Here is a 72,089-nt window from a genome sequence, read left to right as displayed (position 1 = left end):
AGGTGCTCGTATTTATTAAGAAGTAGTCGTAGTTGCATAACTTCATCCTCATTCGTAAGGTCACAGTCCAAGTTATTGAAGAGACAAGAACTGGTACTCACATGATTGACGATTGTTTCACGGATTAGCTTCGTCCCGTTGGCTGTGATTATCACACTTAGATTAGTGTTATGAATTAGGTTCATACCCACTAAAATGTCTGTTGACATTTCGTAGTCGGGCAATAAGTAAAACTCAAGCTCAACACTGATAGTATCCACGACACATACGGTCGTGAGCTTAGTTAACGATAATGCGGGGAATTGCTCAATCCTTTTCAAATAATTGACTACTGGTCTCTTCTGACCAGGTAAGGCCATAGCAATTGATTCTCTGATAATTGAGCACTCTGCCCCGCTATCGAATATGGCTTGCAAAGTCTTTTCACCTATTTTGATGGAGATAGGAGCCAGCTTACCACTCGCTACGTAATAAACATTTGAAGTCAACAAACGTTCGCGTTTGAAGCAATTTTCATAAGTGTGACCTGGTCTCTTGCAATAGGTACAAGTGTTTGTTTCATTTCGTTTTTTCATTTGTCGTGTTTGTGGTTGTTATTTTTAAATCTTTATTGCTAGTTTCCGGTTTAGACTCCGAAGGTTTGAACCTGCAGTCATTAGTGGAGTGGTTCGTCTTTTTATATATATATTCGGCAGTTTGCAGTTGATGCTGTATTGTCCGAATAACGTGGACGTTTGTTATGTGGTGTGGAACTGGAGCTTGGATAACTCCGCTTCTTCCGTATCGATGTTGCAACTGAGATGAGCTCAGGGACAGTGGTTGCCCTGGCATTCATTAATTCGATACGCAAGCGCTCATCATTAATGCATCCAATCACAGCTTCCACAGCATGTTCGTCTCCCAGTTTGTCTTTGGTGACTCTTCGCCACAAGATCCAGGCACGTGATAAGAACTCCGCGATGTCTTTTGTTGTATCGTAAACATGTTCCCTGAACATGATTATATCCCGGGAGTATCTATTTTCGGGTTCAAAAGTGGTGATGAGATTTTTCCGCAACTCTTCCCACGTTGTGGTTGTCACCATCCAATCATCAATCCACATCTTAGCACGCCCCTTCAACAAGCTGCAGACCTTCATGCGTACATCGAAATCATCAAGCTTATACGCTTCAATAGCTTGATCTATATGTTGACACCATTCTCCTACACCGATGTGAGTGTCTGGATCGAATGATGGTAAGTAAACATCCTTGATCCTTATTTTTGCTTCAGTAGGTGGAGCACATAAGCGCTCCGACATTTTCTGCATAGTCTCCATCATTTGCATCAGGAATTGTGGTGGTATCCCTCCAAACTGCATTCCAGGGTAGGTATACGCTTGTGGTCCTGATCTCAGAGTGTAGCTTCCAATGGTGCATTGGTAGCCAAAACAGGTTCTTGTTGCTGGCTGTTGGTTCGTTCCAGTTGATCAGGTGGAAGAACTGATGATGAAGCAGCTGGGGTAAGAGCTTCTTGTAATCCCACTTCTGATGACGGAGGAGGGACCTCCGTAGTGTTTTTAAAAATTGTGACGTCAGCATTGCTGACGCATATATATATATATATATATATATTAGTAAGATATATATATATATATATATGGAAGGAGCAGAGTACCAATTACTGAATATATATATGGATATAAAACCTTCCTCGATAAATAGGCTATCTAACACTGAAAGAATTTTTCAAATCAGACCAGTAGTTTCTGAGATTAGCGCGTTCAAACAAACAAACAAACTCTTCAGGCATATAATATTAGTATAGATAATATTAGTATAGATTAATAACTTCAAATGAAACTATCTGGAGACTAACATTGAATGAGAAGATATTATTAATGCAATGTTAATATCAATTTGTATAAAAACAATTACTTTCCAGTAACTAGAGCACTCACCAGATAACTTTTGTTTACGTGACACAGGTATTACCGATACGTTAGCTCCGGTGTCCACTAAAAACGTTCTCTGTCGTAAACACTAAGGCGATGGTTCACCCACCGCTACTGACTGCACCCGTCCTTGTTTTCCGAAGTTTTCCATGCACACGGCTTTTCACAGGCCCTCGCTCTGTTTCGATACCAGAAGTGGCATTTGCAGAGCCAATCTGGATCGCCTGGTGTCCTAGATTTTGATCTATGTCTTGAATTCGCCCTTCCGTAGCCACGTCCACGACCTCGGTAAGGGCTGCGACGGTGCCGGTTGACCTCATCTCGTAACGATGCTTCTTCCACGTTGAGCGAGCGCATCGCTGGCAATATTTCCGAAACGGGTACCTGACTGCTACTGTTCACGTTGCCCGGTGTTGCGCACGTACACGTGCCAATGGTCGCTACTTCGCCTCCGCGTATGTCTTCCATCACCTTGTCCGCGATGTTCGCTAGGTTCTCCAACGTCTGATCCTGGCTGACCGTAAGCACTGTTCTTACGGGAGTGGGCAATCTTGCAATCCACAAACTGTGCAGCGTTTCTTCCGAAGCTTTCGCATTCCGTCCTAAGAGCCTGTCCAGATGAAGCGTTTTACGCGCGAGTGGACTCGCGCGTATCAATTTTACACTGCGTCCAGATACCGCGTTTTACGCGCGTTCTACTCTGGGAGGGACTTACGTTTTGTTGTTCTTTTGGAATATTCTGTTGATTCTATATCCCCTAAGGCTACTCTTTTTTCAATTTCATCAATAAACAGTTCGGTATCGAAGTTGTCACGTTCCATCATCGCAACTAAATACGTCCATACGCCACGCACTCGCGCGTAATACTGGACGTAGCAATGGCGCCCGAGTATCTCGACTCGCGCGCCGCTCGCGCGTACGACGCGCGAGTCGAGGGTCGCGGCTATTGCACGCGTTTTACGCGCGAGTGATGACACGCGCAAAGTCTTCTGGACGGGATATATGTAGCTCTAGTACCTCAAGAACGCGCGAGTGTCTACGCGCGAGTGGACTCGCGCGTAAAACGCTTCATCTGGACAGGCTCTAACTCTTGCATTCGCCTGAGCAGCTGAAACGGTTTCTGCGAGCCAAGTTCCATCTCACCTTTTGGAACTGCCGTTCTGCGCTATCTCCGTAGACCTTCAATAGTCGCTCCTTGATAGCCTCATATTTGTTTGACTTAGGTGGATTTATCAATAGGTCACTTACTTGCTGCAGAGCGTCTCGGCCCATCTTCGCAACTACAACTATGAATTTCGCTTCATCACCTTGTTTTTGCGGTGCCAGCATTCTTTCCACTTGCGCAAACCACAATCTTGCCATGTCGGTCCAAAATTCAGGGATTATGGTAGACATGGTAATAGCTGCCATCTCCGATGCATCAGTTCGCGTTGAAGACGATGGTTTCCTCTCGTAACATTCCTGCGACGCGCCCTCCATTTTGTAATAGTTTAATCACACTAACACTTTTGTGTCTCTCACACGTCACATATTAAAATTGTCTTTAGGGGTTGCGTTTTCGATGTCAGGGGTCACTACTTTAGAAGGGCTAATGCTTGAGGTCACCAATGCAAGGGTTACCTTTTCTTTAGGGATGATGGCGATAAATAACGTACTTCATAATAAACGATATACGATACATTTCTTGGTACCAGAGGAACATAAACAGAATACATATTAATTACTTATAACATACGATCTATCTAAGTGAGTGCGCGGGGACGACTGCCGCGCCGGACTATCGCAGGCGTGCGACTGACTACACATATTTGTAGCGTCAGCAGTGTCCCTACAACATATGTATTTATTGTAAAAGGGGTTCCATATGACTACACCATATTCCAATTGACTACGAACTAAGGATTTATACAAATAAATATATTATGTATGTATCCGCTTGCTTGAAATCGGTTAGTGACCTCATCACAAAACCGTACATGTGGAATGTTTTTTTAATTATGCTATCTATATGTTGATCTAAGTGCAGTTTACTATCCAGAAGTACCCCAAGATCTCGGACGGAAGACTCATTTGATAAAAGATTTCCGTTAATTGTATAATTTTCAGCTATTTCATTTTTGTTTTTTGTAAATGATACTGCGAAGCATTACGAAATATTTAATTGTAATTTATTTTTAATACAATAATTGGAGAGGCGATCTAAATCGGCCTGTATCAATTGGCAATCTGAGGTGTTCTTTATTGTTTTATACATTTTTAAGTGGTCGGTGTATAAGAGAAAATTTGTGTTCATAAAGCACTCTCCTATATCATTGATGTATAAAATAAAAAGCAACGAGCCTAATATTGAGCCCTGGGGGACCTCGGATGTAACGGTGACAGCAGTCGACTGGTAGCCTTTTATGACAACTCTTTGTTTTCTATTTGTTACATAGGAAATGAACCAGCGAAGTAAGTCACCTCTTATTCCGTTGTATGCAAGTTTTAATAGTAACAAATCATGATCCACTTTGTCGAACGCTTTTCGGAAGTCAGTATAAATGGTATCTACCTGCAATTTACGATCCATGTTTTGGAATATATAATTTGTAAATACAGATAAGTTTCTTGTAGTTGATTTGCTTTTCAAAAAATCACGTTGTTGCTCTATGATGATATCTATACTAATATTATAAAGCTGAAGAGTTTGTTTGTTTGTTTGAACGCGCTAATTTCGGGAACTACTGGTTCGATTTGAAAAATTATTTCAGTGTTAGATAGCCCATTTATCGAGGAAGGCTAAAGGCTATATATCATCACGCTACGACCAATAGGAGCAGAGTACCAGTGAAAAATGTTACAAAAACGGGGAAAATTATGATTCTCTTATGTGACGCAAGCGAAGTTGCGCGGGTCAGCTAGTGATTAATAATAATACAAATTGTTGTATATTACATGACTAGGGACCCTAACCTACCCATACGTTGAAGGAAATGAGCCATTGGAGCGGCACGTTGTATATTATGCAGAACAACAAAAACGATATCAGCAGTCATTTTAAAAAAATAAGATGGTATGCCATCTGGTCCAGGTCCTTTAGTTGTGTCAAGCAGAGATGAAACAACTCGAGTCTTTTAAACCTTTATAATCAAGACTAACCTCATTTTTTAAGACTCGACTCTAAAAATACGACTTGAGACTTGTTGCTAATGTTTAAGAGCTCGAGTCATAAGAAGAAACTCGAATCAATAAAACGACTCGAACTCTTTACTACGAGGTTCAAGGTAAAATCGTGAGTCTTTTAAGTAAAGAACTCAAGTCGTTTCATAAAAAGAGTCTTTAAATATGAGACCGTAATAAGGTAAACTTCAGTGAATAGTTTTTAAATATTTATTACAGACCATTATGTATTAAGTAATAATAGTAAAGATGTTAACCGTTCTTCTTCCGTTTCTTTTGCCCGGATAACTTAAATTATGTACCTATTTATAATATGTCGAGCCAAGATGGTAGGCGCATTGAGGCTCTTATAGTTTTATTGCTTAATCTGTTCCTTTTTTTTGGTGATTAGGTCACCAGCTTTTGAAAAAGCTTGCTCGCTAGGAACACTAGCGCCTGGAATTGGCAAAATATCAAATGCCATTTGGGACAAAAACGGCAAATCTTGCTTTCGGTTACACCACCAAGATAAAACATCTACGTCTTCTGTCTCAATTGGCAAGGATAAATACTTCTGTATTTCATCTTGAATTGTTGTTGTACTTTTCTGCTTATAAATAACAGTAAATACAGTTTTATTTCCTAGCGCATGTTGACGGTTATCGGTTTCTGGTACAGGAAGATCCAGTTGTTGTGGATTATTTACATAGTTCATTTTATAATAATTTATGGAGCGCACCAAGTATTCATCGTTTCCTTTTTGTGAAAAATATTCAAATATAGCAAGGTCTGTATATCAGTGGCGAAGGGTGAGTTTTGTTAAAAGGCAAGCCGGAGCTAAAACTGCTAAAGCTAAAGTTAAGCAACTCTTGGTGCGGTCATTCCATAGGTGGGTGACCGACGCGATGGCGGGCGGCGGCTTGAACAAATTTGACACTAGGTTGACCACTAACCATACGTTAACAGAACAGAATCGTTGTATTGCGATCCGATTTACCAAACTACTTTCATAGTAGGTAAGAACTAAGTAGGTACCTACCTATGAACGAAATTATTGATGAGGAATGATTCTATCCTATTAGGTACTTCAAATTTCATGTTAAAATAAGTGTTTTAATTTTTAAATACAACTATGATTGACTCCAAATGCTATCTTCTAGAAACAATCGGAGAAATAATAAAAACACTTTACAGCTAGGTACCAATAAGCCATTGATAAATATATAAAGTTATATCGTAGCGAATAACTTAAGAGAATGTTTAAAATACTAATTACATATATCCTTTGCATTCTGTATTATTTATTTTGGTAGATAGGTACATGTTGGCACTAGGAGCATTTTGAAAACAATGTCACAGAATAATAAGTACTAAAGTAACAATGTCATATATATTATATACTAATACAATACTAAATACAATACTAAAGTGACAACGTCTACACTCTACAACATTAATTTACTGATTAATAACTAATTTAACAATATTTATTGCTTCTACTTCTACCTACTTGTTGTCCCTGATCGCAATACTCAAACAATAACAATGAAAGTAATAAGTACTTACAAATACACGTAAGATACGACCAGTACATTCACACAATCACCACCATTTTACACTAAATAATAACATTAATAGATAATTTAACACAATTTAACTCATCCAAATATAATAAACAAAATGAAAACAAAACTAAATCTAAAATCATAAATGTCATCACAACAATTGCATTCATTGTCTCTCTCTCATTAAATATCATTACATCTCACTCACACATTCGCTAGTTGCCGCGCCGCCCGCGCCGCTTCGCCTGTTGTACCTGCTAGTCGCCCAATAAGCCGATGAATTCCGGGTTACCTCGCCGGTAAAACGCGCCATAGAAAAGTACGTCCGCGTGACGTCATCGACATCTTTTTCGCTTTACGAGATTCCTGCGCGCGCCGTCGAGTTGTTTGACGGCAATTTTCGGTATGCAACTTTTGCAATGACAAATAGAACAGGCGTTTATTCATTTATTTATTTTAAATTAGTCGTATTGAAAATATTGATGAATGTCGTAATAAATATAGAATTTAATTTAAATAAACGATCTTTTCTTGAGAATAATACACATTTATGTGACGCATTTTAAGGAGTGTTCCGAAGGTAAAGCCGTTAGGAATCGGTTTATAGGGAGCCTTCGCCACTGCTGTATATAAATGTCGCAAATACTCGTCCAATTTCTCCTTCATAGCTATCGCACAATTTTTGAGGTTGATGAGCGCCTCATCCGCATTATTTATTTGTAATGTTATTTGTTCTTGCAAAACATCCACTATGGAACAACATAAATAATACTGGGATATTTGGACTTTGAAAGTAACAAAGTCGCGTCATAGAAAGGTTTTAGAAAAGTAATGAAATTATTTATTTCATCCCAGTTTTCGACTAGGTATTGATTGTATTCCCTTTTTTCTTTACAAATATGGTCCAAAACTGTCTTCATCGTATATGCTCTGTCAAGCATTAAATAGGTTGAATTCCATCGCACGGGCATATCTAACAGAAGAGATAACTGAGGGGCTTCCAATAGCGAACATGTTTCAAAATACATATAGTTGCTTTTGTTTTGATGAAAAATTTATGTGTCTCACTAAATTTGCTATATCTGTAATAGACTTTCGTATTTGTATTATTCCTCGTTTAACTATTAAATTTAAAATATGAGCAAGGCATCTTGTGTGCATTACGTTCTCAAATTTATTGTTGAATAAGGTTAACAGCTGCATAAATTTTATATTGGCGGCTTCATTATCGGTTGTAATGGATGATATTTTTTTTTCGATTCCATAAAATTATAATATTTCATTAAAATCTGTTAACTCCGGTGTGGATAAGCCAGCAAATCAAAATCTAAAATTAACACAGTCAACTTTGCGTTCAGCATGAAATGTGCTGTGACAACAATATACGGTTTATTTGTAACAGACGTCCAAAAATCTAGCGTTAATGCGATCTTATTTCTAATACTTTTCAAGCACTCTTTTATTTCAGTCTGTTTCTCTTCGAAAAGATTTGTAATATTTCTTTGCAATTGTGTGCGGCTAGGTACGGAGTATTTTTTATTCAGTCTATTAATGAAAATTTTAAAATGTGTCTTATCTACTATAGAAAATGGATGACTTCCGTAAACAACAAAATTCAAGAGTAATTTATTTAAATAACTGTTTTCTTCACTCTCTTTACGAAGATGACCACGTAGAACGGGTGCTGCAGCTTCCGAATCATTTACATTGTGTTTTTGATAATGTTTTTTCAACACAGAATGAGACGATTTGATCGATAATTTTTTCTGACATATTTTGCACTTTACTTTAGAATCACTTTTATCAAATTGCTCTGATATTAACGATTTCCGTTTTCGTTTTGGTGGTACATCACCCATGTTTATTTAATAACTATCTATTGTCCTATTCACTGAGATTTGTACTATTAGAGGAAAATAACTCAAACAATTACTACTGCAATCAGTGAGCAAGCAAGTTTATGGGCGAAGTGTGGGTACAGTTTATATTTACGTCAATATTTTTGCAAAATACCCTCGAAAAAATGTTTTGTTCTATCTCACTATATGCATTAAGAGATGGCGTTACAAGAAGCGCCCTTCACTAAATAGGTACATATTATCACTATCAGTAATTTTGCCATAATAATATCAAAATATCTTCATTCATCTCAGTGTTTACAAAACATTTCTAATTATTCTAGCAATAAATGCGAGTCCCGAATGTTCATTTGTAATATTAATTTGTAAACATTATTTTATATTTGTAGTATAGGTACTACATTTCGACTTGTGTATAATAAACAGATTCTTTATAACAAACAGAACATACCAAAACGTCCACAATCATTGCAAGTTGCAATTTATTGTTGACGCGTACTTACGCGTACTTTTCGCGACTGACGGCTCACACAACTCATGAGCCAAGTCGTTTTTAAAAAGACTCGAACCTTTTAGTTGCGCATGAGTCGTTTAAAAATATGAGTATTTTTAAAACGACTACCTTAAAATTAAGCCTCGAGTTCTGAGTCGAAGCCTCTCATAAGGGTGAAGGTTTAGGGTTTAAGGACTCGATTGAGTTGCAAACCGTCATAACCGAGTCGAGTTCCTTTTAAAAGACTTAAAAGCCTCGAGTCGTTTCATCTCTGGTGTCAAGTGCTTTCAAGGCCTTTAAGACTTGATCGGCTCCGATTGCAATACTAGTCATTAATAAAAACTTTTTAGGTATTTCTTCAGGCGGTAACCAATTGTGAGGACTGAAATTAGAAGGTTCATATACCGTGTGAAAATAATCCATAAACATATTACAAATCTCAATAGGGTCGCTAGACATCTGATCATTATATATCATCGTAGATGGTACACCAGTGCTATTGTTACGTTTTTCAATGTAAGTCTACAGATACTTTAAATTTTTTTGAACATTTTCTTCAACGGAGTTAATGTACCTCGTGAAGTTTATCTTGAGTTCTAGAATGCGATTATTGCAATTCTTTGTGTTATTGTATTGATGAGCACCTAACAACGATATTAAATTATCAATTTGCTTAGACATTAACGACATACCCCTGCAAGACAACGCCAAAATGTTAAGCTCACTTGAAACCCATTCTATATTTGGAATATTATAATCACCAAGTAATCAAATATTGTTTAAACTTAGCCTATCTATCAAGTTTTGAATGATTTCGAAAATAATTAATGTACACTTCATCCGGAGACTTAGGTGGAATGTAAACTGCACTAATTAAATATTTTTCACGACTGGGACCTGATAATCTATACTAATATCTATACTAATATTATAAAGCTGAAGAGTTTGTTTGTTTGTTTGAACGCGCTAATCTCAAGAACTACTGGTCCGATTTGAAAAATTCTTTCAGTGTTAGATGGTTCATTTATCGAGGAAGGCTTTAGGCTATATATCATCATGCTACGACGAATAAGAGCAGAGTACCAGTAAAAAATGTTACCGAAACGGGGAAGAATTTCACCCATTTTCTCTAATGTGACGCAAGCGAAGTTGCGCGGATCAGCTATTTGAAATATACACTTTCTATATAAGAGTCACATGTATTATTCAATAGTAAACATTCAGACTTTAAGCTTTTTAGAACTGCTACTAGAACACCTCCTTCATCCCTTTTATTTGTAGCAATACGATTGCGATCGCACCGGTAAACTACATATCGGTCGTCTATAAACTTTTTATCAAATATCTCCGGAGTTAACCAAGTAATTTAAAGTCTCAGTGAGAACTATTATATTATAACAGTTAGACAAGATTTCCATATATAACCTATCCATCCAATTAAGTATGGTCCTAATTCCCCTACAGTTTTGATAATATATTACTTTACTATCCATTATCCATCAAAAGAGAATTAAAAGCGTATGATTCTATGGTATATAATATAACAATCTTAAAATATATAAATACCCAATTTGTACAATATGTTTTTTGAAGCGAATAACACCTGCAAGCGCAACTTAAATAAAATAAATAAATAAGAAAGGTATATTAAATAGGTAATCATATTTTTAAAGTTGTGTACTTTAAAAATATGATTACGAAGCGATCGAAATTAAGAAACATACACATTTCAATCGGGAAGACGGCTTCAAATTATCCGCGACGTGGAATTCAGTGATTACTGTCACAAAACCTCGCTATGTTGCGCAATCGGTTAGCTCACAGAATAGGGACACGGTTAGTGTAGTGTGTGATGGCGGTTGGAAAAATCAATATATGAGGGTAATAATATATATTCGTCCGCCTCATATACACGAAGTCCTCTCATCGCTGCTCCAGTCAGCCTGCGACCACGGCGAGTGCAACCTGCGCCGAAACGTTAGGCATTTTAAGGTAAAATGCGTGTTCGCGTTAATTCCCGTATTCTATTATACATTAATAACAGCTTAAACTAAGAGCACAGCAACCAAGAGAGAAATCATTTGATAAACACGATCCATTAAAAGAAGTGTCATCTATAAGATTCTTAGGAGAAATTTCTAGTTCTAGTTCTTTGGACGATTACTGGATTTGATTATACTAATATCTTGTATTGATCGTATGGCGATTGCAGGTTTACCGTCATCCTCTCGTGTAAGAATTGTAGCATGCTTGATCCACACGAATTTAAAGCAATTTTTTTTGGCCGCTTCTCTAACTTGACGAAATAACTGCTTCTTTTTTAAAGTTAAATGTTCATGCATATAAACCAATTGTGTTGTATCAGTAAAACCTAATTGCTCCATGTTGAGACCTTTTGCAAGTCTAAATGAACTTAGTAAATTATCTCTTAGGATCCGTGAGGTTAATTTCACTATAATATTTTTTGGTTTAGTGTTCTCCTTGTGAGCATGGGGCACTCTATGAATCGCCAGTATATCTTTTTGACCGAGAGGGAACTTTAAATTACTAAAACTTTAAATTCTCGTCCCTGTTTTCCGGTATGTTGCATATTTCTAAATAGCTTTCCCGGGCCTGTTGTTCGAGTGAGTAAATTTTCGCTTCCAGTCTACCGACCACGTCGTCAATACTAATGCTCATTTGTTTACCAACCGAGTTGACTTGCTTTTTGAGGTCTTCTTGGACATCCATTGTGTATTGGATTGACGTTTTAAGGGTAGATATGTCTTCTTTTATAACATGTTGCTTGTTTTCCAGCTCTCCCACTTGTTTTTTCAGCGTCGTATGATTTGAACGTAGGCACAATCTTGGCATCATAATAGATGATACTCTTTCCTTTAAATTACACATATCCAGCCTTGTATAAAGAAAACTTATTTTCGTGTTCAAAAAGCTTTGATCAATAGCTGACCAAATATTAATTAGACAAATCTACCAAACCCTTTGTCAGTCTATTTTTCAATATTGTATAACTTCCTGGAGCGGAGCTGCAAAAATCTCAATGCTAGTTGTTGAGCGTGCTCAAAGAGCAGTTCTTAAAGTAGCACATTCTCTTCCGTTCCTTTTTCCTACTCGTAAGCTGTATGAGACATGCAATTTACAAACTGTCCGTCAACTATTTATAGCCCATACCGTATTAAACAACACTCACTAGGTGTGAGTGTTGTTTTAATACGGTATGGGCTTACAATATTGACCTTATACACACAAAATGACATTGTTTGCACATCAGTTTCCGATTCAAAATTCATTTTCACAAATAGATTTTACGCGTTTCTTGGACCTTTTCTATATAATAAAATTAATAAATACCTCTGTATATATCATCTTAATTGTTTTAATATTAAATCAACCTTGTTTAAGTACCTACAATTCTTGCCATATGACGAAACAGAACAGTTATTATTTGTAGTAAAATAGAATTTTATGTAGGTATGTAATTCAAAAAATTGCAAAAGATTTTGTTTTATAAATTGGTATTATTGTTATTCTATTTAAAATATTGTAACTTAACTATGTCGTTTGTTAAAGAATCTAAATAGTCCTTCAAATCAAAATCAAAATCAAATCATTTATTCATATAGGTCAAATGCTGACACTTATGATAGCCAATGATACAGGGAGTGAATTTACCGCCATGTCGGAAGGTAGGGCCAATGAGAAGAGCTGGCAAGAAACTCCAGGCCACTGTTTTTAATCGCCAATTAGTTTTAACAATCTTTCTAATAGGTATAAATCTTTGATGATGTAAGGAACTGCTACCAACACTACCGAACACACATAAGTCATAATATAAAAATAAATTAAATCAATATAAAGGTGCTAATAAGTAAGATAACAAGTGTATTGGAAGCATGATGGGAGCATCTACCTACATCATGATAGTATTGCAGTCATGAGAGGCATCTCAAGAGTATACTATGGCACAATGAATTATATTTGACGGCGTCAGCGATGGCTGAGCGATAGAGCCGTCATCAGTTGGGTTCGGTGGTAGAGGATCCATTTTATGTTGGTAGGTAAATAATACTACGATTATAACTTCAATTTTGTATTCACTTCACATTAACAATCGTTAGCACTAATTATATAGGCAAACCGACATTTTAGAAACGGAGAAGTGTATCGGGTCGCGTCTCAAAGTAAAGTGAGCGATCGACAATCCCCACTTTCCGTTACGACTCTGTCCACGTGCCGCCGTTACAAGTAAACAACTGACGTCACCGCGTTTGCCCCACAACTACATTTCAAATCAACTTAGCGACTTATTAATTATTATCGTTATCCACGACACGGCCAGCCTGACGTACTACACGCCCTCGTGAGTATCTGTAACAAAATAACCAACTTTGAGGCATTTTTGCGTACTCGGCCAACCTGACCGTATCGTTCTGTACATCCTAACATTACAATAACATTAAATCATCAATTACCAAACTACCTTCTAAATCATTTTAACAACTAAAACATGAAAGGTTCCTCTAAGCTTTAAGTCTTCAAACCACAATACCGACAATTCAAATCAATAAGTCCACATACACAACACATGGCCCAGCTGCCCCAGCAGCAAGTGACAATTCACTATTGACACTCATATCGTCATCACTTCAAGTGATGCGACCAACACTTAACTAGAGTCCACGACTCCCAGGTCAACACATAACCACACAAATAGTCTCCTTCGAGACCCGGGTCCCCGCTACACCACTAGCTGCCCATCGCGCCCTGTACAACTTCCAGAGTTGCAGTTACGACTACAGACTAGTGCGTGCAGTGCGACCTAGCCATGGTATGTGGTCTTATTTGCTGGTGGAGGCACCCTCCTCACCATCATCAACATCAGACAAATCTATCTCGTCGGGTACACTACTTAGAGGAATCTTTCTTATGCGATCGTGTGCATACTTGTAAGTTCTATTACCAGTCAAAGACTTCAACAAGTAACGATCACCTTCCAGTATCTCTACAATTTTTAACGGTCCCTTGTATTTCGGGTCTAATTTCGTTTGATTTCTCTCTTCGTTCTGAATTAAAACTAAATCGCCAACATCAAACTTTACCACTTTAGCCTTATTCTTATCAAATCTAGATTTTTCATAACTAGCACTATTTTCTATGTTCGTTACCGCTTGCTCTCTTGTCTCATTTATGTTTACTTCCGGTTCAGTATCATTTAAAGTTAAAAGATTCAATGGTCTAGCTACACGTCCTATCAGAAGCTCAAGTGGGCTCGCCCTTGTTACACGGTGTACAGAGGAATTTAAAGCTAGCTGCACATCTTCTAACGCTTCTTGCCACGACCTATCAGACGTTTCTACAGCTGTCAGCATACTTTTTAACGTGCTCATCGTTCTTTCAACTTGGCCATTAGCGCGACTTGAACCCGTAGCTATCAAATGTAAAGAGACACCGTTAGTCTCACAAAATTCTTTAAATTCCTTACTGGCGAAACATCGACCCTGATCTGCAATGACTCGAGCTGGAGCTCCAAATAGTGATACGCTAGATTTAAGAGCTTTAATTACACTAGCCGAATCTATTCTGAGACTGTGATACATCAGCACAAACTTTGTAAATGCATCAATTAAAACTATGACGTACTCTTTACAATCATTTTTACCACTAAGTTTGCCTGTTATGTCTACGTGCACAGTATGCCATGGAACACTAATCTTAGGGATAGGATGAAGCTCGGCTTGTACACGACCTGATTAGGGCTTAGACAGCTTACAAGTTATACATCCTTCGACAAACTTACGAACGTACTTGGCCATATGCTCGAACCAATAATGATCGTATACCCTTTCGAGTGTCTTTTCCCATCCGAGGTGCATAAGTGATTCGTGGACATGGTTAATTGCCGACCAACGGAAGGCCCGGGGAACTATAGGGAGACATCGTGTACGGTTATTTCTTTGCACCTTGCGATGTAAGACTCCTGAACGCAACTCGTAAGTTTGAGAAATATCAGGTGGTAACTGACCATCTTTAAGTTTAGTTATTACGGATTGAATTTTTTGATCACGCAACTGTTCAGCTAAAAGCCTGTTTTCTGACAAAGTAGCGAGATTGACGCGCTTTTGTTCAACTCTTGAGACAATAGGGGCATCTGGTGACGGTAAAGTATTGCGTGAAAAGAAATCAACATGAGCCATACGACGTCCCTCGCGATAATTGATTTGGAAATCAAAGGCTTGTAAAAAGGCCCACCACCGATGCACACGTGGTGTAATATCGACTTTATTTCGCGACGCCTTTAATGAATTACAGTCGGTAATAACCTCAAAATGTCTACCCTGCAAGTAATGTCTAAAGTGCTTTACAGCATTTACAACAGCTAGAGTCTCCAACTCGTAAGAGTGGTATTTAGACTCTGCTGTCGTGGTTCGCTTGCTAAAGTACTCAACTACAAAAAGTTCACTGTCCATCTTTTGGAACAATATAGCACCATAACCATCAGCACTGGCGTCAGTGTGAAGTTCAGTCGGCAAGTCAGGATTAAAAATAGTCAGTACAGGTTTAGTCGTCAAGACCGAAATTACCTGCTGTCTTATCTGTTCGTGTTCTGGTTTCCAATTGAATTGTTTAGCGGTGGTTAATAAAAATAGAGGAGTCTACTTTCAGGAGGAGGTAATTTAGTTAGAGCTTCTATCTTTCTAGGGTTTGGTCTTAGTTCACCCGCAGTTATATCATAACCTAGAAACTCAACACGACGCTTCAGGAAAGAACACTTTGAAATGTTCAAAGAAAATCCAGCTTTAGTTAGGGTTTCTAACACCTCGCGTAGCCTAGAAAGGCCCTGATCCTCCGTCAATGATGGAATCAAAATGTCATCTAGATATAGAACCACATACGAGTAAATAAGGTCTCCCAGAGCGTTTGACACTGCTCTTTGGAATACACTAGGCGCGTTACGTAATCCGAAAGGCATTGCCAGATATTCAAACTGCCCATCTGGTGTAATGAAGGCCGTACGCTCGATACTTTCAGGATCTAAGATAGGAATCTGATTAAATCCGCTAACGCAGTCTAGACACGTGTAAAAACTTGCGCCCGATAGCTTGGCTATTTGGTCTGCTATGAGAGGTAAAGGAAATCTATCAGGTACGGTCCATGTCTGTTCGAATTTAGCTCGCGGTAATCTACAACCATACGATCTGAACCGTCGCGCTTCTTCACCAGTAAAATAGGACTAGCAAATGGGGACTGACTAGGCCGAATGATATTAGCTTCGATCAGTTCACTAACCTTAGAACGGACTAATTGCCTTTCTTCTGGACTAAGCCTGTAGGGCCTACGGTAAACAGTGCGGTTCGGGTCTTGAAGCCTTATTTTCAGTTCACCAGACTTGACGCGTGTGCGAGGTAAGCTATCAATAAAAGCGTGTGAGTATTCCTTTAGCAAAATAAAAAGAGCCTTTTTGTTTTGAATATCCGTGTCAACCTCATTTAGATTATACGCAGGTACGGGCTCATAATTACAAGACGCAACAGACTTTTGTCTAGAGATAATAAGAGACAAATCAGACATGTTAATTGTAAAGCCTTGTTTTAAAATTTCTCTACCAATCATTACATCGTATTTTAAACAATTATCGGGTAAAACATGAAACGATATTAGCAAATGATAACCGTCGATCACCACATCGCAAAGAATTTGTTCAGTACACAATACGTTAGCGTAACCTATGCCCTGTATACGAACCATAGCAAATGTACGTTTACCAATGAAATAACGACCAACGGTTTGCTTAACAAGAGAGCATTCGGCACCGGAATCAAAATAAAAATCGTACGACTCACCAGATAGTTCCATTCGTCCGCAAACACCCGCCACTTGGCAGTTATCGACGCGTCGTTCGGGTACGGCGTCGCCTCCGCTCACATGACCCGCAGAAGACGCTTCACCAGCGCCCGGGTAACCACGAGGACATTTCGATGCAATATGTCCTCTTTCACCACACCGGAAGCAAGTCACTTGTTTGTTTATTCCAGGTATAGACGTCGATGTCGATTGTCCGTTATTGGCGGTAGACACAAGTTTAGGCACTTTCGAACGGCAATCAACAGCCTTATGCCCCGGTTTCCCACAGTTATGACACTTGAAAGCACTAGTGTTAGGCTTGAAACGTTTCACATCGGGTCCATCTGATCGGCCGGTTGATACGTTGTTTCGGTCAAACTTCCGCTTAACACTTGCACTTGCCTTCACTTCCTGCAGTAACTGGTTACGAGTCTTGATTTCGGTGGTAAACGCCAAGCGATACAGCCTCGAGTCAAACTGAGCAACATGTGCCAGCACGTATGATGTAGCAATCTCTTCGTGAGTCAAATTTTTCCACTTCGTCATCAGCGACGTCATTATACGGCTTGCATATGCTGCCAGACATTCACCATCCTTAGGTTTGCCATTATTCAAATCAATAAGCGATGCAGCGAGGGTTTCCGACGAATCGTAACGTGCGAGAAATAGCTCACGGAAATGTTGCCACGTCATACCCACATGTGAGATCTGCGATAGCCACGACGAAGCACTGCCCTTGAGTGCCTTACTGAGGGCTATGATGAGCGATGCTCCCTCCAGTGGACGTTCATCGAGGCAGATATCAACAGTAGCGCACCATGCGCGTGGATCGGCATCTGGTTGCTCTGGGTTTATTTCTGGTAGAGCCATCTTGGTTATCGGAGCCGGTGTCCTGATAGCCTCGATCAACTGCATCATGTTCTTCTGCTGAATCTCAAACAGTGTGCGCCAGTGAGATTCAGATCCCACTTCTGATGACGGCGTCAGCGATGGCTGAGCGATAGAGCCGTCATCAGTTGGGTTCGGTGGTAGAGGATCCATTTTATGTTGGTAGGTAAATAATACTACGATTATAACTTCAATTTTGTATTCACTTCACATTAACAATTGTTAGCACTAATTATATAGGCAAACCGACAGTTTCGAAACGGAGAAGTGTATCGGTTCGCGTCTCAAAGTAAAGTGAGCGATCGACAATCCCCACTTTCCGTTACGACTCTGTCCACGTGCCGCCGTTACAAGTAAACAACTGACGTCACCGCGTTTGCCCCACTACTACATTTCAAATCAACTTAGCGACTTATTAATTATTATCGTTATCCACGACATATTGATTTATATGTATTTTCTTGAAAATTTTGGGAAATTCGCCATAACCAGGACGACCAGTCACCCCAAGCAGCACCCGTTCACGAGTATGACGCATGGAATAGCCATCACCCCCTTCGCACACATTAGAGGGAAGGGGGTGACCCGGCACACGACGCCGCCGCAAGCAATGACATTTTAGTGAGCATGACGAACCTTGGCATGGGAGCCCACCATTTCAACAAAAAAAAAAGATAATGAATACCACTGAGACTCGTGCGATACCTTTCTGTTACAGAGTTAAATTACTGATTTATATTTATACAATGCAAAGATGTACATATACATAAATAGATATTTAATCTCAATTTGTGTAGAACGCGCAACTAATCCCAGGATTGCTTATCCATTAAATAATCGTCAACTTTATAATAACCCCTTTTAATGAGATGATCTTTAACAACTACTTTGAATTTTTGTTGGGGAAGATCCATAACACTACTGGGAAGTTTGTTATACAACCGAACACCAAGACCTGCAAATGAGTTGTGTACTTTTTGCAATCTATAGCAGGGACCTACTAATTTGTGCTTATTTCTGGTATTAATGTTATGAATGTCACTATTCTTAGCAAACGAACTGATGTTTTGTTTGATAAACATCAAATTCGCTAAAATATACTGTAATGCCACCGTCAGTATACCTATTTTCACAAATACCTCCCGCAGAGAGTCCCGCGCTCCTAAGCCGTAAATAGCGCGAATTGCTCTTTTTTGAATTACAAAAATTGTGTCTGTATCAGCCGCCCTGCCCCAAAGTAGAATACCATAGGACAAAACGCTGTGAAAATAACCAAAGCAAACCAGTCTTGCCGCATCCACACCAGCAAACTGTGTCAGACCCCCGTCACTCGGCCGTACCTACAGTAGGGATGAAACGATACGAGTAAATCCAAGTAAATACTCGATACTTTTCTCCGATACCAAGTACATTTTAGTATCGATACTTTGAAATTAAGTATCGAGTAGGTATCGGTTAAAAGTACTCATATCAGTAATTTTATTGTTTTGGTGTACATTTTACGTGAATGGTAAGCGGTATACGCAAATTCAAATAATTGACATAAAAACGTTTATCATAAATTGAAATTTCTGAACGCATCCTAGATTTAGTTTTGTGTAGTTGGCAAGCTTGTTTGTCTATGCCCGAAAAAAGTTAGCGCCGGCCACGGCCACCCACCACCATATTTTATTTTATCGTCATTCTGTCATGCAGTCAATTGTTTGTTGTCTTAACATTTCTCCGTTAATCTTACAACCGTTAATAGTAGCCTGTGTTTGTTTGTATCTAAAGCATTTTGATTATTTGAGTGATTGAAAATGGGGCCTCCGAAGTCTTGTGTGTGGCAATATTTCACAAAAAATGACGAGAAAACCGCAGCCTGTAAAAAAGTTTTAAAACCGTGCGGTATTGTGGCAATACTTCTAATTTGCATAAGCATTTAAAAAGCCATCCTGATTATAGTGCACCAGCTAATGACAAGATTTCAATGTAAGTACATACCTACTATAAAATTTATCTAAAATTATCAGGTAACTTTGGCTGCCGGTAATGAATAGTGTTGTTTGTTACGTTACACTCTGGATATCGATAAACTTTAATCGTACTAATTAACTGGTATGACTGGTATCGATAAACTATATAAGTTATAGCATTTATATTTAAAAATATATTTTTTTTTCTGCCTTGTGATAAAGAAGTCAATAGTAGCACTAGTTTTATGAAGATTAAGTCAATTTCAATTATTTTAGGAGACAGAAAAAGGAAACTGATGGTATGGCAGGAGTTAGCAGTCAGAAGAAAGAAACAGTTCCTGATTCCCCTGAACCCTCGACATCGACGTCTACAAAATCTAATAATCCACAGCCTGACTCTGATCTGCACATGATGCGTGGTGATAATACATTAAAATGTATGTTCGACAACATTGCTTCACAAAAAAGTAAGTAACCTTATAATAAAAAAATTGGATGATTATTTTTAATTACACGTACAAAATTTGCTTTGTTTCAGAAGGTGGCATGAAATATAATAATATTAATATGTGCATTTTGTATTTCATATGCAAGGATATGCGACCATTCAATGTTGTTGAAGGAGAAGGTTTTTTGAAACTAATGAAGGAATTGGCTCCTTATTACAAAGTACCTTCGCACACAACTACCTTCTGTCACAAATACGACATTGTGAAGATGGAGTATATTTCAAGAATATCCAATGCAACTGAGCTATGTGTGACTCTTGATGTATGGACGGAAACTATGAACGAAAAGAGTTTTTTGGGAGTTACAGTACATTTTTTAGAGAAAACAGCGCTTACCAGTTCGAATATTGCTACCAGGGAACTCCAGTCAAACCATACAGCAGAGTACATATCTGAAGTATTTAGCAATATTCTTCAAGATTGGGATATACCACTGTTAAAAGTAACTTGCGCAGTTACAGACAACGGCGCTAATATGGTTGCCGCGATTAAAAAAACTCTTGGTGATGCAAAACAGTTGCCGTGTTTTGCACATACAATAAATTTGATAGTAGATTCATCAATCAAAAATGCTTCTACTTCAATAACTGGTATTATAAATAAAGTCAGAGATATTGTTAAGTGGGTTAAAAATAGTGTTATACAATCTGACAAACTGAGAAAAATCCAAATTGATAGTGGAGTGCCTGAAGGATCTACCAAAAAATTTGTTCTTGACGTTAAGACACGCTGGAACTCACTGTACTATATGATTGATAGATTTTTAGATATGTCCAAAATTGCTACTCAACTATTACTCGATGCTACATACAGTCCTGAATTGATGACTGGACAGGAAATTGAAATATTGAGACAATTGATACCATTATTACAACCTTTTGAATTTGTTACAAGAGAATCTTCAGGCCAGAATTACGTTACCTTATCAAAAATAATACCTATGATTAATTGTCTCACATCTCAGTTAACGAAATTTTCATCGGAAATAGAATGTATTAATCAGTTACAAACAAAGTTACTGGCTGAATGTAAAAAAAGATTTGGTCTAATTGAATTTAACACACTTGCTGCGTTGGCAACAATTTTAGACCCACGGTTCAAAAACCTCCATTTTCAAGATGCAAATGCATGTGGAAGAAATATACAAAAATTAAAAAGTATAATTAAAGACGATGTGGCAATTTCAACCAGTGGGTCTGAAGATGAAACCGCCATTGAAGACTTTGATTTTTGGTCTCATCACAAACAGCTTGCAGTTGGACAAAAGCGGAGGCGTGCTTCGTCAAAAGCCGACGAAGTGTCAATTTACTTGGCGAATCCAGTCTGCGCTTTGAAAGCCAATCCATTGGAGGAATGGGAGGATTTAAAGCCGGTCTTCCCAGCTTTATATAGACAAGCACGTATATATTTAAACGTTGTAGGTACCTCAGTACCTTGCGAAAGACTATTTTCCAAAGTTGGTGCAACGATAACTGCATCAAGAAATCGCCCAACTGGAAAACATTTAGAAAAGTTGATATTTTTGGGCAGCACCACAAAAACGGACTTTTTTTCATAAATTATTTTGAAATAACATATTACTTTATGTTAGAATACTATTTCTACTATTAGTACTTTTCAATAAAGATTACCAATACTTGTTACGGTTTTCACTCAAAATTTTCCTAAAACATTACGATACTAGTAAGTATCGATACTTTGCGATCGATTTTGAGTAGGTATCGATACTTGACGAAGCGATACAGTATCAAGTAAAAGTATCGATACCTCAATGGTATCGTTTCATCCCTAACCTACAGCGATAAGTGCCTACAAATTCGCGTGGAGTGGCGCCGACGCCACGCGAGGACTCTCTGCGGGAGGTATTTGTGAAAATAGGTATACTGACGGTGGCATTACAGTATATTTTAGCGAATTTGATGTTTATCAAACAAAACATCAGTTCGTTTGCTAAGAATAGTGACATTCATAATTTTAATTGCAACCTTTGTTATTAGCTAGGTAGGTATGAACATGATATGGCATCTTGATCTTGAGGAAGTGTTCAAAAGGCAATAAACTTCTATTTAACATGTGCGCTTGACAGTATCTGAACCGGGCTTTAAGTTTTAGATTAGGTGTCTTTTGCAAAAGTATAAAACAGTTTTGTATGTATATATAATGAAAACAATATTTACGTCGAAATGATCTTCACAACAAAGGACGTGACTCGGGTCTGTGAGAGGATCTGCTCTCTTCATAACCTTTAACCACTTTTTTCGCACATTTTTATCTAATGGTACAGAAAAAAACAATGTTTGGGGTGTTTTTTCACTGGAGTTAGTACACATAGAAACAATACAATATTTTTTTACCATTTTGTTTGTCCACTATAGGCAAAACAAATTATTTAAAGCGAAACCGCGAGAGCGCAACCGAGCCTATGTAGCCAAGTACTGACGAAATAGCAGTGTCACGAGATGACGTCACACGTCCGTGCGGCCGCTTCGCCGGAGTTTGGCGCGAAGGCCATACCTACTTTAATGTTTAATATCTCGGTCATTTTTGAAGATACGAAAAAAATAAAAACAGATTTTTTATCCTTGAAGTACCTAGTTTTTAAATACGCTCATAACAAAAATCATTGGTGTGACTCATTTAACTCTGTAACAGAAAGGTATCGCACGAGTCTCAGTGGTATTCATTATCGACGCTCACGCGTAGAGCTTGTGCGTGCGTTTATTAGAAGTTTTATGAGTAATCTATACTTATAATAAATCTGTAGAGAGGTCAAGGTCAGATTTTTTCCTGTCTGTATGTTACGCTGCCCCGTAAAAACTACCGGATAGAATGCACTGAAATTTGGTATATGCATAGAATAAGTAGTGGAGCAACTTATAGGATACTTTTTATAGCATAAAATTTCATATATTTTTAGAAAATTGAAAAAAATACGTAGAAATCGTTTGAACCTGCGTTTCCCTGTAGAGACCTTAGATGGCGTTGCAATCCATTTCACAACATTCGCATAGTGAACGCGGCCCCGGCCGTATCCGATACCTGTTGTCGCACCAACCAATAGATGGTGTTATAGTCTGCGACAAAGCATGTTTTTCCTTATTAATTTATTTTGATGGCTTAATTGTAAAAAAAATACCTTTGAAACAGGCTATACATTTATAAGATTTTCAAACATAAATGTTGTATGATATATTACACAAAAATGTGGATTTACGTGGGTCCGGTGCGGTCGGGATATCCTAGATGGCAAACAGAGTAATTTCGTTTGTTGTCGTTGTTCGCCGCAACTAACAGATGGCGTTGCAGTTCGTAACACATAACCAAATTAATTGGTTGCATTAAGGAAATAAATTGGATAGCTATGAAACAGACTATGTGGTAAGTTTTAAAAATAAAACAACGGATGATATATAAAAAATAATTACGGGTTACGCGGTTTCGGACGTATCATCGCAAGTATACATTATTACGCGTGTGAAGAGCTCCGGCGCAGATAGGTCTGTCTGTAGCTATAATAATATTCTGAATCCAGACGGGTAAGCAATGGTCAGTCTATAATGAGGTATTATATTTTACACTGTAAACTGGTGCGGATACAGACGAGAGAGGAAAAGAAGGTAACCACAGGAAATCAGGCTTGCCTGAGCCTGTGTCACATTGTGTGTCCCTTTCGTAAATAACCATTAGATGACAAAGAGTTGTTAACATTTTTATGTGTAGGTGTATCGAGTGCTTCGCAATTCGCGTGCTCAAACGAATAAGCAACAGTACGAAATTCACGCGAGCGGAGCCGCACGGGTCAGCTAGTAATATTATAAAAACGTTTAAAATAGAATGACAGGTTTAAAGCATTGCTCATTTGATGGATGTTTGTCGAAAAAGAAGGACGAGGGATTGTCATTTTTTTCATTACCTACAGATGAGGAAAGCTAAGTTCAAATTCATTTAAAAACTATAAAACTTTACAGGACCTACCTACCACAAAATAATAGTACTAACTATAATTAGTTACTTTGTTGATACTAACAATAATATGGACTCATGTCTGAATTATTAAGGAATTTGATACTTTATAATTACGAGAGCAACTTGCAAATGTGACTTTTTGTTTATTGAGATATTTCAACGATTTTGGTATCAAATGAAAGGTCTAAGACTAAAACTATTTTATCCGTTTGAATGATATAAATCGGTTCACAGGTTTAGGACATATGAAGAATATAAAATAGTAAAAATGTAAACAAACCAAAACAGGTAGCAACGATGCGGCGAGCCGACAACCCTAGCGTCATAGGTAACGCGTTACTCTACGCCAGACAGTGACAGAGTTACGCGTTAAAAGAGAGCGGGAATACTTAGGTGAATATGTCGTTAGGTACGGAGCGCTTATACGAGCTGAATTAGACTTTATTGCTTAGTAGCAAGAGTCGTTATTTCTATAAATTGTTACGGGGAGTGCTTGTTCTGTACTTTAGTACTTATTATTCTGTGACTGTGTTACTTTTCTTATCGCGTAGGCTGCGGAGCTAAGCCTGCCCGCGAGCTTTGTTATTTGGGTGCCCCATTGAAGCTTGTTATCTAAATCTACACCTAGGAAGGTTGCGGAATTAACCATGTCTAATACCTCACCATTTAGAGCTACATTTGCACCTAGATTCCTAGCGTTGGGCATGGTAAATCTAACACATTTTGTTTTCTTTGAATTCAACAACAAATTGTTGGCTGTAAACCAATCAAGAACCTGTGTAAGAGCACCATTTACATCGTCAAAATCTGTTTTCTTACGATCTACTTTAAATATAAGCGACGTATCAACAGCAAATAGTACGATATCACACAGATCCTGTACCTGATGTGGCAAATCATTAATATATACCAGAAAAAGGAACGGACCAAGGATAGGGCCCTGTGGTACCCCGAGACTAACCGCAGACCCAGTGGATCTTGACTCATTAATATCTGTATAATGTACTCTCTCAGACAAGTAGAATGCAAGTAAGTCAAGTGCCACATCCCCAATCCCATAGTGCTTAAGTTTACATAAAAGAGTATTGTGGTCAACACAATCAAACGCTTTGGAGAGATCGCAAAACACCCCAATAGCGTCCTGCGACATCTCCCAAGCATCGAAAATATGCCTAATAAGTGTGACCCCTGCATCGATGGTAGATCGACCCATTGTAAAGCCAAACTGTTTGCTGTGGAGTAAATTATACAAACTGAAATGGCTCTCTAATTGCTCTAATATAGCCCTTTTAAATACTTTGCTAATAGCAGGCAAGATGGATATTGGCCTAAAGTTGCTGGGCTCACTTTTGCATCCGTTTTTAAACAAGGGGATTATCTTGCTGTGCTTCATTAAATTAGGAAACACACCTACATCTACACATCGATTAAAGGTTACAGCTAAATGAGGTGCTATTTCAGCGATAATACTCTTGTGGCGTTGGAGGGATTGTTCCAGACCAACCACTAAATAAACTGCGCTTTCTGGTAAATAATAGTTTATTTGCAACTTAGCTTACATAAAGTTCTAAGTAAGAGCGTACAGCACACAAAAGTAATTAAGAAGCACAGCACAGAAGGAGAGAAATAACATGAGCGATGGATTAAGCTAAGAAAGTTCATCAGCGTTAAATTTAGATCGCGAAAGACTTAGCGCGCGGACCAGTGAGCAACGTTCGGCATGCGTGTCGCATCGAATGGTGTTAACGGTCGACTAGCGGCGGCTCGCGCCCCGAGGTACATCTCGGTGCAAGGCGCCCGCGCAGGTAGCCGCGTGACGTCACAAGGGTCGGCAGGCGGCCGGCGCGTGGACATTCGTTCAAAACAACAATGTCATTAAACATATGCAAAAAAAATTAAGATGTCATTGTGTTTGTAGAACATTATTTTTATGAATATTAATGAAAAGTAAAATTAGCGCGAAATATGTTTTGTGGATATTAGTGCCGTGCAGGGAAACTGAATTCGGCTTCGGCCGCTAATTCGGCCTCCGTGAAATTCAGGTTCCGTGCGGACATCTCTAGTGTTATGATTAAAATGTGCTGTACTTATATAGATTATACAATAGTTGTTTATATTAGTTTTAGGTTTCTGTACATAGTCTAGTTATAAGTTTAATTTAATGTAATACAATTTAAGTTATAATTTGAGTTAGTTATAAGTTTAAAATGTAAGTAACAAAGTAGCTACGCTACATCACTCCCCCCGTGAGACCGTTCCTACGGGCGATAATAAGCAGGAAATCTCACCCTACGACCCGATCTGGTAGTTCTGACAATATTGTCTTCAGCATCAGGACTACACTGGTTTGAACGATGTGTTGGTATGGGAGTATTAGTAGGTGTGTTAGCATGAGTGTAATTTTGAGTGCTAGTGTGAGCATTAGTTTGATTGTTAGTGTGAGTGCTTGTGTGAGCGTCGGTGCGTGAATCACAGAGTATGTAGGCAGGTTTCAGTCTGTCTATGGACACTGTGACTGTTTTACCATTCAACACAATAGTAAAGACTTTATCAGTCCTAGATAACACCTCGTGAGGGCCAGAGTATGCGGGTTTTAGTGAGCCAGCTACAGTGTCATTGCGGAGAAAGACATGTGAAGATGTAGCCAGATCCTTGAAAACAAATGGAGAACGATGACCACTGTGACGCGATGCCTGTGGTGGCTTTAAAGAATTCACAAAGGACCGAATGCGAGATGTGTAGTATGCCATGTCGTGATATTCGTCCTTTGGGGGAAGAAAGAAATCACCTGAGAGTCTTAACGCCTCGCCGTAAAGCAGTTCTGCTGATGAGGTATTCAGGTCATCCTTCAAAGCCGTACGAATTCCTAACAGTACAAGAGGAAGTGACTCAACCCAGCAACTGTCAGCGTGGCAGGTTATGGCAGCTTTCAACTGCCGATGGAACCTCTCCACCATACCGTTAGACGCAGGATGATAAGCTGTGGTACGGCTATGGACAAAACCGGCCATGTCTGATAGCGACTTGAACAAAGCGGACTCGAACTGAGCTCCTCTGTCGGTCACAATTTTGAAAGGACAGCCAAAACGGGAAATCCAGCCGCTTAACAAAGCTTTCGCCGTAGTTTCGGCGGTTATATCCGGGATCGGAATAGCTTCAGGCCAGCGAGTAAATCGGTCAATGGCTGTCAGACAGTACCGATATCCTAGCGACAGTGGCAATGGACCAACCAGATCAATGTGTACCACCTGGAAACGACCACTAGGAACACCATAAGAGCCTAAGGGAGCAGAAACGTGTCGCGTAACCTTACACCGCTGACACGGCAAACAGCTGCGAACCCACTCGCGACAGTCTTTGCGAACTCCCGGCCAAACGTAACGATCACTCACCAACTTAATCGTTGCTTTGGCCCCAGGGTGACTTAGGGAATGCAAATTATCAAAGACTTGACGGCGGTAGGTGTTGACAACGTACGGCCTCGGAACGGGGCCACTTACGTCGCAGAACAACTCCGTATTGGTACCAGGCAACCTAACCTTATCAAGAATCAAAGACGAGTTTCCAGTAAGTAGACGTGACAGTTCTCGATCTCGGAGTTGAGCGGTTGCTAATGTCTCAGGGTCAATTGGCTGGATAACCTCCTCTACCCTGGACAAGGTGTCAGCAACAACGTTGTCACTTCCCGAGATGTGCCGTATGTCGGTGGAAAACTGCGAGATGAAATCCAAGTGACGATATTGCCTGGGTGAGCAGTTATCTTTTCTCGACGTGAACGCGAAGGTGAGCGGCTTGTGGTCCGTATAAATGATAAAGTCACGTGCCTCGACCATGTGTCTAAAGTGCTTGATGGCCTCGTAAATGGCTAAGAGCTCGCGGTCGTAGGGAGAGTACTTGGTCTGGGCAGGAGACAGCTTCTTGGAAAAGAATGCTAGTGGCTGCCAAGTACTACCCTTCAGCTGCTGTAAGACCGCACCTAACGCAACATCAGAAGCATCGGCGACGAGTGCCAACTTCGCACTGCAGTCTGGATGTGCCAACATAGCCGCGCGACACAAACCTTGTTTGCACACCTCAAAGGCATCCAGTTCCTTCTGACCGAAGGTCACAGGATGAGAACCCTTGACAGGACCAGCCAAAAGCGCATTTAAAGGGGCTTGTTGTTGAGCTGCATCTGGTATGAACCGACGGTAAAAATTGAGCATCCCTAAAAATCGACGCAATTCTTTGACCGTTTTGGGCTGTGAAAAATTTAAAATGGCGTCCACTTTTTCAGGCAAGGGCTTAGTACCTTCTGAAGAAATCCTATAACCTAAGAAAGTAACCTCCGAAGCGGCAAAAACACACTTATTCGAGTTTAGCACCATACCAAAATTTCTAAGTCTGCTGAAAACTTCATGAAGATGGGCTTCATGAATTTTCAGGTCTGCGCTAAAGACCAAAATGTCATCAATATACGGGTAAACGAAATCTAGCCCTCGCAACATTTCATCGATGAAGCGTTGGAAGGTCTGACCCGCATTTCGAAGTCCAAAAGTCATGTACGGGAATTCGTAGAGTCCAAAGGGGGTGGAAATGGCGGTTTTGGGAATATCGGCGGGATGGACGGGAATTTGCTGGTATGCTCTACTCAGGTCCAGGACTGAAAACACCTTACAGTTGGCAAGGTCGTGGGAAAAGTCCTGAATATTGCGGATTGGATATTTATCCGGTATCGTGCGTGCGTTAAGCCTACGGTAGTCACCACAGGGTCGCCAGCCATCCTTTTTCGGAGCCAGGTGTAAGGGTGAAGCCCAAGGAGACTCTGAGGGGCGACATATCCCCATCTGCAACATGGCCTCGAACTCCGCTTTGGCGATTTTCAATTTTTCTGGCGACAGCCTGCGTGGAGAACACGACTCTGGTTGCCCTGGTGTAGTGCGAATGTAATGACAGGTGTTGTGTTTCGTGACGTTATTCAAACCAGGAGGTCGGGTGATCTCGGGGTACTGTGCTAGTATAGCATGATACACCGAGTCGCCAGACTTAACCTTCACTGAAGAAATACTGTCGAAATTCGCGAATGAAACCGAGGCGGCGAGCCTAGTATGTGCGTCGACCAGCTGTTTACTGCGCACGTCCACCATTAAGTTGTAGTGGGATAAAAAATCCACACCTATTATCGCCTTTGTAACATCGGCTACAATAAATCGCCAAGGAAAGTCGCGACGCAAACCTATATTTAAAATTAAATTAATATGACCATAGGTACTAATTACGGAACCGTTAGCGGCACAAAGTTCTAAAGGTGCTTTGTCGCGTCGTTCCTTTACGAATGAGTGGGGAAAAACACAGACATCACTACCAGTATCAATTAAAAATTTAATATTATTCCGTTTATCGGTTACAAATAAGCGGCCGTTATTGGGGCAGTCGTCGGCCGACATTACACACTGCCCTACACTTTTCCCGTGTAGTCGCACGGTTTGTCACACCTAGCCGCTTTGTCGCCGAAATTGTAGTGGTACCAACAGGTAGGATGAGTACGGTGGTTAGCACTCGACCGGGATCTTGATCGCGAGCGGTTACGGGAACGGTGGCGGCGCGAAGGAGAATGCTGCTGACCACTGGAACGTGAACTGTAGGACGCGCGGGTGCACTCATCTACCTTCAGTGACAGCTGCTCCACCATCTTCCTCAGCTCAGCGATTTCGCTTGCCGCGTCACGTGAGTTGCACGACGTGGCTGCCACGTTGCACGGTGCGACGGTCTCCTGGATGTTATCCGCAAGGTCGGCGAGCTGCTCCGGTGATAGGGACGTCTGTGATGCCAACACCATCTGGACAATAGTGGGAAGACGCTGTCGCCACACGGTTTTGATGAAGTCCAGGGGCACGGAAGGTCCAGCGAGATCCTGGAGATGGCGCAAAAACTGCGACGGCTTCCGGTCGCCAAGCTCCTCGTGGGTCAGGAGCTGCCGGATCTTCTTCTCGTGCGACGCGGAAAGTCGGCGCACCAGCTCGGTCTTGATCCTCTCGTACCTGTTCTCGGCTGGAGGAGTGAGGATGATGTCCTTCACGGCCTTGGCATGCACTACGTCGAGGTTGGACGTCACGTGGGCGAACTTAGCCGCGTCATCGTCGATGCCGTAGACTGCGAACTGGCCTTCCAGTAACGCGAACCATATTTCTGGATCCTCAGGGGAAAAGGAAGGCACCTTCAACCTCGTCTTCATTGGGTTGGGCGATGATTCGTCATCTACGAGTAGTGTGCATTTCCGCAATTTCCGCTTTCGGCGCATGGTTACATGTTCGCCATCTTGTGACATCGCCGTGGCTGCCGAATCACTTCCGGAACCGCTCATGATGTGCTCAGTCGGGGTCACCAATGTGGCGTTGGAGGGATTGTTCCAGACCAACCACTAAATAAACTGCGCTTTCTGGTAAATAATAGTTTATTTGCAACTTAGCTTACATAAAGTTCTAAGTAAGAGCGTACAGCACACAAAAGTAATTAAGAAGCACAGCACAGAAGGAGAGAAATAACATGAGCGATGGATTAAGCTAAGAAAGTTCATCAGCGTTAAATTTAGATCGCGAAAGACTTAGCGCGCGGACCAGTGAGCAACGTTCGGCATGCGTGTCGCATCGAATGGTGTTAACGGTCGACTAGCGGCGGCTCGCGCCCCGAGGTACATCTCGGTGCAAGGCGCCCGCGCAGGTAGCCGCGTGACGTCACAAGGGTCGGCAGGCGGCCGGCGCGTGGACATTCGTTCAAAACAACAATGTCATTAAACATATGCAAAAAAAATTAAGATGTCATTGTGTTTGTAGAACATTATTTTTATGAATATTAATGAAAAGTAAAATTAGCGCGAAATATGTTTTGTGGATATTAGTGCCGTGCAGGGAAACTGAATTCGGCTTCGGCCGCTAATTCGGCCTCCGTGAAATTCAGGTTCCGTGCGGACATCTCTAGTGTTATGATTAAAATGTGCTGTACTTATATAGATTATACAATAGTTGTTTATATTAGTTTTAGGTTTCTGTACATAGTCTAGTTATAAGTTTAATTTAATGTAATACAATTTAAGTTATAATTTGAGTTAGTTATAAGTTTAAAATGTAAGTAACAAAGTAGCTACGCTACACTCTCAAGTAATTTCACAGAAATTCCCCACAAGTCCGTTGTATTTTTGGAATTAAGCGACTTGAATACTCTGATTATGTCAGAAGGGTTTATATACTTAAAATAAAATGAGACATTGCACTGACTCACATTGCTCCTAAGTAATGATTCTGCTCTAGCGGTAGAAGAATTTAAGCTAGTCTAGTCGTAATAGCTGGTATGTTAGAAAATAAATTATTAAATGTTTGTGCTATACCTAGGCTATCTGTAATAACTTGATTATTGACATTTAATTCGAAGTCGTGATCAGGTGGTTTCGATCGTTCTCTTTCATTAATAATAATATTCCAAGTTGTTTTTATTTTATTGTTGGAAGTTTTGATCTTGTTGCTTAAGTACAAAGACTTAGCAGCGGCACAAGACTTTTTAAAGATTTTTGAGTAATTCCTAACATATTCATGAAAACCTGGATTGAAATTGTATTGTTTCATGGCATACAGCTCATACATCCTAGCCCTACTTTTGTAAATTCCTACAGTCGCCCAATCGCAGAATTTCAGCTTTGTATTTTCCTGTGTAATAGTTTTTTCCTTAAAAATCGTATTAAATTGAGACTCAATAACATTAAACAAGGATTTATAGAGAACGTCTGGGTCATCCTGAGTAATATCAATATTGGAAATCTTGGCGGCTACCTCTTGATTAAATAATGCTAAGCGGTTGTGGGTCTAAAAGTCTAAAAGTTATCGTGTTAGATTTGATAACGTTCTTCCTAGAGAAGACGGCTTTTAGTCCACAGTGGTCTGAGGTTAAATCGTTAACTATAACCCTGTATAGACATACGCAGTTGCTAAACATATTATCCAAGCATGTGGCCGAATGTTCGGTAATTCTGGTTGGATTATCAAAAAGATGTATAAGATTAAAAGATTTGAACAGAGTAATCAGTCTAGTGGTGGTGTTTGACTGCTCTAATATGTTTACATTGAAATCACCACAGACAACCACATACTTGTTATTAACACTCAAACGCTTTAATGCATCTTCCACTATAGCTTCAAACAAACTGAAGTCACTCATAGGTGGACGGTATATGCATACTATAACATGCTACTCGAGTTCTACACATGATACTTCGGCAGTGCGTTCTACTGACAAGCTAACTATATCCTTACGTTCTTTGCATTTTATATCGTTGCTAACTAAAATCATTGACCCTCCATGTATAGCCTTCTTCCCACTGAATGCACTAATCATTGAGTAATGTTGATTATTAAACATTAATTGGTGCGACAGCAACCAGTGTTCCGTGACACAAAATATATGTGTGTCATGTTTTTTCAAAAATAAATCTATCTCTAATTCTTTGCCGGATAAACCTTGTATATTTTGGTGTACTGCGTTTAGAAAACCTGCCTGTTTATCCGTTGTCGTGCTTAAGCGTTTAAATTATTTGTGTTCTTTGTTACATTATACGTAACAGTGTCCTTACAATCTAAATAATCAATAATATTAATCACAGTATTGTTAGAAAAACGACTAGACAATACTGATTCGTCCCTAAACCTAGGTTGTGTTATATTACCTATAACAGAGTTAATATTATATGCTAACAAAGTAGCAATTGAATGTCGATGTTTATAAGAAAGAAACATTCTTTCTTTTGTTAAATAAAAATTACTAATAAATTTATTAATGTCAAAAAACAGTAGTCTATCACTATGATGACTTGTTAATAAATGTAAAATAGCATTCAACTTGTGAATTTGTCGGTTCTCATTCTCAGATAGTGAGTCAGAGTCGGGAAACGCACATAATATTATTTTTCCTAAATTAATTTCTAATAAACTACTTATATTATGAATAACATCAGCCTTTCTTAAACCTATACTGTCACCAATCATAAAAATAATTGGGGTGTCTTTGTCTAAATTCATAGTTTGGATTTTTTCCACTATTCTGCCTAACTTAAGGATTTGGTAGCAGTGGTTGGTCACTTTACAATTAATGTTGTTATTTAAAAGTGATCCAAAACCTAAACCTATCCTATCTGAGAACATTAAAGCTCTGTTTTCCTGACAACTTTCTTGATTTGAGCTAAGACTTATGTAGTGTTTTGGTGGTATATCACTAGTGGTATGCTGAGACTGCTTTGTACAGGGCTGTGATTCTAATTCACTAGACAGTGAAATGACCTGAGAACAATGTGTACATTGGGAACTATTGTACAAAGACATGACGCGTTCTAAATTTTCCTTCCCAACTTTGGCAATCTCATCATATTTGAGGATATAGTCTCTAGAGTCCTGCTCATAATCTAGGGTCATTTGTGATAATCTATTCTGTAAGGTTGTGATTTTTGTTTTAAGGTCCTGAGTGTGCTTTTCATACAACACTTCACTTAAAATAAATTGTTCTCTACAGTTGTCTAGTTCTAGCACTAAATCCTTATGGCCTTTTATTAGATCATTACTATTCTTTGTCAATAATTTAATTTTAGGGTACCTACTGAGATTAAATTCTATCTTTTTAATCAACCTACAGACTTTTGCATACCTTTTGAGTTTGTTATGGCTCCTAGTCTTTAGTAAAAGATTTCTTGAGCGTACAAACTTATCAATGACTGATGACCAGTACCTATTAGCTCGGAGTAAAGATTATGAGTTTTGTTGCTATCGTGTGACTGTAGTGTATGTTCTAAGAAAACTTTCTTAATCTGTGCTTCATTTAGATCAGTTTCCAGTTCAGTAATCCTCCCCAAGGACCACAAATAGGTGTCGTTGCAGCTGCTGAAGGAGTCGACTTCCTCTTGAAGCCTGTTTTGTAGATCCATGTTGTCGATCCATGTTGTCGATATGGAGCTCAGCAAGTTCACCCTTCAGATCCAAGACCTTCTGGTTGACCTTCTTTATCTCCTCCTCACAGTCAGCACGTTCACCCCACAGTTGGCTGTTCTCATATTTGTAGGTCTTCAACTCGAGCAAGGCAAGCTTCAGTTTACCTTCAGTTTCCTTTAGTGTTGCTTTACGGGTCATCATTGTGGTGGCCATTGTACAAAAGAATGTGTTTCAGAATCAGCGAGTCCTGGAAAATTATACAATAAGTTATAGAAAGATACCAAATAAGATAAACAAAGGAAAGTTCAAGAGTAAGAATTTGGAATTAGGAATTAGTAATAAGGGGGGAAATAAGCTAAAATCTAGTATAATACACTCAGCGGCAAAAAAAGTGGCCCAAATTAAGTTGTATATGAGAGATATATTGTTGTAAGTAGTTGCGAAGTGATCTGTTTAGTGTAATGAAGTGTTTAATTTGAGATTAATTTAAGTGACGGATGACTTTTTCTAACAATGTGTGTTAGAACTGAATTCAGTGTTGATTCGAGAGGTCAGTTGAATTCTGTATTTTGAAATATTGCTGCCCGGAAACGATTTTTTTTGTGATTTTTATTGATTATTGGTCTATTTAGATTTTAGAAAAGATTTGAAGATGTCGCTTACTGCTGACCAAGTGGCTTAGGTTGTCTGGTTGTCCGCTCAGGGCCATTACCATTGAGAGGTGGCTGCATTTTTCAACGTATCGCGTACCACTTTAAGGTCTGCGATTAGGAGGTATCGTGAGACTGGTCTCTACACGCGGCGACCAGGAAGTGGACTGACACGATGTACATCCGCAAGAGATGACCGATTTGTGAAACCGCTTTCTGACAGTGATTTACGGGCAAGAAGACCAGCCCGAGTACCAAACCTCGAGAGACAACATCGAGTTGCGCGATTACGATTTGCTCGTAAACATGTGAATTGGTCCATCGACCAATGGAGCTAGTTCTTGTTTACCGATGAGTGCTGAATAGCATTAAGAGCATCAAATGGTCGTGAGAGAGTGTACAGTCGCCATTAAGAATGGTTTCTTCCCAACACAACACGTCAGTCGGTCGGTTACAAAGGTAGGTCTGTTATGGTGTGAGGAGGTGTATGTTTGGAGGCACGTACGGAGCTTGTCATCGTAGATCAGCGCATAACAGCAGCCGGGTACATTGAAGAAATCCTCCAAGACCATGTTGTACCACTTGCTGGTGACAGTTATATTTCGATGCTACAAATTTGTACACCACATCTATTATCACTATTTTACTATATTATGCACTAATTCTTATAAATATACACTTATAATAATAAAATTAAAATTAAAATTGAGGAGCTACTATTTTACAATGTCTCAATCAATCTCACTAGTGTTGCCAGAGCAACAAAAAAAAAAGCCGCCGGCTTCCCGCCGGAGATACAGGTTAACCTAGTTCAGGCACCCACAACCATTGTCATCGAGTAGTTTTTAGATGAATGTAATTTATATTGTTTGAAATTAAGTGATTTGAATAAATGATTATTACTATTATTATTATTAATCACTAAAACTTTTAGTGATTTGTAAAGTAAATATCGATATCGAGTTTTTTGAGCATACTTTCAATAAACGATTACGAAAAAAACTGTATTTTTTTATTTTTCCCATTTCTGATAACTGATGAACATTACGACTATTTAGTGTAAATTGTAACAATACAATAATAAAAAAAATAACAATAGTTTATACAAAATAATAGTTACAGCCAAAATAAAAGTTTTATCGTAGTTTTACTTTGGGCCATTTTTTCTGCCGCTAAGTATATGTTTTATGTAATTAATATGTGTGTAATAAATGTGTAGCGATGAAAAGGTATGAAACGTAGGATCGAGATAGGATTAGTTTATTTTCAGTAACCAATGTTATACAGCAACTAGACTTAGGCACATACGACTAAACTTATTCTACGCGGTACGCTCCTGGCAAGTTCGTGACGATTGTCTCGAAACAAGTAGGATACGTCACTACGAGCGCGAGGCGAGAGCGGTTGTGTCCGGGCTCGGCGAGCTCTTCTAATGCGTGGAAACAGCGGAGCGCCAGCGCAGACTGGCTGCTCGTGCTAACAATGGTCTTCAAGAGAGCCCTAATTGGGCCCCGTGGGATCTGTTCCAGCCAGTTGGGCTGTCACGGTGGTGTCGATCGCCGCCTGCAGATGGGTCAATCAACTTTTATGTGTACATGAACGTATTTTTTTTCATATTTTTGTATTTGTTGAATAGCCATTCAACATGGACCTTCGTTCGCATCGTTCGCGTTCGCGACCGACATCGGCCGCGGGGACGGAGCGGGACGAGGGGCTTGACGGGCGAGCGGCGGGTGCGCCGGCTCCGTAACCAGTCAGCTGATCGACGCCATTGCAAGCGGACACGCGCGCCTTCTTATCATTTGTTATTATATAGTCTCATCGGCAACGACAGCTCTGTACTATTACCAGTATTCACAACAATATAATTTATACAGGCCACTCTGCGTATTATTCCAATACCATCAAGGAATCGCCGGAACATTGGTCCTTCGAGCCGGATACTTTGAACTTTGGACCGAAGAAAATACTGGCAAGCTGTACGGCGTTCAAGTTGAAGTCGAAACGTCGAGGCTACGGGACAGGAACGTCTTCGCAGCAGGCAGAACCGCATCTGAAGTGTGTCATCGTGCCTTGAGATCATCCAGAAGGAATCTCCACGTCACAGGATTCGGCAGTGGTTTGCGCAGAAAAACCGTGAGATCGTTCCAACTCCTTTCTTTAACCTTAACACCTTAATAATTTATATAATGGCTAGCAAGTTAGATCCTATAACAAGTCGTGAGTGGGAGGAGCATAGAAACACTTTAAGCGACTCTCCAGCATTAAATATTTTTATTAACTTTCTCGGTAATAGGGCTGATTTATTGGAAACTCTTGAAGAATCAAAATCTATAAAATTCAAGAGCGAAGGTAACAATAATAATAAACATAACAGTTTTAAATCAAACAAAAGTTTTCTTTCCTACACTGACACGTCTAAATCGTGTCCGATGTGTCAGCAGGATCATTTTGTATTTTCCTGTGATAAGTTTAGGTCACTTTCAGTCCAGGATCGTCTTAAAAGGGTCCATTCTTTCAATGTCTGTCATAATTGCTTGAGACCTGGTCATGAGGTTGGTTCATGCAAGCTAGGACATTGCAAGTATTGTAAGAAAAAACACAATACTTTATTACATGTAGACAATACCGATAGTAACCACTCTAACTCGCAAACCCTTGCTTTATCAGCCAATCATGGATGTACATCTCGTGCTATCTTGCTATCCACAGCGCTCGTGCAAGTGATGGACCACAAGGGCAAACCTCACACGGCGCGAGTCTTGCTTGACAATGGAAGTACGGCGAACCTTATTTCTGAAGATGTTGTACGTAAGCTTCACCTTTCTACCTACAATGCCAAGTCACAGGTAATAGGTATTAATCAACAATCTTCTTATTGTTACAAGGGTTGCTCGGTTTCTTTCAAATCATTCAATAGTGATTATGAAATCAATATTGAATGCTTGGTTTTACCAAAAGTATCGTCCTCGATACCGAACACATATATTGATACAAGCAATATTAGTATACCTTCGAACATTCGTCTTGCCGACCCTGAGTACTACATTCCGTCTTCGATCGACATCTTAGTCGGCGCGGAAGTGTTTTAGAGTATCATAGGCGCGAATCGTATCGCATTAGGTAAAAACAAACCTTCCTTATTCGAGTCAAAGCTAGGCTGGATTGTTTCCGGTGTCTTTCAGAAATCTGACTCATCTTCTCATCAATGCATGCACATTGATAACCTGCAAACCGACTAAACTCGTTTTTGGATGTTAGACTCTGTAGATACTACCTCCGTGGCGCAGTGGTTTAGGTCGCCACGCCGATACCACTGCAACGGGAGGTCGTGGGTTCGATTCCCACACGGGACAATTATTTGTGCGATCCACAAATAATTGTTTCGGGTCTGGTTGTGCTTTGTGTCCGTTGTTTGTATGTTTGTAAAAGTCCCCGCGACACAAGAGCAATTCTTAGTGCGGGAGTTGTCTTTTAAAAATAAATAAATAAATAAATAAAATAAATTCAAAACATAAGTTTACTTCGGAGGAACGAGATTGCGAACAACTCTTTATTGACACTACTGTTCGTGATTCAGATGGTCGCTTCGTGGTAAACATTCCTTTAAAAGAGTCCCCTGATGTACTTGGAGACTCATACATGATGGCTAAACAAAGACTCTTATCTCTTGAGCGTCGTCTAGCCGGAGATTCTTATTTTAAGGCTATGTATGTAGACTTCATGAACGAGTACATACACTTAGGGCATATGTCGGTTGTGAACAAACAAATTTTTAATTCGAATCATGCCTATTTTCTTCCACATCATGGTGTCTTAAAGGAGTCAAGCATTACAACGAAACTTCGTGTTGTATTCGATGCTTCGGCTAAAACAACATCGGGCAAATCATTTAATGACATACAAATGGTCGGGCCAACTTTGCAAGATGATTTGTTGTCGATATTGCTTCGTTTTCGTCAATACAAAGTTGTGGTTAGTGCGGACATCGAAAAAATGTATCGACAAACATTAGTTAGTGAGGTTCATAGACCTCTACAACAGATTCTTTGGAGAGCAGAGAGATCCTAAGCATAAACTGAGAACCTACACTTTAAACACCGTAACGTACGGTACTGCATCGGCTCCCTTTTTAGCAACCAGATGCTTGATTCAGTTGTCGAAGGAGTGCTCTGATCCAGATATACGATTTAGTCTGGCACATGACTTTTACGTTGATGATTACTTATCTGGTGGTTCATCCGTTTCAGAGACCATAAACAAGTGTCGCCAAGTCGTTGCTGCTGTACAGTCGGCAAAGTTCAATCTTCGCAAGTGGCAGTCAAATTCACATGACGTCTTACAAGCGTTATGCAATGATATGACTGGTTCAGATTTTTTAGATTTGAGCTATGGTAATCAGATGTCGAAAACACTTGGACTTCATTGGAGGTGTTCGACTGATACATTTACATTTCGTATAAATTTGACTGTTTCAGACAAAATCACAAAACGTCAAATTTTGTCAACAATCGCACAGATTTTTGATCCCCTCGGGTTGGTCGTCCCTTGCATCGTCGGTGCCAAAATAATCATGCAACAGCTTTGGTTAGCTAAATGCTCTTGGGACGATCCTATACCTGAAGATATTCAGCATGATTGGAGTGCCTTTCAGAACACTTTACCTCTTCTGAACAACTTTGAAATACCCCGTTGGGTATCATGCGATTCAGTATCTTCTTTGCAATTGCATATCTTCTCTGATGCTTCTGAAAAGGCTTACGGTGCATGCATTTATGTTCGAAGCGTCAAGGAAAATGGAGAGGTTTGCGTTCGCCTGTTTACCGCTAAAAGCAAGGTGGCTCCCATCAAACCAACCACCATTCCTAGATTGGAACTTTCAGGAGCCTTGTTAGGTACTCGGCTTTATCATAAGGTTCGTAAGTCTCTGACTGTAAATATACAGGAGTCGACATTTTGGTGCGACTCCACCATTGTCTTGGGTTGGCTGTCTGCGCCACCAACACAATTACAGGCCTTCGTTCGTCATCGCGTTTCTGAGATTCAGGATACTGTCGCAGGTTGTTCTTGGCGCTACGTTTCTTCTCTCGAAAACCCTGCAGATCTCGTTTCGCGCGGACTTAGGGCTGACAAGCTATTGTCATCTTCATTATGGTGGTCAAGCCCACAGTTTTTACAGAAAGAGTCGTCTTTATGGCCTATATTTCCTCAGAATGTTACATCGGACTCTATAGAAGTAGCAGTCTCTCATCACATTGACACAAACAACAACGATAATAATTATTTTTCAACAATAGCACAGAAATACTCTAACTTTAATAAGCTGCAACGTATTATAGCATTCGTATTTCGATTTATAAACAAATGTAGAAAAACATGTACAAACGGTGGTCTACTTGCTAGCACAGAATTAACTACTTCCCTACATTTCTTACTTAGATTAAGTCAACAAGAGTCCTTTCGTGAAGAGTACCACTTGTTGTTGGCAGGTAAACAACTACCAGTAAAAAATAAACTTTTATCTCTATCACCCTTTCTAGATAAATCATCTAAGCTTATTCGTGTAGGTGGTAGACTAAATAACTCATTTTATGACTGTTGAGTCGTTGACTCATGCTCCACATAGGCGGGATCTCGGATGGAACGCGGTGCGCGGAGCGGTAACAGCTGCGTCATCGCAGCGGGCCAGCGCCCCGCCGACCGGCCGCCCGCCAGTGCCTGACAGCAAGCGAGACCGAACATACGCGCTCGCGCATCCTAACATTTACGTTGTTTGCCGTTCGATTGTACTCTTGAAAATATATTTTTATTCCCTTTAAATACAGTCCACTCATTTATCAACAACCCAGCTATAGTTGTCGTCGTCTCAACACAGGGATCCAACTATACATTTTGGTCCTTCTACCGTTACTTTGAACCGAAGAAGGAAATCATATCGAGAAGAATTTTTTGACCGTTACATTTTCAAAAATATTTCAAGATCTTCACCTGTCTTCACGTTGGCTTTGCACACTCATATCATCATCATCGCGCTTCGTGTCTTGGTTTGGACGTCGTGAACATCGGCACCGGTCTGAATACGTAATTCAGCCGTCTTAGCCTGCTTCAACCCAACGGACGAGAAGAGAAGATTAGAAGAATTTGTTGGCAGCAGCGGAATAGCAAAATCACAATAGATTGTCGTCTTGTATTGAAGAACATCCGTCGTTGGAATATCTCATCACCACAATCATCATCAGTGGTTTGCAGCACAAAACCGTGAGCTCGTTCCAATTCCTTTTTTCATATCATATCCATAAAATCATTCTTATCCATAATCATTAAATCATAATTCATTCATTATTTTCAACTTCTTAGTTAACCTTAAAGTTAGCTGTAATTTTTTTGCAAATCATCCTAATCATAGTCATCTTCAGCCATAAACTTTGAATTTAAACAGTTTCATCACACCTTCCATACATAAAGTAGCTTAGAATATCATATTTTTGCTAATTCACAATACCATTTTTAATATTTTTTGTGTATTTTAGTGTTTGCAAGTTTGTTTACATTACAGTGCATTATTTGATCATCGTAACTTGCAAAGCTTCACATTGCTATAATTTTTTTGTCAGGCATCTAACTTTTTTGTAGTTCAAATTGCTAACGATTTTTTCTCAGGAACTTAACTTTTACATTGCTCTAAAATTTTATCAGGTACTTAGTCAATTTATTTAGAACGCCTCTTTCAACAATATTTCTGCTTATTTATTACTTCTTCATTAGTATAATCATCTATTAGTTAGTTGGCTTGGTTTTGCTTTTAGATCTTTCCTTCTCTATACTTTTAAAATGTCTGACACAAAGACTCTTATTTAAAAAACGCGCTTCAATCAAGGCTAAGCTTACGCAGTTTTCATCGTACCTCGAGATCTCTCGTTCGTGTGAAAAGCTTAGTGAGGTACAACTGGTAGAAGTAGAATACCGTCTTAATATATTTGAGAATTTATATGAGAAATATGACACGTTACAGAACCAGTTGGAGGAGTTAGCAGACGAACCCAGCGAGCAATATGCAGAGCGTGAGCAGTTCGAGAGCCAGTTCGCGAATTTGGTGGCTTCTGCACGCCAGTTGCTACACAGTACTCGCAAGCATCTCGCAGAGGAAGACTCCGCCTCCGACTTCGGTTCTTGCAGTAAGCACACAAACAAACACAATTCTATTCGTTTACCTAAAATAGATTTGCCTAAGTTTTCTGGCAGCTATCATGATTGGCTAGAGTTTCGCGATACTTTTCTTTCAATCATACATAATAACGACAGCATTGACAAAATTAATAAGTTGCATTATTTGCGTGCATCGTTAAAGGGTAGCGCTTCACTCGTGATTGATAATCTTGACTTTAGGTCTGCCAATTACGACGCTGCTTGGAAGCTTCTTTGTGATAGGTATGACAACAAAAGGTTACTTGTCAACAACCATGTCCAAGCCATCTTCAACATGAGTCCGGTCAACAAGGAGTCAAGTAAGGCTTTACGATATATAGTAGATAGTGCTAATAAAAACTTAAGAGCTTTATCCACCTTAGGTCAACCCGTAGAACATTGGGACACTCTTCTTATTCACATTATGACGAACAAACTTGATCAGGTGACTAATCGTGAGTGGGAAGAGCACCGCAATACGTTGAAGGAACCTCCAACATTCAATGACTTCATTCAGTTTGTTAGTAATAGGGCTGATTTACTTGAGACACTTGAGTAGTCTAGGTCATCTATCGTAGAGAGCGAGGGCTTACATGTTGGCATTTACAAAACTAAAAAACCCTCAGGTCCTTCAGACCCAACATCTTCATTTAAAACCATACCATGTCCTATGTGTCGCAAGGAACATTTCCTTTTTCAGTGCGATGTATTTAGAAGTTTAAGTATACCAGCGCGTATCAAGAAAGCCAGAGAATCTAATGTATGCATGAATTGTCTTCGACCGGGGCATAATAGCAAAAAATGTAGCTTGGGACACTGCAAGTATTGTCAGGACAAACACAACACGTTATTACATATTGATCCTGATAATACAATTACAAATATACCGAATATTACGTTAGCTGCAGATAATATTTACTCATCCCGTGTCGTATTACTGTCCACAGCGCTTGTTGAGGTGGTTGGTTCCGATGGTAAACATCACACCGCGCGAGTATTGCTCGATAGTGGCAGTACGGCCAATTTCGTGACGGAAGAATTTGCTCGTAGTATCAATTTACCTACTTATAATGTCGCATCAAAGGTAAGAGGTATCAATGACCATAGCTCTAACTGCGTTCAAGGCTGTTCTGTCTCATTTAAATCGGTTCATAGCGACTATACGCTCAACATTGAATGTCACGTTTTAACAAAAATTGCATCTTCAGTACCAAACACTTATGTAAACATAGACAACTTAGTATTACCGTCTAATATAATACTTTTTTTTTTTCTTTTTTTGCAAGTTTCGACCCTAACTTCTTTGTTCCGTCTGCGATCGACATTCTTGTCGGCGCGGAAGTCTTTTGGGGTATCATAGGTAGTAATCGTATTCCTTTAGGTAAATTAATGCCAACATTAATCGAATCGAAATTAGGTTGGGTCATATCGGGTACCGTTTATAACTCTAACTCATCTTCTAATCTATGTATGCTTGCTGAAACATTGCAGCCGGACTTAGATCGCTTCTGGGAGTTAGATTCAGTATCTGCAAAACACCAACTGACTCACGAGGAGAGATCTTGTGAGGAACTTTACGTAGAAACTACATTTCGTGCTCCCGACGGACGATTTGTGGTAAGCATACCTCTTAAAGAGTCACCAGACGTCTTGGGTGATTCATATGGGATGGCTAAGCGTCGTTTTTTATCATTAGAACGCCGTTTAGCTAAAGACTCCTATCTAAAATCATTATATGTCGACTTTATAAACGACTACATTAAATTAGGCCATATGTCTAAAGACAGTAATAAATGTAGCTCGAAACCTTCTAATTATTTACCGCATCATGGTGTTCTGAAAGAGTCGAGAACTACGACTAAATTAAGAGTCGTTTTCGATGCTTCAGCCACCACATCTTCTGGAAAATCCTTTAATAATATTCAAATGGTGGGCCCTACTCTCCAAGATGATTTACTTTCAATTCTTCTTAGATTTCGTCAACATAAAATTGTAGTTAGTGCAGACATCGAGAAGATGTACCGTCAGACACTTGTAAATGACATTCATCGGCCTTTACAAAAGATTCTTTGGAGAGAAGAGCCTACACATGAGTTAGAATCTTACACACTTAACACGGTGACGTACGGCACAGCCTCAGCGCCTTACTTAGCTACTAGGTCTTTAATTCAACTGGCTGAGGAGTGCGATGATTTGCCAACGCGATACACAATAGTACATGATTGTTATGTCGATGACTATTTGTCCGGTGGTTCATCTGTCGGCGAAACAGTAGATAGGTATCGTCAGGTCATTGCTGTTCTTCAGTCAGCCAAATATAATCTTCGCAAGTGGCAATCTAACTCAAATGAAGTCATCCAAGCATTATGTAAAGACCATGTTATTTCTGATTTTGTGAACCTTAGTGATAACGAAACATCTAAAACCTTAGGGCTGAACTGGCGGTGTTCAAGTGATACATTTACATTTTCCATTAGCTTAACCTTCACTACCAGTGACATTGCCACAGAACGCAAAATCCTTTCAGTTATAGCACAAATATTTGACCCACTTGGTTTAGTTGTTCCATGTATTGTAGAGGCTAAAGTTATCATGCAGCAGCTGTGGCTTGTAAAGTGTTCTTGGGATGAGCCACTACCTGAAAACATTCAACATGCATGGAATAATTTTCAAAATAGCTTACCTTATTTAAAACAGTTCACGGTGCCACGATGGGTAACTTGTGATTCGCCTTCTTTTGTACAGGTGCATGTGTTCACTGATGCGTCGGAGAGAGCATACGGTGCCTGTGTGTACATCCGCAGCGAAGCACAAGACGGAGAGATTCACGTTCGTTTACTTACTGCCAAGAGCAAGGTAGCTCCGGTGAAACCTACTACCATACCTCGTCTCGAACTTTGTGCTTCTTTGTTAGGTTCTAGATTATACCAGAAAGTGCGTCACTCACTAACCTTAGTTATCCATGATACTTACTTCTGGAGTGACTCCACTATAGTTTTGGGCTGGCTGTCTGCTTCTCCGTCACAGCTTAAAACCTTTGTCCGCCATCGAGTATCTGAAATTCAAGAAATTTCCGGGGGCAGGACTTGGCGTTACGTTCCTTCACTTGAAAACCCCGCAGACCTCGCTTCGCGTGGACTCAGAGCTGAAACATTGCTCACTTCTACGTTGTGGTGGTCAGGACCACACTTCTTAAGTGAAGATGCTTCAAAATGGCCACAATTTCCCAAACATCATCGACAAGAACTCATAAACTTACCAGCAGTGGTCAATTCTTCTTCTTCCTTTCTCGTTAATACTTCTGATTCCATAGGTCTCATATCGAAATTAGTTTTAAAATATAGTGATTTCAATAAAATACAGCGCATGACCGCCTATCTTATACGTTTCATAAACTTTAAATGTAAGAAACAACCTAGCGTTGGTCTGCTGACGTCTGTAGAATTACAAAGTGCTCTAAATGTGCTATTTAGGTATAGTCAAAAGGAATCTTTTTCTGAGGAGTACAAGCTTCTTTCCAAAGGCAAAGACTTACCTGCAAAGAACAAACTCTTATCGCTGTCTCCATTTTTTGACAAATCTTTATGTTTAATTCGTGTTGGAGGCAGATTAAACAATTCATTTTATGATTTTAACATTAAGCATCCTATTATTTTATCTAAATCACATAGAATATGTGATCTCTTATTTCATATGTATCATTTACGACTTTTACATCCAGGACCTCAACTATTACTTTCTACCATCCGTCATCACTACTATCCTATCGGGGGTAGATCTTTAGCAAAGAAGGTTACGCATAAATGCGTAAAATGTTGTAGGATCAAGGCGAATACCGTACAACCCATCATGGGTAACCTTCCAAAGCAACGTCTGCACTTGGAATTTCCTTTCTTAGATTCTGGGGTTGACTACGCTGGTCCAATCATGATAGCTGATCGTAAAGGTAGAGGATGTAGACTTATTAAATGTTTTATATGTGTGTTTGTGTGCTTAGCTACGAGAGCTGTACACCTAGAGTTGGTGTCAGACCTCACCAAAGAGGCTTTCTTGGCTGCCATGAACCGCTTTATTGCTCGTAGGGGGAAACCTCGCAACATCTATTCCGACAACGGAACAACTTTCGTAGGCGCTTTCAACGAATTGGCCAACCTTCTTTCACAGGACTTAGGCCTCAGTACGATTGACCCTGGCATTAACTTTTCTTTTATTCCCGCATATACCCCTCACTTTGGTGGATTATGGGAGTCGGCTGTAAAGTCGACCAAACATCATCTCAGGCGTATCTTAACTTTAACAAAGAATCATGCAACACTTTGGTACCCACTTCCAATAGCAATATGTGATACGTCCTTGAATAGCTCTTAGTAGCCCGAGTAAAAGTTCCTATGGAGTCAAGTTCCTATCGTTAGTCCGTTTAGAGTTATATGGTAACACCTATCAGAATAAAAATATCACTTATTTTTCTTGTTTTTATGATATTTTGTTTTCATTTTGGTTTGGACACACAATAAGCGACAGGTAGACGCGGGGAGATTGCCGGCGGCGGCAACGGGTGGCGGGGAAGGGGCAGTGAATGCGCGCGGGCAAGCGTCGACGGCTAACATCAGTCGTTTGTTTGTTTGTGTGTGTGACTACGCTTCCTCGTCTCCCCATTGTATTCTGCGACTATATACGACCCTGGCATTGTTTTTGGACTCCGATTACAGTTTCTTCACGTTGACCCCGGCTTTCTTTTGGACTTCTGCTGTGTACTGATTGTTTAAAGTGAACTGTTGTGAAAATGGAACCTGGCAATAACTGTGTAATGTGTCGTAGAGGGTTCTACCGTGGTAGATATCAGCGTCATCTTTTGGCTGATAATCTACCAATACTATGGCCAGAACTAGCAGCTTATATTCAAGAAAATGCACTCTTAGAGGTAACACGTGCATGGTCATTTTTTATTTATTATTCAGACTACTGTTATTTTTCCGTTTTGTCTATTAGTTTTTTGAAGTTGCTAACAAGTTTTTTTTTCAGGTTGTTTTCGACAATACGCGAAACGTATGCCACCGATGTTGGCAAAGGGCTGAAAATGCTATAAGACCGCCACCTATTCAAGAAGTACCTGTGGCACCCCCAATACAACAGGATGCACAAATGATTCAGGTTCCCGAGTATTCAAGAGCACCAAACACACCGAGGCATTGTATATTCAATAATTGTCAAAACCGAACACGTCATAGGATACCGAATGTTATTAAGATACACATGTTTTGTGAGTATAAGCTTTACATCCCTGACGGTGCAAGAGTATGTTAAGAACACCTCGAAAATAATAACTGGGCTGAACTTCCACAGAATTGTCACGTCACTCATGATTTTAATGCAGCGCAGTTTGGTGACATTTGTGACATGTTAAGAAATGCTGTACAACGTGGTTCCAGGTTGGATTTTAATACCAGAGGTGCGCTATCCGACGAAGAGATGCATTTTTGGACTGGTCGTAATAATGAACAGTTCGATACTATATTAGAGCAAACACCCTCTCTGGTCCAAAGATGCAGAAATCCCAGAACTGCATTGAGTATATTTTTAATAAAACTACGTACCGGCGACCCCAACGAAAGGCTTGCAACGCTATTTAATATGACAAGGCAAAACTTAGAACGCCTTATGAATAAAGCGCGTGATTGCCTTACCGAAGACTATGTGGTCCTTCATCTAGGAGTTGATCACATAACAAGAAATAATATTAAAGAAGGAAACCTCATTATACCAAGAGCAATATATGGAGACAACCAAAACTCCAAAGCAATATTAATATGCGACGGAACATATATTTATATACATAAAAGTGCAAACTTTTTATTTCAGCGACAATCATACAGCTTGCACAAGTTCCAAAATCTGCTAAAGCCCTTTTTGATAGTTAGCACAGACGGATACATCATTGATGTAAAAGGGCCGTACGCAGCCACGAAGACAGATGCCAACATAATGAGCAGCATTATGAACGACTATGAAAATCCCATACACGTTCTGTTGGAACCCAACGATGTTTTTATCCTGGATCGTGGATTTCGAGACAGCCTTGGCGATATTGAAGCTTGTGGATATGAATACCACGTTCCACCTTCAAAGGACAGAGAAGAATCTCAATTAACTACCGCACAAGCAAACGAATCCCGAAAGGTGACCATGTGCCGGTGGGTGGTGGAAGTGGTTAACGGTAGATTCAAGCGAGATTTCAAACTGTTCCGCCAAAAATATTTTAATAATGCGTTGCTGCATTTCTTTAACGATTTTAAAATCGCTGCCGCCATTATGAACCAATTCCATGCACCCATCGATAACAACCAATACGCTGATATGTTTGTAGAAGAAATAAAGAGGAAGATTGATACACCCAATATTCTATATAATTACGTAGAAACGAAACGACTGAACAATAGAAGAGCAGACTTTGTGCGTCTAGAAGCAAATGATGTACAGTTCCCACAATACACCGAAGAGCAGGTTATTTTGATGGCTTTAGGTACCTACCAAGTACCTAAGTAAAGCTTGCACGATCGTACTGCAGTGAGCACCTTCAAAATGGAGTGTACACCATTGAAGTATACAGGCAAAATGCTTTAGAAGACTTGCCTGATTTTGCTTTAAACGAAGACTCATGGCTCATGCGAGGCCGTATCCAATATTTTGATAAATAATAATGATAATAATATTTCACAATCTTATTGTACATGTCTAACCGGACGGCGCACTGTAGGTACCTGTGCTCACATCATATCTATCGTGTGGTACTTAGGATATGCCAGGCATGAGGGATTCGTAGCTCCTGCCTTGTTCCTTAACGATTTGTTGGTAGACGATGAATGATTATATAAGGTAAATGAGTTTCATTATAATATTGTCATCATCAGATTTTCTAAACCCCACATGTTATTTTCTTTATTAATTGTTACATTTTTTTTTTTAAACTTACCTACTTGTGTAACCTGTAATGTATTATTTTGTAACCTGTGATTAGAGGTATTAAATAAACAAAGGAAACATGATAGTATTTCATTTCATTCATTATTTTTTAAGATTTCCTTTTATTTTTTTAACGGAAAATCCACATTGCCTTGATAACATATTAGTCTGGTGTTCAGAACGGACTACAAATAAAGACAAGCGCCATATCAATCATTGTTCTAGAAGATAGTACCTTACCAACGACATATCACACATCACTATTGGACCGGGTACCAGATTCCATACAAAGATTTGCATCATCCTTTAACATTCGAAGAGATGGCAACTTGTTTAATTCAAGTGGAGGCTATTTTAAATTCCAGGCCTTTAACTCCACTTTCCGATGATCCTTCAGACCTTACTCCTCTTACTCCTGCTCATTTCCTTATTGGACGATCACTCATGATGCTGCCTCATCCACAGGTGCAGAATGCTCATGTATCCAGTCTTCAACGCTTTCGCCGCATTGAATTCTTGAAGCAACACTTCTGGACTCGCTTTTCCCACGAATACATTCTGTGGCTTCAGGAAAGGACAAAGTGGTGCCGATCATCAGGAGAGCTGAATGAAGGAGCCTTGGTACTTATTAAGGACAAAACCTCACCCCCACTCTTATGGCTTCTAGGACGCATCGTCAAGGTTCTTCCCGGCAAAGATGGTGTTGCTCGAGTTGCTGACATCCGCACTCGCAAGGGTGTCATTCGGCGAGCCTTCAACACTATTTGCCCTCTACCGGTGGCCACTTCATCTGTTGAAGACACTTCAACGGGGGGAGTATGTTGAGTCGTTGACTCATGCTCCACATAGGCGGGATCGCGGATGGAACGCGGTGCGCGGAGCGGTAACAGCTGCGTCATCGCAGCGGGCCAGCGCCCCGCCGACCGGCCGCCCGCCAGTGCCTGACAGCAAGCGAGACCGAACATACGCGCTCGCGCATCCTAACATTTACGTTGTTTGCCGTTCGATTGTACTCTTGAAAATATATTTTTATTCCCTTTAAATACAGTCCACTCATTTATTAACAACCCAGCTATATTTGTCGTCGTCTCAACACAGGGATCCAACTATACAATGACTTTAACGTAAAACATCCAATTCTTTTATCTAGCTCTCATATTATTTGTGTTTCACTATTTAACCCCTTCGGACCCGATTTTACAAAATGAGATGGAAAAATGTTTTAACCGGATTTTCTTATCACTAGTATAGTAAGAAATAATTTCTGATAGAAAAGAAATAGTTTTCCTTTTTAGATTTTTTGGAAATTGTATGTCCATCCACATGGACAGCAGGTTTCGAGTGTTATCGAATGGATTATTTTGAATCACCTTCATATTTATATTTTTTTACTAAAAGTCATGAAATAAAAGGCTTATTAATAATTATTTCAGCTTTTTAATCGAATAAGTACAAATATCTATGATTATTAATAACAGCTTCTGTCTTTATGAAAAAAAAAACTAGTTTTTATGGAAATCTCGAAAACAATTGCGCTTGATAGATTATTCAAAATGTCTTGTCCAAATATTGCTTAAACATGTGTGTATGTCTTTACAAAATGCATCATTTTATCTTAATATACAATCATATCACTTAAGATAAAATATTGATATATAACACAGCAGATTTATTTAGTTACTAGCTGACCCGCGCAACTTCGCTTGCGTCACTTAAGAGAGTCATAATTTTCCCCGTTTTTGTAACATTTTTCACTGGTACTCGGCTCCTATTGGTCGTAGCGTGATGATATATAGCCTATAACCTTCCTCAATAAATGGGCTATCTAACAGTGAAATAATTTTTCAAATCGGACCAGTAGTTCCTGAGATTAGCGCGTTCAAACAAACAAACAAACAAACAAACAAACAAACAAACAAACAAACTCTTCAGCTTTATAATATTAGTATAGATTTTTATTTTAACATGCAGAATTACCAATCATAATATCTTACATTAATAATCTATCACGGTTCTACAAAGATTCTTCGAAAGTAATATTTTGCTCTAGCCATTCGCCTGGCCAGGCTCGTAATTTCTCTTTAGCTACTGTAATCGCCCTGATATTATTTTGACCCCGTAGCCTAAATCTGTCATTTTCTAGTACTTCTATTATTTCATATGGACCTTTGAATTTGGGGGCAAGTTTGTCATGGCGTCTATGGTCTTGGCTAACGTAAACGATGTCGCCAGTAGAGTAAGTTTTATTATTTCGTCTAGTATTGTCAAACCGGTCTTTAAATTTAATACCGCTTTCATTAAGTCTTTGTCTCGCTAAGTCACGGTCACTATTTACGTTAATATACGGTTGATTAGACTCATCTGTCACGTCATCTAAACGAGCTTGTATGGGAGGTATATTTCCTTCTCTACCTATCAATAGCCTCACCGGCGAAAATCCTGTACTTTTTTGAGCGGTGGTATTCAGGGATTGCTGTACATTCCAAAGAGCGTTTGGCCATTCTGTAGTATCATTAATTGTCGTAGTTAGCATGTTTATAACTGTCGCCACATAACGTTCAACTTGGCCGTTACTGCGAGGTGTACCGGTAGATATCATGTGGTGTTGAATTTGTAATTCTCTAAATAGTGATTGCACATTGTTTGAAGAAAAATTTGTTCCTCTGTCTGTGATTATCAGGGAAGGGGTGCCAAATAATGTTATAGTCTCACGTAAAATAAATACTAATTCCTGTCCTCCTAAATTTTTAAGAGGTTTTTGGGATACAAAACTTTGTGAATCCATCTACAACTACTAAAATGTGCTTATATCCATCCTCAGTTTGTCGAAAAGGTCCAGTACAATCGAGGTGCAGTGTATGAAAGGGAATAGTTTTTATTAAGGGGTGGAGCAGACCTTGTTTAGGTCCCGAATGACCTTTCCGAGAAGTGCAAATTAAACAATGAGAAATATATTTTTTTGTAAAAGCTGATATACTGGGAAACCAAAAATGTTCTTTAAGTTTATTGAGTGTTTTATCATAACCTACGTGACAATTCTCGTCATGATAGAGTCGTAGCATACTCAGCCTATATCCCTTGGGAACGTATAATTTTGGTACATCGTCAGGGTCGGTTTTATAATGTAATAGGTCGTTAATAATTACATATTGATTGGCATCAATATCACCGGTTCGAACTTTGTTTAATAAGTCTTGAGTTTCATGATCATTTTGTTGGGCAATTTTTAACCATGATGGTGGATCATTTAGATTTTCAATAATGTTAACTGAATGTTTTACAGCTACCGGGTTGCGACTTAAGTAATCAACATGTTGAACAAACGATCCCTTTTTATATGAAATTTGGAACTGGAAGTCTTGCATAAAGGTCCACCATCTAGCTACACGAGGGGACAAATCTTTTTTTGACATAGTAGATTTGATAGAGTTGCAGTCTGTTACTATAGTAAAGTTTATTCCTAACAAATATACTCTAAAATGTCTAAGAGCATTGTAGATAGCTAATGTTTCCAAATCGTATGAACAGTATTTGGATTCCGTAGGGGTAGTACGTTTGCTGAAGTATGCTACTACTCGGTTTTGATTTTCAATTTTTTGGAGTAATATGGCTCCGTATCCTATAGAACTAGCATCTGTGTGTAACTCAGTTGGTAATTTGGGATCAAATACAGTTAACAGAGGTTTTGATACTAAGTGTCTTATCACATATTCTTTAGCTCTTTGTTGATCCTCGCCCCATTCCCACTTTTGATCTTTCTTTGTTAATTTGGTGATACTAGCGGTCATCGAAGCAAACTCTGGTATGAACCTACGAAAATAACTAGCTAATCCCATAAATTGTCGTACCTCCTTGATAGATGTGGGAGTTGGGGAATTAGTTAAAGCAGTGATTTTGCTTTGACTTGGTCTTATTCCTTCTTCAGAGACATAACGACCCAGATACTCTATTTCTTTTACAAAAAAATTACATTTCTTTAAATTTATTGTAAATCCAGCTACACTAAGAGCATTTAAAGTTAGTTCTAAATATTGTAAACCCTCCATTTCGGTTTTAAAGGGAATCAACAAATCATCAATGTATACTAATAAAAATTTTAAGTGTTGGACAGCTTTACTTATAGCTTTTTGAAATATAGATGGACCATTACATATGCCAAAAGGCATTTTTGTAAATTCATAATGATTTTCCGGAGTGACAAAAGCAGTATATTTGATAGAGTCTTCAGACACGGGAATTTGATGGAACCCACTTTTCATATCTATTGAGATATAATATTTAGAGTTACCCAATCTATCAAGTTGGTCCTCAATTAAAGGGAGAGGATACCTCTCCTTTTCAATAATTTTATTCAGGGCTCTAAAATCTACACACATACGGTCAGATCCATCTTTCTTTTTAACAAGTAAGACAGGGCTAGCATAGGGGGAATTGCTTTCTCTGATTACTTTTTTATTAAGGAGATCTTTGCAAATTTCATTGACTTTTTCTCTCTCAATGGGTGCTAGTCTGTAAGGTCTATAATGAATAATCTCATCGCGTTTTAGACGTATCTGCAATGAACCAGTTTTGACGGTCCCAATGTTGTATTCAGAAGGTATGACAGATGGAAATTTATCAAAAACCGTTTTAATTTTAGTCTGCAGGTCAATGTCTAAATGGTTGATTAAGGTGTCCAGTAATCCTAAGTCATTAGTAGTAGTTTTCGTATAGTTAACAAAATCAGTCAGTAATGAAGTTGCTCTACGAGTTACCCTACAACCCATAGAATCCATAACAACAGAAATATCGGAATATTGTACAATGTCACGGCCTATTAAACAATCATAATGGAATTCGCTATCTCTAGCTACTTTAAACTCTATTTCAATACAGATTTCATTATTTTTTACGGGTGCAGTAATTTTACCAAAAATGTGTAAGCTACCATTTCCAATACCACAAAGTGTGGTGTAATGGGGATCTAGTTTACAACCCAATTGTTTGGCTATAGAGTCTTTAATGATACTACACGTAGCACCGGTGTCGATAAGAGCTTCTAAAGTCACGTCCTTAATGTTAATCTTTGTTAATTTGAGATTCTCAACTTTAGCAAAACAGTTTACATCATTTTTATTAATGGTTGAACTATTTTTAGAGGTACTAGCTCGCTGCTTGAAAAAACATACATTTTCAGCATGCCCTATCTTTTTACAATATGTACATTGAACGGGTGGGTGAGCAAATGCAGAGGTTTTAGGTTGACTGGTTTCCCGATTTGGATTGTGAAAGCATTGAGCACGAGTGTGGCCTATTTTATTGCAGAGGAAGCAACGTTTTTCGTCGATTTTAGATCGTTTCTGACTACTAGTAGTGTGCAAAGAGTCTGTTTTGTCAGTCTTGTTATCTAGTGGTCGCTTTTTGGGTATTTTGGCGTATGTCGTAAATAATGAGATTATTTCGGCAGTAGTAGTAACACGACTGTTGTGTGCAGCCATTTTGACAGTAGTATCATGTATTCCTCCACAAATAAGTTCTACTAGCTGAACTTCAGTAAATGCTATTTTTGTTTGCTTAAATAGTCTTAATTTTTCCCTAGCGTACTCGCAATAGGAGTCTGTGTTTTCAGATGTCAATAATACTGCTCTGGATAGTTTTTCAGAAAGATTGCGTTTTTCCGGGTATAAGTCAGTCAAAGTAGTCCTAAAAACTTCCCAAGTTCTACCCTCCTCAGGGTCCCATGTCTCGTACCATAGAAATGCAGAACCCTTCAGGGCCTTACCCGCCTTAGCAACAGTTGTGATATCAGTCCATCCCATGTCCACAGCAATGGAGTTAATGGAGCGACACCAACTTTCAGCACCATTTTCATTTTTTTCTGGATCGAAGGGTGGTAGTATCACATCATCGCTCCGGCGCTTATCCGTTAATGCAGCTTGGATTGTCTTCAGTAGGCTTTCGATAACCGTAGGATCCATTACGAAACCACGCTCACAAATTCTGGAAACATACAACACATTAGTCTTTAGTTCTATCCCACTTCTGATGATATATATATTTTTTATATATATTAAAAATAGCTTATTCGCATATCATAGTTGAAAACAGATGTATTAGGTTATACTATTTTTGTGTCCTTACATATATACAAATATGTAAATATGTATATATATTAAATTGATCAAATAAAAGACTTCAATATGAACCTCAAAGCTTTGTTCTGTTGATATTTCACTAGATAGTATAACAATTGAATATGTATTTTTGATTTCAAATTCATGATGTTTTTTTTTTAAGAAAATAATTGCAATAAAACGTCAGGAATAATTTCACAATCAAAATGTATTGATTTATTTTGTTTTTCTTAATTCATATCACATCATCATTAATTATTTACATACACATTAACTAGGCAATATAATGATAATTTAAAATTTAAATCAACAATCAACAATCAACAATCAACAATAAATAATAAATAATATAAATAATAACAAAAATGTAAATTGTGATAAATAATATAATATTATTTATCACAAAGAATAAAGACATCATAATAACAATATATAAGAATCTTAAATTTACTTAACTTCCTTTATGGTAGTGCAAACTCGGAGCTCCGTACTGTTCGGCGGCCGATCAAGAAGTGACCGGCTCCGGCCGTTACATGTCCTTTTATAGTAACGAGTAAACAAGTCGGGTGAACACGTGTTTTGATAAAATTTTATACAAAGCTATTAGTTTTATTTCTAATTACGTTGGTAAATTATAACTCATTTTTTCTTTATGTTTAAACATGTAAATAATTCTGAAATCGTCTTAATTTCATAACTACTAAAATTCTAACCTATAAAGTATAACAATAATAAAAGATAAAATTATAGCCATAGTCATAACACATTTTCTGTCGGCAATTTTGATAGGGTAACTAAGTGCTTTTAAATGAGACACACACACATATTTAAGCAATATTTGGACAAGACATTTTGAATAATCTATCACGCTCACCAGTAAAACACAAATGGATTTCGCATTTCAAGCGGAACACATGTGTTTTACCTTTACACCCCGGTCTCTTGCATCTTGTAGCTTCTTTTTTTATCATAATCGGGCAAATGATCTACAGTATCATGCTGAATTTCATTCGCAGGTCTTATTTCAGCACCTGCTCGAGGACGTCGTTTTGGTGTACTGGTTGGCGTATTTACTGGACTGCTTTGACCAGATGTAGGCCGACCTCGTTTTCTTATAATTAATGGCTGACCAAGTTTTATAAGAGCCTCAGCAACTCGCTGTCTGAAGTGCAACAAATCTAAAATATCCGTCTTTGGAATGTTGCAAGTTTTACAATCCTCTTGATATTCAAGCCAACTGTTACTCAATGCCAAGTCAATAGCGTGGAATATCATCCGTAATGTCCATTTTTTAGATCTAATGAAAATGCGGTACAAACTAATAAGGTGGTCAGTTTTATCTACTCCTCCCATTCCATGGTTATACAAACGCACAAGTTCAGGGCGTGGAATTGTTATATATTGCTTGGACAATTTATTCCATCTTCTTACCTCATCTTGTTCTCCTATCCCAGCAAAATTTGAAGCAAGCACGACACCCTTGTTGTCCATCCACTTTATTACAACAACATCTTTGGTATTGTTCGTTACTTGATCTGTATACCCTCTTACTTTCTTCGCTCCTTCTCTGTCTGTTACAAGCGGCAACTTTCCAAATCTATTTACTCTGATCGTTCCACCAGCATATACATATCTCTCGTTCTCGTAGATCTCTCAATAATTGGTAATTAGAAAAATAATTGTCGAAATACAAGTAATGACCAGATTTGGTTATTCTTCTAGATAGCAGATTCACGTAAGCAGCTGATGCGCCGTACTTCAAGACGTCCATTTTTTCTAGGTTTGTGGTAGCACCTTGATAAATTACAAAATCATAAACAATTCCGCTTTTACCGCAAATCATAAAAATCTTTACGCCCCATGGCTCAGGTTTTCCTTTGATATATTGTTTGATTTCTAATTTTCCACGAAATGGTACAATCTGTTCGTCAACGCTCAGTATTTGTTCCAAATTCAATTCCAGGCACCTTTTTCGAATTGCATCGTAAATCGGCCGAACTTTTATAAGGCGATCAGTGTTATCTGCAGGAATTGCATCATTGTCTATAACATGTAAATTACTCCTTAGCTGAATAAAACGATCTCTGGACATGTTATCCAAAAACAGTTTTATACCCAAACCAGAATCCCAATATAGCCGTATGCGAGGAAATTTCAAATTTCCCATTATGATGTGAAGACCTAACATTATTTTTATTTCAGTATCAGTACAGGACTTGAAGTTACGGGCTTCTTTTCTAGTGGCATAAAAATTCGTATTGAAAACCAAGTCTTGGACTAAGGAGTCTGTTATATATTTAGAAAAATACTCAATTGGTGTAAGTGGTTTATCAATTTCAGAAAGCGGTGGAGATGCCCAGGTAAACTTCGGTATGTCCAGTTCTATATGTATTTTCCCTATGATGTTACTTGGTTTTTTGTTACTTGTATTAGGTTCAGCAACAGGTTCCACTGCCTGAATTTCTTCTTCGTCGAAATAATCAATAATTGTAGTAGCTTCGTTGGGAGGTACATCATCACTACCCACACGCTCTAGGTTTTGCGAAGTAGCCATACCTGCTATAACTTCGTCGTCGCTTTGCTCTTCAACATCTGATATTATACCATTTTCTAATACGTCAAGTAACGAGTTAACATCTCGACTTCTTGTAAGATTAAAACCTGAAACAAAGTATAAATTAACCATTATTATCAATAACAACTGTCTAACAATACTCTATAAAGCTTGACAACGCTTGAGACCTGATGTCCATTGAAATGGACACAACAAGTTATTGCATTTGTAATATTGTATGTTATTCAATTGTGTTTACATGTAAATTATATCCACAATAAGGACCTATTCTACAAGAAAAAAAAAATATATATTGAGTAATATGCCTTATTTCCATCAAAAATAATAATAAAATCTGAACACTTACTTGCCTTGCGCTGAGCCATGGCGAATGACATTACTTCACTGGATATTATGATCTACCCACATAAAAGGCAATTGTGTTTTGTTTATAAAAACGTTTTTAGAGAAATTCTGCGTAATTTACAACGTTTAGATACTGCTTTTGTTTGCAACGTCGCAAGTTATATTAAATATAAAGTTAGGTCCATTGAGATGGTCACCAGGAACGAAGGGGTTAACATGTACCATCTTCGACTTTTACATGCAGGACCTCAACTTTTATTAGCGACAATTCGCCATCGTTATTATCCTATTGGTGGTAGAAATTTAGCTAAGAAGGTCACACATCAATGTATCAAATGTTGCAAGATAAAGGCTAGTACTGTTCAACCTATCATGGGTGACCTTCCAGAGCAGCGATTACATTTAGAGTTTCCTTTTTTAGATACAGGGGTAGATTACGCTGGACCTATCATGATAGAGGACCGCAAGGGCAGAGGCAGACTGCAGACTCATCAAATGTTTTATTTGTGTATTTGTGTGTTTAGCTACCAGGGCAGTCCATCTGGAACTTGTATCAGACCTTACAAAGGAAGCTTTCTTAGCAAGCATGAATCGCTTCATTGCTCGCAGAGGGAAGCCACGTAATGTTTTTCCGATAATGGCACAACCTTTGTAGGTGCCTTCAATGAATTGTCTGATCTCTTAGCACAGGACTTAAACTTTAAGGATATTGACCCAGGCATTAAATTCTCTTTTATACCGGCGTACACTCCACATTTCGGTGGATTATGGGAGTCCGCGGTCAAGTCGACTAAGCACCATCTCAGACGCATTTTGGGCTTAACAAATTTAACGTTTGAAGAGATGGCTACATGCTTGACACAGATCGAAGCCGTTTTAAACTCGAGGCCGCTAACTCCCTTATTCAATGACCCTACAGACTTGACTCCTTTGACTCCTGCTCACTTCCTTATTGGACGATCGCTAATCATGCTGCCACATCCACAGATCCAGAGCATCAACGTCTCCAGCTTACAACGGTTTCGTCGAATCGAATACCTGAAGCAGCATTTTTGGGTTCGTTTCTCGCACGAGTACGTCGTTTGGCTTCAGGAGAGAACCAAATGGCGTCGTTCTTCAGGCGAGCTTAAGGAAGGCACTCTTGTCGTCATTAAAGACAAAAGCTCACCCCCTTTAATGTGGCTTCTAGGACGCATCATTCGTGTGCTACCAGGCAGAGACGGCGTCGCAAGGGTCGCCGACATCCGCACGCGTAAGGGTGTCATTCGGCGGGCCTTCAACACCATATGCGCTCTTCCCATCTCTTCTGTTGAAAAGATACTTCAACCGGGGCAGTATGTTGAATAGCCATTCAACATGGACCTTCGTTCGCATCGTTCGCGTTCGCGACCGACATCGGCCGCGGGGACGGAGCGGGACGAGGGGCTTGACGGGCAAGCGGCGGGTGCGCCGGTTCCGTAACCAGTCAGCTGATCGACGCCATTGCAAGCGGACACGCGCGCCTTCTTATCATTTGTTATTATATAGTCTCATCGGCAACGACAGCTCTGTACTATTACCAGTATTCACAACAATATAATTTATACAGTCCACTCTGCGTATTATTCCAATACCATCAAGGGATCGCCGGAACAGTATTTTAATAATTTTACGGTAGGTAATTACTTATATTTTAAGAATTTAGAAACAGCAGAACAAGTTTACCAATATAACGGGAATTATGACTCAAAAGTCCAACCTACTCTAGTTGAAATAGTCCCCTGGAAAACTAATTAAATAGACTTCTAAACTACTAGCTGACCCGCACAATTTTTCTTGCGTCACCGAAGGGAGAATGGGTCATCATTTTTCCCCGTTTTTGTAACATTTTTTGTTGAACTCCGTTTCTAATGGCTGCAGCGTGATGATAAATACTTCGCTTGCGTCACATAAGAGAATTGGTCAAAATTTTCCCCGTTTTTGTAACATTTTTTACTGGTATTCTGCTCCTGTTGGTCGTAGCGTGTTGATACATAGCCTATATAGCCTTCCTCGATAAATAGGCTATCTAACACTGAAAGAATTTTTCAAATCGGACCAGTCGTTCCTGAGATTAGCACGTTCAAACAAACACAAACTCTTCAGCTTTTATTTATAATATTAGTATAGATTATTAAGAGAAAATGTGCTGTTTTATGGTGATTATCTTATCATTGTCCTATGGATAACAAAAATGTCCCACGGACAACCGTTTTGGTTGTCCAAGTGACTGGTTGTCCGAGTGACAATTGTCAGTCTTTGAGCATTCTAGCAATAAAAAAAAATATCTTGAATTAGGTCTTACGCACAGTGACAAATACAGGGTCTTCTCATAATAGCTGGTGATATTTTGGGAGGTGATACTGCCCATAAATCTGATCACGAATCCTCGAATCGAATATAGATTACATAGAATGTAGTTCAGTTAAGTTTACTACTATACCTATATCAATTACTTACGTTTTTCTGCTGATTGTCCGATGGACACACAATAAAGCCACGCACTCTCTCCAAACGAACTCGGCCGACTGACGCCGCAGCAAAAATGAATTTAAAATGGAGGGTGAATGAGTTGTCACCAAACCAATCGTCTTGGTCTTATGGTATAAATTTCACGCCATCTATATTTAGTTTTTTTAACTTTTTACAGTTGTCAAACAAACAAACAAACTCGTCAGCTTTATAATATTAGTATAGATTGTAATGATAAACATGTATAAATGTAATTAACTGTCATTTAGTATGTTTTTGTTTAAAGTCATGTTTCATTGTACTTAGCTACAGAGGGACAAACAAAAAACCCATACATTAGACGTTTTGTCACTTGGACAATCATTAAAATTCCAATTTAAAAGGGATTTATATAAAACAATTTACTCGTTTGTTTGGCTCATCTATACTTTTCTATACTAATATACTAATATTATAAAGCTGAAGAGTTTGTTTGTTTGTTTGTTTGAACGCGCTAATCTCAGAAACTACTGGTCCGATTTGAAATATTCTTTCAGTTGTAGATAGCCTATAGGCGATATATCATCACGCTACAACCAATAGGAGCAGAGTACCAGTAAAAAATGTTACAAAAACGGGGAAAATTATGACCCATTCTCTCTTATGTGACGCAAACGAAGTTGCGCGGGTCAGCTAGTAACATAATAAATGTGATATATGCTAACCATTCCCTTATTTTTCTTTAGAACTCCATTTATTGGTGAAGGATACGATATAGTACCTACTGGACAAATAAAAGTTGATTGACCCAGATACAGCCCGTGGTTTTCACTGGAGCCCTACTTGGCCCCATGGAAGCTGATTCCAGCCCGTTGGGCTGTCTCTGCGGTGTCGATCGCTGCCTGCAGATACAGGTGGGTCTCTGGGTCGGGGTGTTACCCCTTGGCGAGATGCTGGAGTGTCGTGTCCGGCAGGTGAGGCGGTGGGCGAGGTCTGGCCCGTGCGGGTTGATCACCGCGGGCGGACCTCAAGCCGTCCGCCTCTGTGTGTCACGTCCGGGACCCAGATACAAGCCGCGGGGGCCGTTTATATTGGCGGGCGGCCTACAGTAGTGTGCGTGAGCGTCGTCTCGATATAGTAGTGTTGTGTGCAGTTGTACGCGTTCCGTGGTACTACAGGCTCCCCCTCTGGATGCGAAGTCGCCCCGGCGAGGATTTTTGCCGCGATTTGCCGCGGCGTCAGTCGGCCGAGTTCGTTTCGAGAGAGTGCGTGGCTTTATTATATGTCCATCGAACAACCAGCAGAAAAACGTAAGTAATTGATATGTAGTAGTAAACCTAACTGAACTACATTCTATTTAATCTATATAGGGTCTTCTCACAATAGCTGGTGATATTTTGGGAGGCGATACTGCTCATGAATCTGATCAAGAATCCGCAAAAAAATGTTTTTTGGACAACTTATTTTTTTGCTTTTCTGTAGTGTGTCACGCATAGAAGCGGCTCGTCGTTACACGACCGCCGCTTCTATGTGTGCGACCGCGACCGAGCGCTGTCAACTGACGCCGCGGGGAGCGATGACCGCGCGCGGGACGTTCTGTCTTAATAACAATAATAAATACAAATTGATACTGATTTCCCATAATACTTTCAGTCTTGGACTGGCTAGAGCAACTACGTGATTAACGTAACTGTCTAATTAAAGTAATTGTTAAATTACTTACCTACACAACGTGTAACACTTAAATCTAAATTAACGAAAGCATAACTGCGAATCTTATTTACACACTGATAACAGTTAATTACGCACGGGCATCAGGCACTACATACCTAATTTTATCTTTCTAACGTTTTACGACACTTTTTGCTTCCTCGTTCTGATTCATTTTCACGAACAAACGAATTATTAACAAAAAAAAACAAAAACATGGCTCATTCACCAATTACCGTATCACACCGCGCACGCTCATGATCACGCGCGACAATAACAAATCACAGTTCAGAAAGGTTTAGGAAATAACAGTAATAACAAGCTCACGCATTGACTATGACTATTGAAAGTCCCACCGGACGCGCGGACGTCCGAACGAAAGCGATCCTTAATAGGTAGGTACTAAGTTGTGACATACGTATGAAGCAAAATAAAAAATATTGATATTTATTTTTCATTAATAACTTTAAATGAAACTATCTGGAGACTAACATTGAATGAGAAGAAATTATTAATGCAATGTTAATATCCATTTGTATAAAAACAATTAGTTTCTATTTTAATAAAGATAACAAATAGCAAACGTTGGTTCAGTATCGAAATCCTCGAATATTTTTTAAGTTGTTTTTTTCAATTGTTTTGATTCATACCTAGTATTATTACAACAATAAATCTGTGTCCTCTTGGTATCCTAGGTACAAATAATACATTCAGTTGGTTTCTACTGTTTTGATAATGAAGTAATGCATTTTTACCGATATTTTCACATTTGAATGTAAGCAATAGAAACAAACATCACCAGCGCGGCACGACAAGACAACTACAAAGCGCACCGCGCGACGCCGCCAAACGATCGGTTCTCTTTGTCGGTGTTTATGCTGTTGAATTTCGCCCTTTGTCGGCATGATTTAATATACCGTGTTTTTATTTTAAAAATGGGTAGTACATTAAAATTAAGCACTTGGTAAGAATTTATTGTGCGTGTCGGTGGTGTCGTAAAACCAAGTGCTTAATCCCGATACGTGAGTGTCAGTCAGTAAATTGAGTCAGCTGTTATCAGTAGCTAGACGATTTTCGTACTTTTTTTTATTCTGTGAGTTTGTGTGTAGTGTCGCATGGTTGTTTGTTTGACGCATCTGTAACGTAACCCTGGCGATACGCCGTACGCTATTTAGGTAAGTAATGTAACAATTTAATTTGTTTGATTTCATTTGTGTATTGTCGTTCGTTAATCAGCCGTTAACAGTAGGTAGGTAATTGAGATTCGTAGTTATGATTTCGTCAATTTATGTGTATGTACTGTGGGATGGTAATCCTATGTTCGATGCAACTGTATTCAAACTCTCGCGATACGCTAAGTTCTGTAGGTTAGTAATTTAACAATAACTTAAATGGCATAGTTACGTTAATCAGGTAGTTGCTAGCCAATCCAAGACTGAAAGTATTATGGGAAATCAGTATCTATTTGTATTTATTATTGTTACTAAGACAGAACGTCCCGCGCGCGGTCAACGCCCCCCGCGGCGTCAGTTGACAGCGCTCAGTCGCGGTCGCACACATAGAAGCGGCGGTCGTGTGACAATGAGCCGCTTCTATGTGTGCGTGCACGAGCGCTCACTCGCACTACAGAAAAGCAGAAAAAAAAGGTGTCCAAAAAAACTTTTTTTTTCGGATTCGTGATCAGATTTATGGGCAGTATCACCTCCCAAAATATCACTAGCTATTATGAGAAGACCCTGTATTTGTCACTGTGCGTATGATCTAATTCAAGATATATTTTTTTATTGCTAGAATGCTCAAAGACTGACAATTGTCACTGGGACAACCAGTCGATAAGATAATCACCATAAAACAGCACATTTTCTCTTAACAATTAGTTTATAAAGGGCCTCTTACAATGGTTAGATAATTTAATCTCGTCAAATATAGATTAAATAGATATTTTTTCAGTTTTGTTCAGATCCGTCCCGTTGTATTGTATTCCCATGTCCAAGTATTTTTTGCTTTATATAACGTGCCGCTGCAATGGCTTATTTCCTTCAACGTATGGGTAGGGCTAGAGGTTTTTAGTCATGTAAAGTACAACAATTTGTATTATTCTTATTAATTACCGACTTATTAACAATTAAATTCATTTAAAAAATCCACAGCCTGTACATAATCAACTCGAGTAAAGTTAGTTCACCTGGCTCACGAGTCATATGATATTCGAATCAATAAAACTAAAATGAGAAAGAATGTTACCACAATAAAGCTTCTCTTTCCTTGCGTCCTGCTATTGGACGGGAGTTGCCGCACCGTTTCATGAACTTTGAATGTTTATACAGAGTGATACTGTTTTGTTTACATTATTTTATTATTTAGTATGTGTGATATTTAAGTTTTTTCAATTGGCTAACAATGTTATTTTTTTGTTTGTTACATGATTATTAAGCCCTAACCCTACCCATAGGTTAAAGGAAATAAGCCATTGGAGCGGCACGTTGTATAATAATTCTCTATTCTATAATATGTATATCTGTTATCATTTTTAGATAATGGGTCGGAAAAAGAAAAATCAAGGCGCTATAGAAAAAGTCTAAAAGCAGAGAAGAAATTAGCTGAGTGAAAGAGAAAAAAAGGGAAAGCTGCTATAAAAAAAAAACTTAATTATGTATAACTGTTTTTCTTAAATAAAAATGTCAAATGCCACCAAAAACATTCTGTAAAAACCTCAAGTCTCGCAGCACAGTCTCTCTGTCGTAAAAAGTGGTGATATCTTTATAATACCAAGTCGATAAATCTATTTCGTCTCTACTTAGAGGACCTTCTGTCTATGTCGATAAATAGGTTATCTAACACTGAATGCTATAGGCTATATAACATCACGCTAGGGTCATTAGGAGCGTAGTAGTAACGAAAAATGTTACAAAAACGGGGAAAATATGACCCATTCCCTCTTATGTCACATAAGAGGGAATGGGTCATTTTTTCCGCAAGCGAAGTTGCGCGGGTCAGCTAGTTACTTATATTTTAAGAATTTAGAAACAGCAGAATAAGTTTACCAATATAATGGGAATTATGACTCAAAAGTCCAACCTACTCTAGTTGAAATAGTCCCCTGGAAAACTAAGGGTAGTACCCTGGGACCAACGCAATTTTTGATAATGATAAATGATCTGCTCAAATGTGTTACAAGATCAGAATGCCTGATGTTTGCTGACGATCTAAAGTTGTACACAGCCGTCTGCGACACCAGTGATTGTCGAAACTTACAGGATGATATTGACGCTATCGCCGAATGGGGTTTGGCGAACAAATTATCATTCAACATTTCTAAATGTAAGACAATAACTTTTACTCGTTCCCGTACTCCCATAAAAGTCACTTACGAACTGGCCGGTGAACCGCTCGAACGCGTCACTACAATACGAGACCTAGGGCTGACTCTCCATTCTAAACTTAACTTCCATGAACACGTAAAGAAAATCTGTAAAGAGGCGAATAAGTCGTTAGGTTTTATAATGCGAACTTCATCTCAATTTCAGAATGTTCACGCAATAAACTACTCTACAATGCATACGTACGCAGTAAACTAGAGTATAACGCAATAGTATGGAATCCACATGAAAAAATTGTATAGTGTTATGATAGGTAAAATCCAGCGTAAATTTGCCCGCTATGTTTATAAACGTGTGCATGGATATTACCCATATTTGTATCCCTCGATGTTCGTTTCAGGAATGGTTGGCATGGAAATAAATTTGCTCATATGATGCATTATTTCTTCTTGTTAAATAACAAGATAGACAATCCATCGGTACGTGAGTCAATTCACTTTAACGTGCCCGATCAGTACATGCGAGGTGTAGGAAGACGCCAGCATCGTCTATTCGCCTGTCCACCATCATGGCGCTCGGCACATGCCACCAACAATCCTACAGGAAGGGCTATCACTCTATTAAATACATTCCTACAAACCAATCCAAGTGCAGACATATTTGCTGACAGCAATACGAGAATGATCTCAAGTATATATATATATATATATATATATATATATATATATATATATATACATATGTCGGGAGCACGGTGTGTTGTGTGGGGTTTGTATCCTGACATCTCACTTCTGACATCGAAGGCATATGGGGTACCTCGCTATCAGATTGGTCAGTAATGGCGAATAGTCCAAAATAATACGCACTAGACTTAGCTCACTGGTGTATTTGTCCATTACAATGATCACATTACAAAAATAGACTAGGATTTAACCGATCTAGCTGGATGTAAGACAGAAACGCGGTGAGTTCGGTACAACGTGGCAACGACCGATTTCCCTTGAGTTCGAATGTTCAATAATCTAACCACACTAACGTTCCAACCATCATAACTTCTGAGTGACAGCTGTCGATTCACATGTCAGCCGTCATCTGCCTGTGCTGCCAACATTGTACCGACCACACCCAAGTGTAAACACTTGACGTTTCCGTTACATCCAATTATTTCTTTATACTTAATCAAATCAATTTAAGATAATTTTAATTAGATTGTTCAAAGATATAGCGCCTCGATGCTGACGCTCCGACACGGCCGTCCTGACCTCTCACACGTCTTCGTGTGAGTCATCTGTCCAAGAGGCCCATCCTGAAAAGAAGAAAAGAACTCGAACAGTAAAAGCGCTTACTCGCTCAGTCAACCTGACCAAGAAACATAAGGAAACATTTTTGTTTTCAATTCAGTCGGATTAATCTCAAATTATCTTCATAGATGTGTCATAACTAGATACATCTTCCATAAATAACGTTACAAACCAAGTATAACCAATTTGAAGAAGAATACAGAAAATAAATCTGTCGAACAGCACCAAACGTCACCGTAAGCACAAAAATGTACTCTGTTCAAAATCTTTAAAGCTCATTAAAACTCTTTAATGACAACCTTCATCTGGCTTCTGATAGTCAATCTGCCATTCAAGACAACCAACACTGGCGTCTGACCAGGCGTCAGATAAGCCATTCAAGACAACCACACTGGTGTCTGACCAGGCGTCTCATAAGCCATTCAAGACAACCACAATGGTGTCTGACCAGGCGTCTCATAAGCCATTCAAGACAACCAACACTGGCGTCTGACCAGGCGTCTCATAAGCCAAATGATGACGTTGTGAGCTCAATCTTTACAATCACACTAATTAAACAACAAAGTACTGTTCTGCAGGTATCATAAGACTATTTATCGGCGTCAGAATCGATGTCATTGCGTTTAATAGGAACACCATTAGGAAAGGAATTCTTAAAAGATATCAAAATATCCACCAACAAACCTTTACTCGCCAACGGCACGTCAGTATCAACAGCATCAAAGTCGATCCTCTCGCCAGAGCGACTCTCACACGACTGGACATCGCAAGCATTCACAAAAACTAAATTATCAGCAGACATTAAGAAAGCTTCGCCTCCTATGCAATATTACACTTCGAGACAGCCCAACTGGCGTCTGATGGTGTTAATGACTTTTCAAGACAACCTCTACACTCAGTGTCTGATGGCGAGTGTTCAAGTCAGCCACCAAAGCCAACTGCACTCCTTCAACACAACTGCACTCAGGTGTCTGATTAAGTCTCTCACATTGGGTCAAAAGGCATCTTTAAAAACGTGGGTTTAACTTACCGTTACTCATCGTCAGAGCATAGAGTGCACAGAAGTTTGACCTATTCGCAACATAGCTACATTGTTATCAAATCTTTTACCACAAAGCTTGGAAGCTAATGACTCCTTCACTAAAGAACATTCTGTATCAGAACAACAACGAAATGAAAGCTGCTCACCGTTATGGCGTAGGATTCCAGTAGATGCATCAATAATGCACAGGTCAACCAGTTTCTCCTTGGCTGCAACGGGACCACTGCTTACGTTGCTTCTTCCCTCGTGACTACAATTACTGGGTCCATCTCAATAACTCTATTAAGAGCTTCACTTGGATTTTTAATTAAATCTCATTCTAGAAACAAACATTGGGACTGTATTCAAAATAGTTACACTAACAACAATCAGCCTGAGTCGTACCAAAGCCGTTCAAATCAATCATTAAAACCACTGTACAAAAACAATTCTTAGTTGACAGTTATCCCCGAGTAAAGTTTCTAACACCACGGCTCTCCAGCCGACGAGCAATCACATTGCTCACACGTGCATCCCTCTTGGACTACACTACAGTCTCCACAGACCACGACTTTCTCCAAAGTCGAACCACTCAATACGGTCTCTCAAGACCACGACTTTCTCCAAAGTCGAACCACTCAATACGGTCTCTCAAGACCACGACTTTCTCCAAAGTCGAACCACTCAATACGGGCGTAAGAAACCTTCACTCGTTTGAATACCTTCACCACAAACTCATCAATCTCATTATAATCAAAATCTATATCGACTGGTACATGACCTCTGTCTGACCAACATCTATCCACAATCTCAATAATTTCAAAAGGCTCTTTGAACTTGTTATCTAATACTTTTTTAATACACAACATAAAATCTGTTCTGTACTGAACCCTCGTCTTTGACCAATACCAATTGCAATTCAACATTATTAAAACCTTTACTACTATATTTCGTAGGAAAACTTTATAATTATTACCAACAAGCATTCAGCACAAGAATCATAAGCAAAACGTAACGATTCACCTTTACGTTCGTAAGTACACGATGATGGTTGCACGACTCATACATCGACGTAGCGCTCGCTCGGCTCTCCTCGTCACCTGGCCTGCCGCCGCCGCTACTGCCGCTACTGCCGCTACCACCGCCGCTCATTCCGCTTCCCGTCGTCACCCGGCCGCCGCCTTCGCCGTCGCTACCACCGCTAGCGTTGCTACCGCCGTCACCGTGGCCGTCGCCACAGCCGCCACCGCACCGCGCCGCGCCGCTCATGCACCGGACTTAATTTATATTAACCGGATTAATACTTAATCAAATCAATTTAAGATAATTTGAATTAGATTGTTCAAAGATATAGCGCCTCGATGCTGACGCTCCGACATATATATATATATTTAAGTAATAATATTATATAAGTTATGTTAGTATATTTTAAGTCTGAGTTATTGTGTGTTATTTGTGCTACTTAGTATAGTATATTATAAAATGTTGTATGAAACTTAGAATAACATATAAGCGCTTTGGTGAACACTGTAAGCTTGTACTGTTTAATAAATAAATAAATAAATAGTACCTACTGGACAAATAAAAGTTGATTGACCCAAATACATGCCGCGGGGGCCGTTTATATTGGCGGGCGGCCTAAAGTAGTGTGCGTGAGCGTCGTCTCGATATAGTAGTGTTGTGTGCAGTTGTACGCGTTCCGTGGTGCTACAGGCTCCCCCCCTGGATGCGAAGTCGCCCCGACGAGGATCCCGACAAAATGTATGTTATACCGTCGTAGCTGGGCGAGACAAATGTCGACGCGGCCTTTCGCGCACACGAGAAGGCGGACGGGTGCCCTCGGAGCTCGGCGGTAAGCCGCCAGGCCTAGGTTTAGGTGGACGCCCACGTTTCTTCAGCGAGCGCACTGGCGGTGGAAGTAGACCGGCCCCATGGCCTTGGAACGGAGTCAAGGCGGATGTATGATACACTCCAAGGGGCTTATTCGGAGTGGAAGGATCTGAAATCAGATAAGATGCAGCACCATGGCATGCTAGGACTAGATAAGGACCATCCCTACGAGGACAGAATTGAGAACTTATTCCTCGAGCAGCATTACTGATTGGATGCGTAGTTGCTAATACCAAGTTACCAGGAGTGTAACCAGGATCTTCTACACGCTTTTTGTCAACCATCTTCTTTCTGCGTTCTTCTTAATTTTCTCTGACATCTTTAGCCTTGTCCAGCGTATTAGCGAGAAGTAGTAATTTCGGGGTGATTTCAGGCACGAAGTTTTCAGACAATAAAATCTGCCGAAAATCGTGAGTTTTGTCATCCGGAGTGCGTAGTTCTCGTGCAAATGTCAAATATACTGGCGTTTGTCCTGTAGTGAGGCAAGTTGCGGTATTCATCGCAAACCGGATGCTGGGTAACATATCACCCCAACTCCCATGTGCATCTCCTACTAAAATTGCCAATTGTGTTTTTAGGTCTCGGTTTTTCCTTTCCACTGGGTTCGCTGCCGGGTGGTATACTGATGTGAATGTGTGCTTAATTCGCAGACAATAGGAAAGTTGTTGCATCACCGCACTCACAAATTGTGGCCCATTTTCGCTTATTAAGCGCCTAGGCACGCCATATCGCAGGAAAATCTCGTTGATCAAAACTGTCGCGCAATTTTCGGCACTAGCAGTTTCCAGAGCAAATATTCTATCCAACCAGTGGCAATATCCTCAGCTATCAGGTCGTTGACGGCAATGCGCAATGATCCAAATAAGTCAAATCAAATCAATTTCTTATCAAATCAATTTATTCAAAATTAACAGGAGTACAATGCTTAACTTACGTCTTATAATTTAATTACATAGTACACATAAAGTTAGGAAGCCTGTACTAGGATATAATCCTGTATCACAGGCAGTTGGATAAATTAAAATATTTTACATTAAGACAGGAAAATTAACACAATATTTAAACATAATAATCATTAATGTATAATAGAATACGGGAATTAACGCGAACACGCATTTTACCTTAAAATGCCTAACGTTTCGGCGCAGGTTGCACTCGCCGTGGTCCCAGGCTGACAGTCAGCCTGGGACCACGGCGAGTGGGCATTTTAAGGTAAAATGCGTGTTCGCGTTAATTTCCGTATTCTATTATATACATTAAACATGCAACGCGAGAGTTTAAAAGTTATGATAATAATCATTACTTAAAATTCTACCTAAATTAGCCTGACGTAGTACTACAAATCTGTTTAATACTACATACACCGACTGGACATTACACCCTGACTCCCGTGCTAGGTTAGAACCTGTATTATAGTGAGACAGAGAATATGCCCGTCAGTATCCCTCGTAAAACACAGATTGCAGTACTTTGTTCATTAAAACAAATATAAAAATTATATGGCAATAGTTAGCTACTAAGCTAAAAAGTATGAATATATGAAATAGAATCATACGTGTAAACTAACAAATTTTATTTAAAGATAAACTTGATTATAACGACTATGCACCCTCGTAATCAACCGAGTAGGTGTATCTCAGTTCAGCAGCTTTTCTGGCAGGGCATTCTGCTTCTCCCGTTTGATGGTTTTTGGGCTTTTTAAACCGTGAGCAAGTGGCGCATTTTGGCGGCTCATGTTTCCTTGGGCACTCCAATACTGTATGTCCCATCACCGTACAGTGTCGCAAACTGGATCATCTTCGCGGCAGAATTTTGCCGCGTGCCCGTGCTGCTGGCACTTGTAACAACGAGTTACAAGTGTGAAATCCCTGACAGGGCAAGATGTCCAATTAATGAAAATTCGCGACTGGGTGATGAGGGCTTTTCGGATATTGGCAGGAACTTGAATAACATAGTTGCAGGTCTGGGCATCTTTCCTGCCGGATTTGTGGCTCAATCTGCATGCGGTCAAAAAAGAATCCAGAGACATTGATGGAATCTTGTCTGCTACATTTTGCTCGAAAACGCAATTAAAAACCTCGAGGTTTGCGCTTCTGATGTTCATCAGCTGTAAGCCCGGAATTGGATGACTGGACAGCCTGGTTCAATTTATCCGCATCAGTCTTAGACTCCGTGCTTATGATGACACCGCCATATTTTGTTTTGCGGAGTCCGCGCACCTGCAGCTTCATTTGTTCAGGTCGAATGATTTTCTGAACGAGAGATTTTGTCTCATCGCTCGTTTTCTTCTTATCTGTTGGGTAAATCGCAACAGAACTAAGGTTGGCACGCCGAACAAAACTTTTTGATCCCTTTTTGACCATGTCAGCAAAGGAAACACCAGTAGAGCTAGATTCCAGAATCGTCTTCTTGAGTCCAGAGATATGCTCCGTCAGGTTACAGTTTTCTTTAAGGGCTT

The 72,089-nt window shown here is 39.4% G+C and overlaps 1 protein-coding gene and 1 pseudogene across 1 annotated transcript; one reads left to right on the top strand and one right to left on the bottom strand.

The window, feature by feature from the left end:
• Window positions 1-11,132: 11,132 nt before the first annotated feature.
• Window positions 11,133-11,718, bottom strand: LOC142985744 (uncharacterized; annotated as a pseudogene).
• A 24,669-nt stretch (window positions 11,719-36,387) lies between these two features.
• Window positions 36,388-59,267, top strand: LOC142985743 (uncharacterized). Its single transcript, XM_076133991.1, has 5 exons — window positions 36,388-36,488; window positions 36,620-36,861; window positions 37,413-37,553; window positions 41,549-41,873; window positions 58,916-59,267. Exons 1-5 carry the CDS (start codon window positions 36,388-36,390, stop codon window positions 59,265-59,267), a joined length of 1,161 nt encoding a protein of 386 aa, XP_075990106.1.
• The last annotated feature ends 12,822 nt before the right edge of the window (window positions 59,268-72,089 follow it).

This window comes from Anticarsia gemmatalis, chromosome W, assembly GCF_050436995.1.
Source record: "Anticarsia gemmatalis isolate Benzon Research Colony breed Stoneville strain chromosome W, ilAntGemm2 primary, whole genome shotgun sequence".
NCBI classification, from domain to species: Eukaryota; Metazoa; Arthropoda; class Insecta; order Lepidoptera; family Erebidae; genus Anticarsia; species Anticarsia gemmatalis.
This window is presented reverse-complemented; position numbering and strand designations above follow the sequence as displayed.

What these genes read in the sequence shown, in the direction of transcription:
- LOC142985743 (XM_076133991.1), top strand. Translation starts at nt 36,388, where the DNA reads ATGGACCTTCGTTCGCATCGTTCGCGTTCGCGACCGACATCGGCCGCG. An exon ending in CGTCACAGGATTCGGCAGTG is followed by an intron (nt 36,862 to 37,412) that starts GTTTGCGCAGAA and finishes TTGCTTTATCAG; the next exon opens with CCAATCATGGATGTACATCT. An exon ending in TTGCTACACAGTACTCGCAA is followed by an intron (nt 41,874 to 58,915) that starts GCATCTCGCAGA and finishes ACAGATCCAGAG; the next exon opens with CATCAACGTCTCCAGCTTAC.